This window comes from Erinaceus europaeus, chromosome 1 (genome assembly GCF_950295315.1).
Source record: "Erinaceus europaeus chromosome 1, mEriEur2.1, whole genome shotgun sequence".
Classification (NCBI taxonomy): Eukaryota; Metazoa; Chordata; class Mammalia; order Eulipotyphla; family Erinaceidae; genus Erinaceus; species Erinaceus europaeus.
Window position 1 is genome coordinate 111655675 of NC_080162.1, and position 72089 is coordinate 111727763.

At 39.0% G+C, this 72089-nt stretch overlaps 1 pseudogene; it reads left to right on the forward strand.

The window, feature by feature from the left end:
- Window positions 1-667, forward strand: part of LOC103114879 (26S proteasome regulatory subunit 10B-like) — a 1196-nt pseudogene extending 529 nt beyond the window's left edge.
- Window positions 668-72089: the final 71422 nt, after the last annotated feature.

Genomic DNA, 72089 nt, shown 5'->3' on the forward strand with positions numbered 1-72089 from the left:
ACCACCAGGTACAGGAAAAACACTCTTGGCACGAGCTGTTGCTAGTCAGCTGGACTGCAATTTCTTAAAGGTTGTATCTAGTTCTATTGTAGACAAGTACATTGATGAAAGTGCTCGTTTGATCAGAGAAATGTTTAATTATGCAAGGGACCATCAGCCATGCATCATTTTTATGGATGAAATAGATGCTATTGGTGGTAGTCGGTTTTCTGAGGGTACTCCAGCTGATAGGGAGATTAAGAGGACTTTAATGGAGTTACTGAATCAAATGGATGGATTCGGTACTCTACATAGAGTTAAAATGATCATGGCTACAAACAGACCAGATACACTGGATCCTACTTTGCTTCGTCCAGGAAGATTAGATAGAAAAATACATATTGATTTACCAAATGAACAAGCAAGATTAGATATATTGAAAATCCATGCTGGTCCCATAGCAAAGCATGGTGAAATAGATTATGAAGCAATTGTGAAGCTTTCTGATGGCTTTAATGGAGCAGACCTGAGAAATGTTTGTACTGAAGCAGGCATGTTTGCAATTCGAGCTGATCATGAATTTGTAGTACAGAAAGACTTCATGAAAGCAGTCAGAAAAGTGACTGATTCCAAGAAGCTAGAGTCTAAATTGGACGACAAACCTGTGTAATTTACTGTAAGGATTTTGATGGATGCATGACAGATATTGGCTTAATATAAAATAAAGTTAAGGAAAATAAAAAAAAGAAATAAATAAAAAGTTTAGAGATAAATAAAGAAAGAAAGAAGGAAGGATGGGAGGAAAGAAGGAAGGAAGGAAGAGAGAGAGAAAGAGAAAAGAAAGAAAGAAAGAAAGAAAGAAAGAAAGAAAGAAAGAAAGAAAGAGGGACCAGGCGGTGGCGTACCTGGTTGAGTGCACACATTATAGTGCACAAGAAAGAAAGAAAGAGAGAAAGAGAGGGAGAAAGAGAGAAAGAAAGAGAGGGAGAAAGAGAGAAAGAAATAATGTAGTCTATGTGGCCAGAAATGTTTATGAGAAAGAACTTACATAGGTAGATCAGTTTGCATTCCCCTTTCCATCTGTTCCAAACCTGAAGTTTTCTTCTTCATCCCATTTTTTCTCTACTTTCCTACCATCACACTTCCTACTTAATTTAAATTTAAAGGCCATCTGGTTTGCACCCTACAAATATCTGCATTGATTTTACTCCCTTCAAGTTCATCTCCATATCTATCTTTTATCTTCAATTCTGTTTTTTTTAACTTCTCCTCATTTCTGTTGGTGATGTTTTTCCTAGTAAAGGTGTATGAGCAAGTGTCTCACATCATATAAATATAAAAAGAACATAAGTAAAATGTGTCCTTGCCTCCTGTGTTTGGCTCTTGCTTTCAAAACCAAGGTTTTAAAAAGAACTCTTTATTGTCTTGCTTTTCTCTTGACCTTTTAGCTCACTAAAATCCATCTATGGCCCTCATTATTTTACTGAAACTGCTTTTAGAAAGACCACTAACAATATCTAATGAAACATCTGCTATACACCAGATGTTAGAGAGCAGTTTTGGTGATACAGAATTGAATAAGATATGTCCTTGTCCTCATGATTTCACAAGTCATAGTTCTGATAAACCTTCTTATGCGGACACAACTATTTATTTATTTTTTAATCAGTTGCTGTACATAAAATTATGTGAATTTTATTTGATGTAAATTATATCATGATAAAGTTCACATAAAAAACAAGCAGAAGTTGAATTTAACATATGATGTATGGAGGGCGCATCAGTGGTGGTACACTTGGTTGAGCACACAAGTTACAAAGCTTTGTTGAGTGGTGAAGCAGGGCTGCAGGTATTTCTCTGTCTCTCTCTCTCTCCCCCCCTTATTCTCAATTTCTGACTGTCTCTATCCAATAAAAGTTAATACAAAAAATTACAATGTATAAGGTCAAAGAGTTCATCAGGTAGAATATATGCCTTGCATGTGACCCTACACGGAAGTGCCATGGCAACAGGAGGAAACTTCTGTGGCCTGTTTTTCCCTCCCTTCATCTCTAAAATAATGGAAAAGCAACCCATAGGGATACAGTTACTCATCTGTGAGGCTACTGTTTTGAAATTAAAAGAAAATATAGTGTATAGTAGCTTCAAATACATAAACCACTTAGTGACAAATCTGAAGAAAAAAAGTTGTAAGGAATGATCTCACTCACAGGAAGAAGCTGAAAAACAAAATCAGAAGAGAGAGCACTAAGCAGAACTTGGACTGTGGTTGGTGTATTGCACCAAATAAAAGACTCTGGGGTGGGGCGGGGGGAGGGTCCAGGTCCTGGAACAGGATGGAAGAGGAGCTAGTGGGGGTTGTTTTGTGTGGAAAAATAAGAAATGTTATGCATGTACAAACACTTGTATTTACTGTCGACTTTAAAACACTAATCCTCCGATAAAGAAAGAAAAAATTTGTGCAAGGCCTATACATTTAAAGCTACAAAACATTGCCAAGACAAATTATAGATCTCAGTAGAGAGACAGCTGTGTAAATAAAAATGTAAATATTCCGTTTGTTTGTTTGTTTATTATGAGAAAGGAAGGGAAGGAGAGAAAACTGGAGAATCTTACCAGAATAGTTAATGCTGTGGGTCAAACACAGGCCCTCATGCCTTCAAGTCTAATAGTTTATCTACCACACCAACTCCCCTCCCCCCAACCACAAAAGATTTGAGATCCTTAAGATGTTGATTTTTCCCCTTATTGAACTTTAGATTAAATAGGACATCAGTGAAATCTCCAATAAACTTTTCAATGAAATTGTCAAATTGATTCTAAAAAAAATATATATATGGAAATGAAAATGTTCTACACTAGACAAAATAATTTAGAGAAAGAAAAGATTGAAGAAATTCTAAGACCTTACTTTGAGACTAATTATAGAGGTACAAAAATCAAGACTATTCTATATTAGCATATATATATGTATATATATATATCAAGGGGATGATGGGTGGTGGCATATCGGGTTGAGTGCACATGTTACAATGCACCAGGACCATGGTTTGAGCCCCTGGTCCCACCTGCCAATATCATTTTTATTTACTTCTCAGACTCTGCTTTTACTTCTTTGCTAAGCCACACCTACACCTATTACAACCTCTGGGTATACTTCCCTTTTTCTCCACCCTCTCAGGTAAGGGAAACAGGGCCTGACTTCCTTAGGTGTCCTCTTGCCTCTCAATGATGGGGCCAAAACCAAAGTTCCTAGTCACAGAAGTTCAAGGTCACATGTGAGCAGCTATTTGAGGCCAAGAAACTTTCTTGGATGTCTCAGCTGTAGTCTAACAAGGTTTGTTCAGTTCATGAGTTTTCAATTCTTGTTGTTTTGGAGAACAATTCTGTGTCCACTATTACTCCATGGCTATGCCTCCCAGATCTGATCTGCTTTTTCAATTAAATATTTTATCTTATTATAATTACTTTTCCATGATGTTTGATGAACTCATAGGCAGAATTACCATGTATTTTATCTAAATTTCTCTAATAATTATCTACTTAACTGTAGTGTATCATGACCAGGATACGAACAAGAACACAGTCAAAATATATAATATTTCTGTTACCACAAGAACCATCACAAGTCCCTTTTATAGCCAAACCTCCTATCATGTGGGACCCATAACTCCCCTTGACATCTGTTATCTATGTCTATAATATTGCTAGTTTCAGAGTACCATGAAAATAAAATCATAGCATATATAATTTGAAGGGATTACTCTTCACTGGGTGTAAGTCCTTGGAAAGTTACCCAAGTGATTGTAATATGGATCAATATCACATGATCTTTCATCTTTTGTTGCTTTGAACAGTATCTGTGTATAAATATTCTACAGTTTGACCACTCAGTCAGTGTAGGATATCTAACTCCATTTGGGAAAGGACTCATGGATACAACCACTTTTCACATTGATGTTGAGGTTTTTATATGAACATAACTGTTCAGAAAAAATGTCCCAGGGTGTAGTTGATTATGTTATATTTAAGAGGACTTGTCACTCAAACATAAATACAAGTCGCATTAGCTGTTGACTGAAAACCATCTGTGAGATGTGTTAAAAATAGTTTAATGACACCCACACAGTATGCTAGTGAATATTGAATTTGTTGACCATTGGCAACACTGAAATCTGCTGATAGGTGGAATTTCATAGCTTGACTCTATCAAGCTTCTTGTTTTCCTGTTTCAATCTTGAATAAAGGTCATCCCTTTAGAACTCTAAGATAGTTCTTTCTAGAATGTACAGGCTTTCCCCACCCCCATAAAGATAGATAACTGCCCTGGATATGTCTGAAATGCAGTAATTATGATGATCATTAGATTTTTTTCCTGGAGGGGCGGGGTCAAGATGGAGACCTGAAAACAGCAACAAGACAGACTCTTCCAAAAAACTGATTTAACGCTGGGAATTCTACAAGGAAACAAAATTGTCAAGCCTATAGGAGATTATCTTTCTGAATATTTTACATGTTAATCTGTTGATTTCAAAAACTATATTTAAAATTAAAAGGACATTTCTAATGTTTCCACTTTTGTTCTTTTTTTTCTGATCTAGAAGTAGGAAGCGAGAAGGCAAGGGTGAGGGAAAGGAAGGAAAGAAGAGAGAGAGTGAGAGGCATACCCACAGCACTATTCTGCCACTCATAATTTCCCACCTGCAGGTGAAGACCAGGGACTTGAACTCCGATCCTCATGCATGGTAATGTGTGTGCTCTACCTGGTGTGCCAACAGCTGGCCCCATTTCCTAATAGTCTCTTGAAGACTAGGTGCTTTAATTTTAGTAAAGTATTGTAGTTTCACATTTTTATTTTATAAGCCATTCTTTCTTTGATATATTAAATCTCTTTTTAATTTAAAATATTTTATTAGAAACTAATATAATTTACAATATAGCTATGGTCACATAAGTCCAGTTTCTTATCTCCTTGTGATTGGTGTCTGCACATTACTCCCACTACTGGCTGAAGTCCTCCTCCATCTTCAAGCACTGGTACCCCCATACATTCTTTCAGTCCCCTACAGCCTCCTTCCCCCCAGAGTCCTTGGCTTTGTTACAAAGAGCCACACTGTGTCAACTTTTACTCTGTGTGTTCCTTTCCTTCTTTGTTTCCTTTCTTTCTTTCTTTCTTTCTTTCTTTCTTTCTTTCTTTCTTTCTTCCTTCCTTCCTTCCTTCCTTCCTTCCTTCCTTCCTTCCTTCCTTCCTTTCCTTCTTCCTTTTTTCAATTTAATAATGATTGACAAGATCTTAGGGGTACAATTCCATACAATCCCCACCACCAGAGAGAGTTCCATATCCCATCCCCTCCATTGGAAGCTTCCCTATTCTTTATCCTTCTGGAAGTATGGACCAAAATTCTTCATAGGGTGCAGAAGGTGGAAGGTCTGGATTCTGTAATTGCTTTTCCACTGAACATGGGTGTTGGCAGGTGGATCCATACCCCCAGCCTGTTTCTATCTTTCCCTAGTCGGGCAGGCTCTGGAGAGGTAGGTTCCATGGCATATTGCTGAGGTGTCTGCCCAGGGAAGTCAGGTTGGCTTCATGGTAGCATCTGCAACCTGGTGGCTAAAAAATATTTAAGATATAAAGCAGAACAAATTATTTAATAATCAGGAACCTAAAGGTAAAAATATAGCAGACGAAATTTGGTGTCTTCTTGTTGGAAGGAGCCAGAAAGTCTATTTTAGGTATATTCCAAGGGGCCTCTGACTTTACTGACTTTTGCCTGATCCCTACAGCTAACATGCAGGTGGGCTAAAGGTATTGTCTGGGGAGACGGTGTCAGAAGTTCTACCCTGGATCCATACTCCCAGAGAGATAGAGAATGGGAAGGTTATCAGGGAAGGGGGTGGGATGTGGAGATCAGGTTATGGGAATTGTGTGGAATTGTACCCCTCTTATTCTATGGTTTTGTTAATGTCTCCTTTCTTAAATAAAAAAAAAAGTTCTACCTATTAGTGAAATCATCTAGTCTCCCTCCTACTTCTCTTGGCTTATTTTACTAAACTTGATTCCTTTAAGATCTATCCACAACATGGCAAAGGAGAGGATTTCATACTTAAAGCAGAATAATATTCCATTGTGTTTACATGCTACTCCTTTCTTAACCACTCATCTTTCATTGGGCATCTAAGTTGTTTCCAAATTCGGACTGTTTCATAATGCTGTTATGAACATAGCTGTACATAGATCTTTTCTTCTAGGTGTCTTTTGTGGTTTCTGGATAAGTCACTAAAAGAGAGGGGTTGTGGGGACCTAGATTAGGACACATTATTATTTTTTAATTTATCTTTTATAGTAAAGCTTCTTTTAAAAAATAAATAGTAATTTATAAGGCTATCGGTTAATAGAGGTATAGATTAACACCATCCTCACAATAGATCTGTGTCCCTGCACCCCACCCCCTAGATAGGAACTTAAAATCTACCCTCCTCATGCCCCAGAGTCTTGTTTTGGTGCATTACTCCAAACTCAGTCCAAACTCTGCTTTGTGTTTCCCTTTTTGTTCTTATTTCTCAATTTATGTTTACGAGTGGGATCATCCCATACTCATCTTTCTTTTTCTGGTTGACCTCACTAAACATAAGCTCCATCCAAAATGAGTTGAAGAAGGTGTATTCATTATTCTTAATAGGTGAATAGTTTTCTATTGTGTTCCAGAAATCTCCAGGCTGTTATCCAGTGGAGGGTGAGTCAAATTACATTGCCACCAAAGGTGTGAACTAATTCCTTTCCCCTCACATCTTCACAAGTGCTTGTTTTTGGTATTCCTGATGTGTGACAACTCTTGGAAACAGAGTTGGCAGTCAGCTGAGGTAAAGAACAAACACCTCATCACAGACCTCTGCAAGCGTCAACCCGGCTTTGACCTAGCACGTTATGATTGGGCCCTCCTCAATCGCTATCGAACAGGCCATGGCCGGTGCGCCGCTATGTTCCATCGCTGGGGAGCCAGAGACGACCCGAACTGCCCCTGTGGCTACAGACAGACTATGACCCACATAGTCAACGCCTGCCACCTCTCCAGATTCAAAGGAGGTCTCGAAACTTTACATCAGGCTCAACCTGACGCTGTTGACTGGCTACGGAAGAAGGGCAAACGCTAGAAGAAGAAGAACAAGTGTGAAGTGGCATCTCACAACTGCCTCTGTTTGCATTTCTATAATCAGCAGTGGCTTGGAGCATGTTTACACATGCCTGTCAGCCATGTGGATATCTTCTTCGGTGAAGATTTAATCCATGCCCTTTCTCTGTTGATGAGTGTTATAAGGTTTTTATCTAATTTTGTTATTAGCTCTTGCATGATATTTGTTGTGCAAAGATTTCCCAGATCATAGGATGTCTTTCTGTTTCAGTCAAAGTTCATGTTGCTGTACAGTAGCTTTTCAGTTTAGTGTATTTCCATTGCTTGGTTTTTGCTTTGCTCTTTTCCTTACTGCTATACTTGACTCTTCAAAGACACTTCCAAAGCAAGCCCGCTACAGTGATCTGCCAATGTTTTTTTTTTTTCCATGTATTTGATGGTTTGGGGTCTAATATCCTTATCTTTTGATCCATTTAGAGTTGACTTCTGTGCATATTGAAATGTGGTCCTGTGTGGTCTATGTGTCTTCACAAATACACCCTCTTCAGTATGGCAGCATTCCATCAAAGGGAGCTGCTCTGTTACAGGAGGCAACTTTCTGGCAATACTTTTAAAGTGTTTTGACAAATTTAAGGTGAATACACACAGCTAACATTACAGTGATAGAAAATAAAAAGTAGCTTCCCAGTCTAAAAAAATAAAAATAAAAATAACAATTCTGGCCATGACTTGATATGCTTGATAAACATTCCAGAAATTATTCAGCATTTTCCAAGAAAAAAATTACAACATGAAGTCAGTGGACTGGTAGAAAAATAGTCATTTTAGTCATTTTTATTCTTTTACATTTCATCTTCAGTACTAGAATCCTGCCCTTTCTGGTAAGTTTCAGTGGCCTTGGAATCGTCTTGATCCCATTTGAAAGTTCTGGAGATTTTGACATCTGGGCTTCTCCTTTTGTATTTTGTCACTGCGAAATAGTAGACTGTTTTGTGATCAAGAGTCCACATATTCTTGATACAGATTTTAACAGATAGCAGCAGTTCATATACAACAAAGAGATTAGTAAGAAGCATGTGCATATTCTACTTCTATTATTTACTTGAGAGTTAGAGACTATTTAAAAAAATATATATATATATATTATTTTATAGAACAGAGAGAAACAGAAAGGGAGGGGGAGAGGGAGAGACAGAAAGATACCTGCAACAATGCTTATATAAGTATACAATTCAGTGGCATTAAGTTATATGACATTATATAACAATGACAATTGCCACATCTGCTGAGATAAATTCTGTACTCACTAAGCAGTAATTCTGTACCCTTTCCCCTGCAACCCCTGGCAATCTCTTTCTCTCACTCTCTCTTTTAAATTTTTTTTACATATTTATTATTGGATATCAACAGAGAGAAATTGAGAGGTAGGGAGACAGGGAAAGAGACAGAGAGACACCTGCAGTTCTGTTTTACCACTTGTGAAGCTTCCACTTTGCAAGTGTGTCTTGAACCTTGGACCTTGCATACTTTAATGTGGGCACTTAACCAGGTGCACTGCCACCTGCATGCATTCTTTAAAATAACATATATTGTTTAAATTTAAAAATTAATCAATATTTTTATTGATTTAATAATGATCGACAAGACTATAGGACAAGAGGGTTACAATTCCACACAATTCCCACCACTAGAGTTCACATCCCATTCCATTGGAAGTTTTCCTATTTTTTTTAAGTATTTTTTTAAAATATTTATTTATTTCCTTTTGTTGCCCTTGTTGTTTTATTGTTGTAGTTATTACTGTTGTCGTTGTTGGATAGGACAGAGAGAAATGGAGAGAGGAGGGGGAAGACAGAGAAGGGGAGAGAAAATCACCAGCAGACCTGCTTCACTGCTTGTGAAGCGACTCCCACCTATCCTTGCACTTAGTGCCACCTGCACTTAACCCACTGTGCTACTGCCCGACTCCCTAGTTTTCCTATTTTTTATCCCTCTGGGAGTATGGACCAAAATTCTTCATGGGGTGCAAGAAAAGATTTGGCTTCTGTAATTGCTTCTCCATTGAACATGGGTGTTGGTAAGTGGATCCATACCCCCAGACTGTTTCTATCTTTCCCTAGTGGGGTAGGGTCTGGAGAGGTAAAGGTTGCTGAGGTTGTCTACCCAGGGAAGTCAGGTTGGCATCATGGTAACACCTGCAACTTGGTGGCTAAAAAAAGCATTAAGATATAAAGCAGAACAAATTGTCTAATAACCAGGAACTTAAAGGTAAGACTATAGCCAATTAGATTTGTGGTCTTCATTGTGGAAAAAGCTAGGAAGTCTATTTTAGGTATGTTCCAAAGGGCCCATGATTTTATTAATTTTTGTCTGAGCCTGACAGCTAACATGCAGGTGGGCTAAAGGTATTGTCTGGGGAGATGGTGTCAGAGTTGGAAATAGAATGAGATTTTATTCATTAATTAATGAGAAAGATGGAAGAAGAGAGAAAGAACCAGACATCACTCTGGTACATGCACTGCCAGGGATCTAACTTTGGACCTCATGCTTGAGAGTCCAATACTTTATCTATTGTGCCACTTCCCTGGTAATCTCTATTGTAGTTGACTCTATTTATTTATTTTAACCTTCATATAAATTGGATCAAACAAAAATAAATTAAAAAAATAACATTGTGTATACTTGGGTTACTCAGTGCTTAAATGGGAAACAATGAGCTGTTGACTAAGAAAGTCTTAAGAGAAATGTTTTGGGCAACTAAAGAGTGAATAGGCATCTATACCCCATAGAGATTTTTGGTCCATACTCCCAGAAGTTGAAAGAATAAGGAAGCTTCTGAGGATGGGATATGGAACTATGGTGGTGGGAAATGCGTGGAATTGCACCCCTCTTTACCCACAGTCTTGTTGATCATTATTAAATCAGTAATAATGAAAAAAAAAGTTGAAAAATAAGAATACAGAACTTGGCCTGAAGTTGTTGTATTGCATCAAAGTAAAGACTCTGGGGTGGGTTGGGGGGGTTCAGGTCCTGGAACATGATGGTAGAGGAAGACTTAGAGGGAGTTGTACTGTTATGTGAAACTGAGAAATGTATGAGCCAGGTGGTGGTGCAGCAGGTTAAGTGCACAAAGGACATGCAAGTATCAGTGCAAGGATCTTGATTTGAGTCTCAGGTTTTCCACCTACAGGGGGGAAGCTTCACAAGCTCTGAAACAGGTCTATAGGTATCTTTCTCTCCTCATCTCTGTCTTTTTCTCCCCTCTCTGTTTCTCTCTGTCCTATAAAAAAAATTCAATAAAATGGCCATAGCAGCTGTGGATTTATGGTGCAGGCACCAGCAGCAAGCCACTGAGATATCCCTGGAGGTAAAACAAACAAACAACAGCAAAAAAAAAAAAAAAAAAAAACCTGAGAAATGTTATACATGTACCAGTTACTGTATTTTGCTGTTGACTATAAACCATTAATCCCCCAATTAAGAAAAAATATACAGTTATTAATGAGAGGTGGCAGAAAGAGAATCACAGCATTGTTCTGATATGTGTTGTACCAGGGATCAAACTCAGGACCTCCTGCTTGTGAATCCAAAGCCTTATTCACTCACTACCTCCCAAGCTGCTGTTCTATTTTATTTTTTATTTTTTATTTAAGAAAGGATTAATTAACAAAACCATAGGGTAGGAGGGGTATAATTCCACACAATTCCCACCACCCAATCTCCATATCCCACCCCCTCCCCTGATAGTTTTCCCATTCTCTATCCCTCTGGGAGCATGGACCCAGGGTCATTGTGGGTTGCAGAAGGTAGAAGGTCTGGCTTCTGTAATTGCTTCCCCACTGAACATGGGCATTGACTGGTCGGTCCATACTCCCAGTCTGCCTCTCTCTTTCCCTAGTAGGGTGGGTCTCTGGGGAAGCGGAGCTCCAGGACACATTGGTGGAGTCTTCAGTCTAGGGAAGCCTGGCCGGCATCCTGATGACATCTGGAACCTGGTGACTGAAGAGAGTTAACATACAAAGCCAAACAAATTGTTGAGCAATCATGGACCCAAAGCTTGGAATAGTGGAGAGGAAGTGTTAGGGGGGTACTCACTGCAAACTCTAGTATACTTCTGCTTTCAGGTATATATTTTGCAGTAGTTTACGGATACTGTGAACATATGCTCTCTCTCTCAGAAACTGGTGTATATCTAGCTTTGGGGACTTTGTTAGAAAGTGAACCACCTGAGATGGAATTAGAGTATACTATGAAAGGAAAGGTCTCACCTGAGTAATGAAGCTGAAGGGTTGTCATTCCACACATGAAGTCTCTGGACACAGTCTGAAGTGAAGCATGTTCAGGTGGCCATCGTTGTGTTGGTTAGGTTGTGATCGGCAGATGCAATATTATTTGATATGGATTGGGAGAGGCATACGGGAAAGTGGGCCCTATCCAAGGGTTCCAGGACTGGGGGAAATAGAGGCTCTATATTGGAGATGTGAGGTTCCTGCTGTCTTAGGGTTCAAAAAGACAATCAACAGTTAATGTTATCATCACATTATTTGGTAATTGGGTTAATTTTGAAAAGTCCTTTTGTTAGGGTTTGCTGTACACTACCCAGTATCTTGTATATAGCTGTGCTATTGGTCGCTTCTGATCTACTTGGTCTAGGCTTTTGAGAGAGTCTGCATATCAATTACACAGCCTATATATTGAAAAGATTCAATTTGTGTTTTGAAAAACTTCGAGGCATACAATTAATTTTCCCCCTCTCGTATTAATTAACTAGTGATTTATATGACTATATTTTACTAGGAGTGTACATAAACACCATTCCCACCACCAAAAGACTGTGACCCATCCCTCCCACCCACTCCCACCCCCACTGGCCCAGGAAGCTGCATGTCTACCCTTCACCACAGGGTTTTTACTTTGGTGCCCTACTTACAATTTGGTCAGGCCCTGCTTTTAGTTTCCCTTTCAGATCTTCTTTTTTTTTTAATTATCTTTATTTACTGGATAGAGATAGCCAGAAATCAAGAGGGAAGGGGGTGGTAGAGAGGGAGAGAGACTGAGAGACACCTGCAGCCCTGCTTCACCACTTGTAAAGCTTTCACCCTGCAGGTAGGGACTGGGGGCTCATACCTGGGTCCTTGCGGATTGTAATACATGCACTTAACCAGGTGCGCCACCACCCAGCCCCCAAAGATTTTATTTATTTATTAATGAGAAAGATAGGAGGAGAGAGAAAGAACCAGACATCACTCTGGCATATGTGCTGCTGGGGATTGAACTCAGGACCTCATGCTTGAGCGTCCATAGCCTTATTGTTGTCCCAGAGTCCAGAACCCTTTCAGATCTTCTTACTCAACTTCTGTTGATGAGTGGGATCATCCCATACTCATCTTTATCTTTCTGACTTAGCTCACTTAACATAATTCCTTCTAGCTCTGTCCAAGATGGGTCAGAGAAGGTGGGTTCATTGTTCTTGATAGCTGCATAGTATTCCATTATGTATATATACCACAGTTTTCTCAGCCACTCATCTGGTGTTGGGTACCTGGGTTGCTTCCAAGTTTTAACTATTATGAATTGTGCTGCTATGAACATAGGAGTACACACCTCTTCTTGGTTGGGTCTTATGGAGTCCTTGGGGTATAACCCTAGGAGAGGAATTACTGGATCATATGGAAGATCCATGTCTAGCCTTCTGAGAGTTTTCCAGACTGCTCTCCACAGAGGCTGTACCAATTTACATTCCCACCAGCAATGTAAAAGGGTTCCTCTGTCCCCACAACCTCTCCAGCATTTGTTGCTGCTGTCCGTTTTGATGTATGCCATTCTTTCAGGAGTGAGGTGGTATCTTAGTGTTGTCTTAATTTGCATTTCTCTGACAATCAGTGACCTAGAGCAGTTTTTCTTATGTTTGTTAGCCTTTTGGATCTCCTCTGTAGTGAATGTTTTGTTCATATCCTCTGCCCATTTTTGGATGGGGTCATTTGCTTTTTTGGTGATAAGTTTGCTGAGCTCTTTATATATTTTGGAGATTAGTTTCTTGTCTGATGTATGGCCTGTGAAGATCTTCTCCCATTCTGTGAGGGATCTTTTTGTTTGTTTAATAGTTTCTCTGGATGTGCAGAAGCTTTTCAATTTGATGTAGTCCCATAGGTTTGTTTTTGCCTTAGTCTACCTTGCAATTGGGTTTGATTCATCAAAGATGTCCTTGAGGTATAGGTGGGAAACTGCTTTACCAATGTTTTACTCTAAGTATTTGATTGTTTCTGATCTGACATCTAGGTCTTTGATCCATTTGGAGTTGATTTTTGTCTCTGGTGAGATAAGGTGGTTCAATTGCATTCGTCTGCATGTTACAACCCAGTTTTCCCAGCACCATTTATGGAAGAGAGCCTCCTTTTTCCATTTAATCCTTTGGGCCCCCTTATCAAAGATTAGATGTCCATAGGTGTGGGGATTTATTTCTGGGCTTTCAATTCTGTTCCACTGGTCTGTGTGCCTATTTTTGTTCCAGTACTATGCTGTTTTGTTGATGATGGCTATATAATACAGTTTAAGGTCTGGGAGTGTGATGCTTCCATTTCTGTTTCTTTTCCTTAAGGTGGTTTTGGCAATTCTAGGTGTTTTCATGTTCCAGATAAATGATTGTAGTGTTTGTTCTATTCTCTTAAAGAACCTTGGTGGAACTTTGATGGGTATTGCATTAAATTTGTGTATGGCTCTGGGGAGAATATTCATTTTGATGATATTTATTCTTCCAATCCATGAGCATGGGATATCTTTCCATTTCTTGGTATCAGTTTCTATTTCCTTGACTAGTGACTCATAGTTTTCAGCATACAAGTCTTTCACTTCTTTGGTCACCTTTATTCCTAGGTATTTGATTGATTTTGCTGAAACAGTAAATCGGAGTGATTTCTGGATGTCTTCTTCTTCAGATTTAGTGTTTGCATAAAGAAATTCCACTGATTTTTGTACATTGATTTTGTAGCCTGATACCTTGCTATATTGCCTAATAACTTCCAGTAGTTTTCTGCTGGATTCTTTAGGTTTTTCTATGTATACTATCATATCATCTGCAAATAGTGAGAGCTTGACTTCTTCCTTTCCAATCTGTATTCCTTTGATTCCTTTCTCTTGCCTGATTGCTATGGCAAGAACTTCCAATACTATGTTGAAGAGTAATGGTGACAGTGGACAGACCTGTCTAGTGTCTGATCTGAGGGGAATGCTTTCAGCTTCTGTCCATTGAGTATGATGTTGGCTGTAGGTTTGCTATATATAGACTCCACTATCTTGAGGAATTTCTCATCTATTCCAATTTTTTGTAGAGTTTTGAGCATGAATGGGTGTTGGATTTTGTCAAAGGCTTTCTCTGCATCTATTGAGATAATCATGTGGTTTTTGGCTTTGCTTTGATTGATGTGGTGAATGACATTGATTGACTTATGGATTTTGAACCAGCCTTGCATTCCTGGGATGAATCCCACTTGGTCATGATGAAAAATCTTTTTGATATGTTGCTGTATCCAGTAGGCCAAGATCTTGTTTAATATTTTGGCATCTATGTTCATCAGAGATATTGGTCTGTAGTTTTCCTTTTTTGTTGTGTCCCTATCACCTTTTGGTATCAGGGTGATGTTGGCTTCAGAGAAGGTGGAAGGGAGTATTCCTGTTTCTTCAATCTTATGGAAAAGCTTCAGAAGTATGGGTACTAAATGTTTCCTGAAAGTTTTGTAGAATTCATTTGTGAAGCCATCTAGTCCAGGACTTTTGTTGTTGGGGAAGTTCTTAATAATGGTTTCAATTTCTTTGTCTGTGATTGGTGCATTTAGATTTTGTAATTCTTCTTGGTTCAGATTTGGAAGGGCATATGCTTCTAGGAATTGTTCCATTTCTTCCAGATTCTCTAGCTTGGTGGTGTATAATTCTTTACAGAAATTTCGCAGGATTCTCTGGATTTCTGTGGTGTCAGGTGTGATATCTCCTCCATCGTTTACAATTCTATTAATTTGATTCTTTTCTCTTTTTTGTTTGGTGAGTCTGGCTAGGGGTTTCTCAATTTTGTTTAATCTTTCAAAGAACCAACATTTGGCTTCATTGATCTTTTGTATGGTTCTTTTATTTTTGATGTTGTTTATTTCTGCTCTAACTTTAGTGATTTCTGTCCTTTTGGTTGCTTTAGGGTTCCTCTGTTCCTCTTCCTCTAAGTCCTTGAGGTGTGCAGTAAGGTCGTTCATTTGAGCTTCTTCTGGTGTTTAATATGTGATTGTATGGCTATAAGTTTCCCTCTCAGTACTGCTTTAGCTGTGTCCCAAATATTTTGATAGGTTGTGTCTTCATTTTCATTTGTTTCCAGGAACATTTGAATTTCCTGTTTGAGTGACTCTCTGACCCAGTGGTTCTTAAGGAGTATGTTGTTTAGTTTCCAAATTCTGTGACTTTTAATAATTTTATGTTTGTTGTTAAGTGTTAGTTTTACTCCACTGTGGTCTGAGAAGAGACTTGGGATGATTTCAATGTTCTTGAATTTATTGATGCTGCCATTGTGGCCTAACATGTGGTCTATCCTTGAGTATGTGTTATGTGTATTTGAAAAGAAGCTGTATTCCAGTTTTTTGGGGTGAAGGACTCTGAAAAATGTCCAAGACGTCTATTCTGTCAATCTCTTCATTCAATTCTCTTGTATCTTTGTTGGTTCTCTGCTTTGTTGATCTGTCTAAGTGTGAGAGTAGGGTATTGAAGTCTCCCACTATTATTATATTACTATTGATGTATTTTTGAAATTCTTTCAGTAAGTGCTTGACGTATTTAAATGGCCCCTCCTTAGATGCATAGATGTTAATGATTGTTAAGTCTTCTTGGCTGATTGATCCTCTAATCATTATGTAATGTCCTTGCCTATCTTTTATTACTTTATTTAATTTAAAATCTAGCGTGTCTGAGATGTCAATGGCTGTTCCTGCCCTTTTTTGTGGTCCGTTAGCCTGTATGATAGTTTCCCATCCTTTCACTTTAAGTCTGTGTTTATCTTGTTGTGACAGATGGGATTCTTGCAAGTAGCATATGGTTGGGTTATGTTTTCTGATCCATCCCCCAACTCTGTGCCTTTTGATGGGTGAATTTAATCCATTTATATGTTTTGATATTATGGATTTAATGTATTGTAGTGCTATTGTTCAAAAAAAAATTTTGTTTGCTATGATATATTGCCAGTATTAAAGTGATGTTCTTGTTTATAAGAGGTCTTTTAGAACCTCTTTCAGGGCTGGTTTGGTGATGGTTGCCTCCTTTAACTGTTTTTTGTCTAAGAAGGTTTTGATCCCTCCATCTAGTTTGAATGAAAGTCTAGCAGGATATATTATCCTTGATTGAAACCCTTTTTCATTCATGGCTCGTTAGATATCTTGCCATTCTCTTCTGGCTTTTAGAGTTTGAGTGGAGAAGTCTGCAGATAATTATATGGGTTTTCCCTTGTATGTGACATTTTGTTTCTCTCTTGCAGCCTTTAGATCCTTTCTTTATCCTTACTTCTTCTCATTGTGACTATGATGTGTCTTCAGGTCTGGATTGATTCTGTTTGGGACTCTCTGGGCCTCTTGAATCTTGATGTCCTTTCTGTTATTCAGGTCTGGGAAGTTTTCTTCTATTATTTCCTCTAGTATGTTTGCTTTCCCTTCCTCTCTTTCTTCCTCTGGCAGGCCAATTATGCAAATGTTACTTCTTCTGAGATCATCCCATATGTCTCTGTTGTTGTTTTCAGTGTCTCTCAATCTCTTTTTAAGCTCTTTCACCTCTTAGTTTTCTCTAACTCATCCTCTGTCTGACTAATTCTGTTTTCTGTTTCTGTTAGTCTGCTTTCCCTTGCCTCAGCTTCTTTCTTCATTACAGCTATTTCAGCTTTCAGTTCTCTAATTGCCTCTAGATAATCAGTATTTTCCTTGGGGGTCTCAACTGTTGTTTCCCTAATACTGCCATTCCTTTCCTCCAATGTTGTTTTCATTTCTGTGATTAATAAGTTTATTATTGCTTGCATACTTTTCTTATCTATGGTTACTTCTTTCCGATTTGTAGTTTCTTCTGGGCTCTTGTCTTCATTCATTGGAATATCAGTTTTATTTGTTTTTGATCTACCCATTTTTTTGATTTATGTGTTTCTTTTTTCATGCTCTGTTGTTCCTCTGTTTTGTGTCTTGAGCACAAGCAACACTGTCCTAAATACCTTTATGACAATTGCACTCACCAACCTCAGGGATTACAGTAGCAACTGACGCAAGTATTGAAGCAGTTTCATCACTACCAGTTAGCCAAACAATTTCTCCAGTCCGTGAAAAAATAGTAACCAAATCCCAGTGAAGAAGAAAGAGAAAAGAAAGAAGGGATAGCAAGAATAGATAGTTATGCGAATCTACTATCCGCTGTATATTCTAGGAGTAACAAGAGGGGGAAGGGAAGTAGAGCAGATTTACACACATAGAGAGTCCACTCTGAGTCAGATTTCTTCCCCAAAATAATTCACAAATTCAGAAAGTCAAAGAAGAAGGAAGGAAGAAGTGTATGACAAGATAAAAAAAAAAGAAAAAGAGACAAGAGAGAGAAAAGGGAAAAGATAAGAAAAAGAGCTGTAATTAAAAAGCAGTGAAAGGGAAGGTTTTTTTTTGATTACTTTATTTTTAATTTAATTTTTTAATTAGCTAAGAGGAGGAGGGAGGGGAGAGTCTGTAGAGGAGGTAGGAGTAACGAGACAAGTTCCTCCTACAATAGATAAGATGGGAGATATATGCCTTTATGTAATATTAATAATAAAATAGATCAGGGTAAAAAAATAACCCTGTCCCAGATTACCTCAAATCTCATGATCAGAGGCAGCTGATTGTTAAGAAAGAGGGGAAAAAAAAACAAACCTCAGGACTAGACAAGGATAGCTGAAATAGACAGTTCTGCAAATCTACTATCCTTTGTTTATTCTAGGGGTAGCTAAAGGAGGAAGTTAAGTTGAGCCGAGATACTCACAGTGAGAGTCCAACTCTTAGTCAGAATTCTTCCCCAAAATAATTCCCAAATGTGTATCAGTGAATTCAAAAAAGCACACTCTTTGGTGGTGTGGGGATGGGGCCTATGGCTTTGGAAGCTGTAGGATTAAGGAAGAAAGGATGACAAAATGAGAAAAAGAAAAAGTGAGAAAAAAGAAAAAGATAAGAAAAAGAACAGTCATAAAAAGCAGTGAAATGAAAGAGTTATTTATTTATTTATTTATTTATTTTTCATTACTTAATTAGCTATGTGGGGTGAGGTGGGGGGGTTGGCTACTTAGAAAGAGAAAAGGCCAGAGGTTTCAGAAGGGTATAGACTTAGAATAAATGATACTGCCTGGTATGACAGGAAAGAAAGAGGCTCAGCAGGGGAGCCTGCTAGGAGCTGGTCCCCAGGGACTGGTTATTGGGGGGGGGGATTGTTCAATAACTCCACTCAATATACTAGTCAACACTAGATTTGGGGAAAGTTACTCAATTTCTAGAATTCAAGATTCTCATCTGTAGAATGAAGAAGCAAGTTACCAGAGGTGAGAGAAACAACTTATTCACTCAGCCTTAAAAATGAACAAAGAAACCTGACTTGTTCAAACTCATCCTCACACTTACAGAGAGAAAGATCTTTAAACAACTTCCCACAACATGTCTCTAATAGATTAAAGTAAGGTGTGAAGTGCATGGCAGACCAGTCCTGAGAAGGAGTGGGCAAAGAGAAAGTATGCCCTGGCCCCAACCACTTTTCTAGGCTGTTTCCCAGTTTATTTTAACAGTTTGTCTGAGCTACGCAGTTTACTGTCAGAATTATTACTGCGGAAGTCTAAGGAAAATCATACACAGTTTAATTTTGCAGTAGCTCTGGCATTAATATTTTATTATGATTATCTGAGAGGTAGGTTCACATGGCAAAATCCTTATCCAGTAATTAATGACCTGCTGGGTAATGCAGGAATAAGCCATATGGTGAGCAAGATGGGATATGGAGGGGGAAGAGGTGAGACTTTTACAATCACAGAGGGCCTATTTTTTTGGGAAACACAGGCCGCAATGCTTGTAAGCTCTGAAGGAGTGGGAGAACTGGAATAAACAGAAATGCAGGAATCTACACTGCAGAAAATTAGTTGGCATGATTTGGTAGTATGGAAAGTTAGCTAAGACCTGAATAGAGCAAAAGTAAAATGCTACTGGATGCTGTGTTTAAAAACAGTAATGGTAACAGTAGATAATTGTACTAAAATTGACTCTTATCAGATTTCAGACTGAATACTTTTCATATAGGATCCCATGTTACTCAGAAACATCCTTTGAGGTCAGTGCTACCATTTTAAAAGATGGCAAATAACGATTTATCAAGATTAAGTGAATTATTCAATGTCCTATGTCTGGCAAATAGGATTTAAGTGGTTTCATCCCAAGTAGTATTTTTAAATATATATTTTGTAAATATAATATTATATACATATATTATATTCAAATATATATATATATATATATATATATATATATATATATATATATATCCCTTTGATGTCAATTTGTTCATGCAACTCACAGGTTCCATTATTTAAGTCTCTGATCAGCCAGAGCAGTAGTTGACCACCAGAGAACAAGATTATAAATGTGGTGAGAATATGTCACCTAGGGGCTGGGTGATGGCTCACCTGTTTGAGTGCACATGTTACAGTGCACAAGGACCCAGGTTCAAGACCCTGGCCCCCATCTGCAAGAAGAAAACTTTGGTAGTGGTGAAACAATGTTGCAAGTGTCTCTTTCCCTCTCTATCTCCCCCTTCTATCTTGATTTCTGACTGTCTTTATCTAATATATATGGCATAATGGCTAGTTAAAAAAAAGAATTAGAAAAGTTGTGGAGATAATTGTGAAAGCATGGTAAAAGCATAGGGAACTCCCATCATAAAGATGGAGGTCTGAAAAGATATCCCACCTGTCAGTCTCTCCCTTTCAGGGGTTGGGCATGGAGGAAAGCATGCAGCTTTCCTGACTCAGTTTCCCCTTCTCAGTCTCCCAAGCATCACAATAACCTACACCCCCTAACACTTAACTCATTTCCTTGTTATAAACAGAATGGTTTGCCTGCTTAAAGTTCACTATAGTCCACCTGCTGTGATCACATATGCTCCATATAACACCATTCTGCCTTGACCAAAAGGCTCTTCCTTCCTATTTCCTTAAACCTCTCCTCCACTTTGATCTAACTCCTCTATATTCCTTCAAGGCTCCTCTCTGTCTGCTTCTCCCTTGTTGAGATAATTAACATGTCCTTCTAAACACCTTCAGCTAATTGACTTTCTTACTCAATTGCCACTAATCATTCTGGAACTCTTCCCTCTACCACTATCAATTCATTAGAACTTTTGCCATGTGGGTTCTGACCTTCCAAAGCCTACCCTTACTGCCACGTGTGAAAAAATATCCTTTGTCCCCTTCTGCTATTTAAATGCTGCCTTCTGTACAATAAACGGATCATTTGTGACTAAATGGTCTCCTGGTCTTTTCCTGTTGTTAGCCATAGAGCTAACATGAAAGGTCAGTATGGCTTACTTCTACTGCAAGGCCACCCACATGAGTACCAGCAAGAAGTATCCTTATTTGCAGGGGTAAAGCTTTCCTTAAAGGGAAACAGAGCTGCAGGTATCTCTGTCTCTTTCACTCTCTAGCTCCCCATCTCCCCTCAGTTTCTAGCTGTCTCTATACTAAAATAAATAAAGATAATTTACAAAAAGAATATGTCACCAATTAATTTAATATCTCCTGTAGTTAATCAGATGAGAACATATGAAATACACCAACCACTATTTGAATTAATCCCAAGTATAACTTTATACTAGGCTAGTCACATCATTCATTTTAGATGTGTGTAAAGTCCCTCAGTTGCCTGACCACTAACAAATCCAGTGATGATTTAACTTGGACAGCATAGCAGTGTTACACATGCACCATAAAAGCCTTAAAATTTGAACAATAGAGGTTGCATTATCAAATTCCCACCAAGATCAAAGTCTGAAATTAAATTATGTTCCATACTCAGAAAATCAAACCCCCCACCCCACCCCTAAATTTCCAATCTAAAAACCTTCACAACTCTTGATTCAGCTGTGAATAAAGTGAGATTGTATTGGATATGACTTTCTCTCAGCAAATTCAGTCTGTATAGGTTAGTTATTGGAAAACTTCCTAAGTGCAATCTAACCCTAAGTTACTCATGGATTCCATTTCCACATTCCCAAAGATCAATAGACCACATAGGACCTTCAGAGCATCAGTGTCTCACCAATAACATTTAGAAATGTAACCAATTTACTGGATTGAAATCTGTTTACCTTTAGTGTAGTGTAAGAGACAACAGTATGGCAAGAAAAGCCCCAAGTTAGCAAGAAATTCCTGGGCAATTTCTTCACCCACAGGCACTGAGGGGGCGGGTTGGAAAATGAGGGGCCAGGTGGTGGCACACTTGGTTAAGTGCTCACATTACAGTGCACAAGGACCCAGGTTCAAACCCCTGGTCCCCATTTACAGTGGAGGAGCTTCACAAGCAGTGAAGTAAGAATGCAGATGTCTCTCTATTTCCCCTTCCCCTCTCGATTTCTCTTTGTATCCAATAATAAATAAATATTTTTAATAAAGAAAGGAAAGGAAAATGAATGCACTTGTGGAACAGAAGAACTAGAGGAGTCATTTAAATAAGCCAGTGAAAGCTCATACCAGGTAAAGACAGATTGGGGTAAGAATGAGCACATCAGATTTTTCTGGTGTCTGTGTGCAAGCTATGAATCTTTTCTTTAAATTAAGTTTGCATAAACTCAAATAACAGAGTTTCCTCAATTTTAAAAAATATTTTAAATATTTTTATTTATTTATTATTGCATAGAGATAGAAATTTAAATGAGTGGGGGAGATAGGGAAAGACAGAAAGACACCTACAGTTCTGTTTTGTCACTTGTGAAGCTTTCCCCCTGCAGGGGATTGAACCAAACTAAAGAGTGAATAGGAATTGAACTGAATTCAATTCTTACAAAATAACAGATTGTAGATATAGGCTAGGGCCTAGGGCACTGGGTACATATCCATAAATTATGAAAAACTATATACTTTATATAAAAGTGATTGATAGTTCTCTATGGTTAGACTTGAACCTAATACACTTGTCAATCTAGTTGAATGACCTAAAGAAGACACCAAAACCTGTCTTTTCTTTTTTTGCCTCCAGGGTTATCGCTGGGGTTCAGTGCTGCCTGCACTACAAGTCCACTGCTTCTGGAGGCCTTTTTTTTTTTTTTTACCATTTTATTGGATAGAATAGAGAGAAATTGAGAGAGAAGGGCAAGACAGAAAGGGGGGAAAGAAAGGGATAGACATCTGTAGACCCACTTCACTGCTTGTGAAATGACCCTTTTGCAGAAGAGGAGCTGGGGGCTTGAACTGGGATCCTTGCTTGGTTCCTTGTGCTTCCCACAATATGCACTTAACTCGGTGCGTCACCACCCAGCCCCCAAGCACCATATATATTTTCTAATCAAATATTTACTACTTAGGCCTAGACCCCTCCTCTCCTAGCCACTACTTCATTTCCTTCAACCACTCTATTTACTCAACTAACTACACAAAAGAAAGTAAGATGTATCTCAAAATCTCCTCTGACAGCATCAGCATTGTTGAATAAGAATTCAACTAGATGAGAAGGGAAAAATTCCAGAACTTGGACTGGAGTTAGTGTATTGCACAAAGTAAAAAGACTCTAGGGTGGGTGGCAGGGAGGGTGGAACACGATGGCAGAGGAGGTCCTAGTGGGAGTTTGAATTGTTATGTGGAAAATTGGAAAATGTTAAGCATGTACAAACTATTTTACTGTTGACTGTAAACCATTAATCTCCCAACAAAGAAACTGGAAAAAAAAAAAAACAAGAATTCAACTGAAATCTTCAGTGAAGCCATCTAGTCTTAGACCTCCCTTTGTTAAAGAGTCTGATTACTGATTCCATGTCCTTGTTATTTTCTTCCTCTTCTCCCTTTTCTGGTTCTCCTTGAAAATTTATATACTTCTGCTCTAGGTTCTCTTAATGTGTCAGTTCTATTCGAATTTTGTTGCTCTAGCCTAGGTTATATAAATTAATCTAAGTTTGCTTTCAACTAGAATTGCACTGCTACATTAACTGTGTAGGTAGCTTGGAAGGGTTCCTCCCTCTCATCTTTTCTCCATTAATTAATTAATTAGTTAATTAATAAATATTTCCTCCAGGATTATTGCTGGGGCCCTGTGCCTGCACTATGAATCCACTACTCCTGGAGGCTATTTTTTCCCTTTTGTTGTCCTTGTTGTTTACTGTTATTATTATTATTATTGTCATCGTTGCTGTTGGATAGGGTAAAGAGAAATCGAGAGAGGAGGGGAAGACAGAGAGGGGGAGAGAAAGACACCTGCAGATCTGCTTCACCACCTGTGAAGTGACCCCCTCCGCAGGTGAGGATCCAGGGTCTGGAATCAGGATCCTTAACACTGGTCCTTGCACTTTACATCATGTGCACTCAATCTGCTATGCTACCTATCGCACCCCCCCTCTTTTATGACTGTGTTGTCACTACAATTACTCACATGGTTTAATGACCTAGAACACTGGTACTGTTTGAAAATAGCCATATTTCACATCAACAAACAATAAGAAAATAACTTTTGGGGGTCAGGTAGTGGCGCACCTGGTTAAGCACACACATTATAGTGTGCAAGGACCCAGGTTCAAGCCCTTGGTCCACAACTGCAGGAGGAAAGCTTCACGAGTGGTGAAGTAGGGCTGCAGATATCTCTCAGTCTCTCTACTTCTCTATTCCTTGCATCCCTCTCAAGTTCTTTCTGTCTCTGTCGAATAATAAATAAATAAAAATATGATATTTTTTTTCTGGTATTCTTCCTTTCTCTGTGTAGCTTCAGTTTCCTCATCTCATTTTGCATCTCAGTGAATAACCTTGTTAGACTTTCTCAGTAGAATATTGTGCTGGCAATAAATTCTTCAAATTTTGCTTATTGAAGGACATGCTGCTTTGGATATAAAATTATAGGTTACCAGTAGTACCCCCTTAAGAGGTTAGTTATTTTTCATAATTTCTTGCTTGAAATCTATTGAAATTCATTAAACTATTTTTATAACTCCTAAATCTAACTTCTATAGGGCAAAATTCTCTCTACTCAGACAGTCTCCTTCAAGATTTTTTTTTAAAAGACTGTCGATATAGATCAATTGGGAAGATGATTGCCTTGTATGTGTACACTATTTATATTAATAGTGATTTATGAGATTACGAGATAATAGTATAGTTTCATACTTCTTCCACTACAAAAGGCCTATGCCACCCAACCCCCACGGTGGACCTGAACCCTTCCTCCTCCCAAAGTCTTTTACTTGGTGCAATACACACAGCCCCATCCAACTTCTTTCTGTTTTCTCTTCTGTTCTTATTTTTCAGTTTCTGTCTATGAGTGAGATTATCCCATATTCATCCTAATTTTTCTGCCTTATCCCACTTAATATGATTCCTTCAAGTTACATCCAAAGTGAAGTGAAGAAGGTAAAGCAATTATTTTTAATAGCTGAGTAGTATTCCGTTATATATATAGAACACAACTTGCTCAGCCACTCATCTGTTGTTGGACACCTGGGTTGCTTCCAGGTTCTGGCTATTATAAATTGTGCTGCTATGAACATAGATATACACAAATCTTTTTATATGGATGTATTTGATTTCTTAGAATATATCCCAGGGTAGGAATTCTATTTTTGTTTGCTTGTTCTCTAGCATGTCTTCTTGGTTGTGTGTATGTGTGTTGACGGTATATGTAGGGATGTAGGGGTTGGATACCAGATACAAGTAATATAAAGGAATAAGTACATAAAGTATATGAGACAAACACATGAAACATAGCTAAATTCGTAACCAAGCAAAGAGAAATCCAAACTGACTATCTGAGGTTTAGCAACTGTTCCCTAGAGAAGAAAAGGAAAATCAGACTGTCCGGGAGGTGGCACTGTTCCCACCTGGGAAATAAATAATGCAGCTATGAACATAGGAGTGCATATGTCCCTTCTAATTAGTGCTGGACTGTTCAATGAATAAATGCTCAAGAGTGGTATTGCTCGGTTATAAGGTAATTCCATTTTTATTTGTTTAAGGACTCTCCACACTATTTGACCAGAGACTCTAAAATTTATAGTAGAAAATATTGGTAAAACTTTGTAGGACCTTCACATGAAAGATGTATTTGGAGACTCAACCCTCTGGGCATAGGAAATGAAAACAAGAGTAAATAAATGATATTACATGAAACTAAAAAACTTCTATATATCAGAAGCAAACTACACAAGAATAACCAGGCAATCCAGTAAATGGGAGGAGCTATTTGTATGTCACATATTAAATGACTGATATCAAACTTCTATACAGAATTGGAACAGATCTACAAATGAAACTAAAATAACCCAATAAAAAAGTGGGCCAAAAAAATAAACAGAAGGTGCCAGGTGGTGGTGCACCTGGTTAAGCATACACATTATAGTCCACAAGGTTGCAGGTTCAAGCCCCTGGTTCCCATCTGCAGGGGGAAAGCAGGGCTGCAGTTGTTTCTCTGTCTCTCTCCCTCTGTTTCTCCCCCTTCACTCGCAATTCCTCTCTGTCTATATCCAATAATAAATAAATAAAAACATAAAAAAGAACTAAACAGTTTTCTAAAGAAAAGAGACACATGGCCCACAGATACATGAAGAAATTTTCCACTTCACTTGTCATTAGAGAAATACAAATTAAAACTACAGTGAGATACCCTCTCATACCTGAGAGAGTGGCTTCCATCAGCTAACCAGAAAATGACAGGTGTTGGAGAGGTTGTGGAAAAAAGAGAACTCTGTTTCACTGCTGGTGGGAATAATGATTACTTTTAATTGCTACTTACTTTGAACACAGTGACTCTTCAGATTCAGAAATAGTACTTGTCCCAACAAAAATTTTACAGAGATGCTGTTTCTCCTGGAGTGGCCAGGTTCTAGCAGCCTTTTATTCCTTTGAAAAAAAAAAGATGTTTAAAGGTATCTTGTAGTTGACCTCTAGCAGGTAGGCAGCCTTGCAGCTGTTGTCTTGTGCAAATATTTTTAGACAACTGAGATCAAGTTTAATCTAAGCACACAGATAAGAGGTGCAGCGGGCTCTCTCCCCAAGCATTTACTATTCTAGAAAAGTGGTTGAAGTTTGAAACTTGTTAGAGAAAGAGACAAGCAGCAAAAAGACCTTGGATGTGAATCATGACATTCTCCATCAGTTTATTAAAGCCACGTCTAGACTTGTTTGGCCTCTGATACTATTTTGGTGCTGTCAGGGAGATTTCTTTTGAGTATTGAATGAAATGTTAGATATTTTGCAGATTTTTGTTCTGTATAGACATAGGCCATTTGTTGGAGAGGCAACATTTAGCTTTCTCAGAGAATGATCTCTGTTAGAAAAAGAGATTAGGCAAAATTATGGATATGGACAAATTCACAGCTGAAAAAAAAATAGTTTCTCATAGACTTTACCTGAAACATCACAATAGTGCTTAGAAACAAAAATATTTTAAGGAGTGTCTTGAGGGTTGAGAATAGCAAACACATATTCTGACCAAATAAAATATGCATCCCAGAGTTAAATGTGGTCAGTTTATGCTTCACTAACATGAAATTACCTTTCATTCACTCAATTACTTATTTTTTTTAACTTTTCTTGCCTACATTTATGAGAGAGGAGAGAGAAATAGAAAGGTAGAGAGAGAGAGAGAGGTGAGAGAGAGAGAGAGGAGAGAGAAAGAGAGAGATTGAAGCTCTGCTCTAGCATAGGCAGTGTGAGATCAAGCTGGCTTCCTGAAGAATAACATTTACTTTCTGGGTCACCTCTCTGAGGATTTATCATTTATCAGCTGGATACTTGCAGTATTTTTTTTTTTTTTGCCTCCAGGGTTATTGCTGGCGCTCGGTGCCTGTACTACAAATCCTCTGCTCCTGGATGCCATTTTTTTCCCTTTTGTTGCCCTTGTTTATCGGTGTTATTGTTACTATTATTGTTGTTGTTGTTGGATAGACAGAGAGAAATCGAGAGAGGAGGGGAAGACAGATAGGGGGATAAACACCTGCAGACCTGCTTCACCATCTGTGAAGCCACTCCCCTGCAGGTGAGGAGCCAGGGCCTACAAGCGGGATTCTTCCGCCAGTCCTTGCACTTTGCGCCACATGCGCTTGACCCGCTGCGCTACACCCAGCCCCCTTAGTGAAATATTTTTACTGAAGTTGATGAAATAGTTGGGAGGTTGAAAGTATAGCACAAATGTAATTTTCTTCTTTTATTTGTAGTAAAACATCTCCACTGGCCAGAATCTTGAACAAAATGGCGGAGAGGGTGGTGGGCTTTGAAAAGAAGATGATCTCACCAATGTATCCTGGAACCCCATCTCCCCAGAGCCCTACCCCACTAGGGAAAAGATAGAAACAAATATTCTATTGACATCTACGGCATAGAGGTCAATGACTTTGTTAATATATTTGTTAATATATTACAATGCACAGGATAACTCTATAGAAAAAAACAAAGAAGTATTTATTCACAAAAGTCTTAATATAAAGATTGAAAACACCTTGTAGGATTTTAAGATTTTAGAAACTATATTTGGGTGCATGATGCATTATATATATATTTTTTCTTGAACAGAATACTGTTCAGTTCTCACATATGTTGGTACCAGGAATTGAACCTGGAACTCAGATCCTGAAAGTTTTTTATAATCACTATTCTATCTCCCTGGCCCTCAATTACATGTCTTTATGATTATACTTGTTGAAGGAATATTCAAGATGACAACTACCTAACAGCTCCAAGGATGCTCTCTTTGAAACTGTAGCAGCAAACACGAACTAATGAACATAAAAATCCTTGGGGGTTCTGGGTAGTGGCACACCTGGTTAAACACACATCATGCCATGGGCAAGGACCCTGGTTTGAGGCCCTGCTCCCTACTTGCAGGGGAACACTCATGAGTGGTGAAGCAGGTGTCTCTGTTTCTCCCTTTTTATCTTCTCTTTCAATTTCTCTCTGCACTGTCAAATAAAAAATAAACCAGAACAATAACAACAACAACAACAAAAAACTAAGAATGCTGTAGATCAGTTCTCCTAGTAAAGTGATTTAATAAAAAAGAAAAAAAAATGAAATGGTTGTCCAGGAGGTGGCACAGTGGATAAAGCATTGGACTCTCAAGCACAAGATGCTGAGTTTAATCCCAGAAGTGCACGAACTAGAGTGATGTCTGGTTCTTTCTCTCTCTCCTCCCATCTTTCTCATGGATAAGTAAATAAAATCTTGAGAGAGAGAGAGAGAGAGAGAGAAAGAATAGAGAGAAGACATGAACAAAATCTTCACTAAGGAAGAAATCTGAGAGAGAGAGAGAGAGAGAGAGAGAGGGAGAAAGAATGGAGAGAAGACATGAACAAAATCTTCACTAAGGAAGAGATCCGAGAAAGAGAGAAAATGGAGAGAAGACATGAACAAAATCTTCACTTAGGAAGAGATCTGAGAGAGAGAAAATGGAGAGAAGACATGAACAAAATCTTCACTAAGGAAGAGATCCAGAGGGTCAACAAAGACATGAGAAAGTTCTCCAAATAAACTGATTATAAGAGAAATGCAAAGAAAAACAATCAGAAAACACTTTATACCTGTAATAATGCTATACATTAAAAAAGAAGCAACAAATATTGGAGAGGATGTGGGGAGAAGGGGGGCGCTTCTGCACTGCTTGTGGGAACAGAATGCAGATTGGTCTGACCCCTGTGGAAACCATTCTGGAGACTTCTCAGGACCTAGAAGTGGGCCTACACTCTGACTCTGAATCCTTCTCTGAGGGATTTACCAAAAGGAAACAAACACACCCATCCAAAGAGATCTGTGTACAAATCTATGTTCAGCAGCACGGTCTGTAATAGTTGAAATTTGGAAACAACCCAGATGTCCAACAACAGATGCTTGGCTAAGAAAATTTTGGTCTAGTTGTGCGGGAGGTGGCTCAGTGGATAAAGCACTGGATTTTCAAGCAGGAGGTCCTGAGTTCAATCCCCAGCAATGCATGCATCAGAGTGATGTCTGATTCTTTCTCTCTCCCCTCCTTTATCATTAATAAATAAATAAAATATTTAAAAAATTGAGGATGTCAGGTGGTAGCTCAGTGGATTAAGTGCACATGACATTAAGAGCACATGACATAAAGCTCAAGGACTGGTGTAAGGATCCCCTGCTACCTACCTGCAGAGGGGTCGCTTCAGTGGCAGTGAAGCAGGTCTGCAGGTGTCTATCTTTCTCTCGACCTCTCTGTCTTCCCCTCCTCTCTCAATTTCTTTCTGTCCTATTCAACAACAACATCAGTAACAACAATAACAACCACAACAATGATAAAAAAATAAACAAAAAGGGCAACAAACGGGTAAAAAAACAGCCTGCAGGAGCAGTGGGTTCATAATGCAGGCACCAAGTCCCAGCAATAACCCTGGAGGCAAAAAAAAAAAGGAAGGAAGGAAGGAAGGAAGGAAGGGAGAAAAAGAAAAGGAAAATTGTGGTATATACACAAAATGAAGTGCTTATCAGCTTTTTAAAATAATGAAGTCATGTCCTTTGCCTAATCCTTGATGGAGCTGGAAAGCATATGATAAGTGAGGTAAGCCAAAAAGAAAAAGACCAGATGTTCTCACTTAAAAGTGGGACTTAAACAAACAAACAAACAAAAAAACAGGATCAGAAAGGTAAAACAGAAAGTGAAACTTAGACTAATTGGAGCATATTATACCAAAGAAAAAGACTCTGGAGAGGGAGGACTAGAGAGGAGGTGAAGAATGACTTGGCATCTTGATGTATGATAATGGAAAAGACCCAAAGTTGGGGGTGAGAGTGTTCTGAAGACACCTACCTAGGGAGATAAGAAGGTGTACCCAGGTGTTAGTAATTGTACTGTAAACCATTTACAACCCAATAAAATAAATAAATATATATACATATATATTAAACTTGCTATAAGATATAATTATGTTTATGTGTAATTTATTTGGTTATTTTTTTAAAATTAAGTTTGCCCACCACCGGTTGAAAAATTATCCCTTATTCATCATGTGTTCATTGCTACTTAATCAAAAGTTAACGTACCATATTTGTGTGACTTTATTTTAGGATTTTCTTCTGTTTTGTTATCTTTGCTCCAATACAAGATAATATGTTATACTTCTAGGGAGGGAGCTATGTTCTTCAATATTAATAAATGGTTGAACTCAATTTAGCAGGCAGGAGGTAGCCTTGAGAATTGAATCTCTGAAAAAAGTTTCAGATTGTAATAACTATGTATTTATCTTTATACTCTGATTCTTGTAGCGTTTTCAATAAGGTTGCTGGGGTAAATTTCATTAATATTAGAGCTAGGCAGAACTTTTTAGCATCCAAAGATTCATATGTAGTTATAAAATTTAAAAACAAGAATAATCTTACTGGCAATAGTACTATTTAACATTGTAGTGGTGAGATTTAGTTTATAGAAATTGTTCATATGTATTAGTGTATCCAAGTGCAATAATAAAAAGCTTTTAAGTGTGGAATTATTTTTCCTCTTTGAGCAATGAGGAAGATAACATCGGACTGAATTATTCTTTAAAAATGTGTAGAAAGTAACATCTTCAGAGTTTGAAAGTGTGCATGAATTTTGGGGGGATCTACATCTCTGTAGTGGATTAGGGTGATGGTTGTTAGAGGTTGAAAGGTATCGACACCTGTCTTGAGAAAATGTGCTAATGTACCCTCATTGATGACATTTCCTTAATAAAGTGATACTGGAGTGTTGGGAGGGAGGGGGGAAGAGGTATGGAGAGGAGGCTATAGCCAACTTATTAGAAAATGACTTCTGGGCCTGTATTCCAATACAGGTCCAAGAAGGATTCAGAGGACCCAGTGGGGGTTGTATTGTTATATGGGAATCTGGGGAATGTTATGCATGTACAAACTATTGTACTTACTGTTGAATGTAAAACATTAATTCCCCAATTAAAAAAATAGTACTAAAAAAAAATGACTTCTGAGCAATACTTAGCATCATCAAAATGGAGGCCTATCTTACAGTCAACTCAAAAGACACTGGTCAAGCAATCAAAAATATTAAGCTGATGTGAACACATTGTGTGCCACTGGGTGGCATTGTATATGGCAGCGCAAGTACTAAGTATGGTTAATCAGATGCACCACTGCCCCGCCCCATGGCAGCACAAGTAAATTTGCTGAGATAAAGTCAGGGAGGTTGTGAAAGACAAACTTCAGCAAACTAAGGGGTTAGGAGCAAGTGGAGATAAGAAGCATATCTGCTGCTGAGATCCTTTATATGAAGGAATGATCAGTATATGCACTTGACTTTCCATATTTGTTTGAGTGACTGTTTCAGAAAACTCTTTAGTTTCATTAAGGTTGGAGGAAAACACTACATAGACATGTACACACACTTAGCCAAATAGTGTACACACACTAGCCACATTTAGGCGAATTTAAAAAAGATGGTTAAAATTACTTACTATGTAGATGAGTCTGGTCACTAACTCAGAAGATAATGTTTTTTATTTCCCTTCAATTAATCTATTATTATTATTATTATTATTACCTCCAGGGTTATCACTAGGGCTGGGTGCCTGCACTATAAATCCACCGCTCCTGGAGGCCATTTTTCTCTGTTTTGTTGTCCTTGCTGTTATTGGATAGGACAGAGAGAAATGGAGAGAGGAGGGTAAGACAGAGAGAGGGAGAGGAAAACAGACACATCTGCTTCACCACTTTTCAAGCGACCCCACTGCAGGGGGAGCTGGGGACTTGAACCAGGATCCTTACTCCAGTCCTTGCGCTTCACATTATGTGTGCTTAACCTGCTGCGTCACTGAGCCATCTTCCAATTTACTCTTTTATTAAAAGTTGTAATGGTAATTTGGGAGTAGTAACAGGTGGATATGTGACTTAAAAAGGAAGAGAAGGTAGAGCCATAGAAAAAAATGGGCAAAAAGGGTGGGGGTAGATAGCATAGTGGATATACAAAGAGATTCTCAGTCCTGAAGCTCCAACATCTCAGCTTCAATCCCCCTCACTACTGTAAGCCAAAGCTGAACAGTGGTCTGGTTAAAATAAGCAAATAAATAAATAAATCTTAAAGTAAGTAAATAAATAAATACATTTTTAAAAATGGGCAAAATAGATTATAAATAGATAATAGGTCATTAAATTAGATAGGCAAATAGATGGTTAGTTATAGAAATAATAGTCAACCCATATCTCTAACCTTGTGAAAACCACTGTAGTTTCCTGTGCAGGGTATGAGGACATAGAACTCTGATGTGAGAATGGTGTGGAAATGTACTCCTGTCATTTTGCAATTTTATCAGAATGACTTACAAATAAAAAAAAATTAATGACAGTGAGCAAGGTGGTAAGTCAATTGGTAGGAATATCAGACTTGAATGCCTCAGGTTCCTTATTAATTTTCTATAATTTCATGCTACCAAAGAGAAACAAGACTGATTCATCTTGACATAATGCACATTTTTCCTTTTGTTAGGAATATATAGTAATAATATCTCTAAATGTAAGGTCTACAGTTTTACATCCAGATGGGATTTATCACACCTCCTTGTGCACAATGAGTGTTTAAGATTAGAATCTTCATCTGCAATATTCCAGCCTTTAGGTTCATGATTAGTTAACAATGTGTTTGGCTTTATATGTTAACTCTTCTTTCAGCTATAAAGGTTCCAGATGCTACCATGATGCCAACTGGACTTCCCTGGGCAGACAACCCCACCAATGTGTTCTGGAGCCCCACTTCCCTAGAACCCCGCCCCATTAGAGAAAGAGAGAGACAGGCTGGGAGTATGGACTGACCTGTCAACGCCCATGTTCATCTGGGAAGCAATTACAGAAACCAGACCTTCCACCTTCTGCACCCCATAATGACCCTGGGTACATACTCCCAGAAGGACAAAAAATAGAAAATTTATCAGGGGAGGGGATGGAATATGGAGTTCTGGTGGTGGGAATTGTGTGGAGTTGTACCTGTTTTATCTTATGGCTTTTGTCAGTGTTTCCTGTTTATAAATAAAAATTAAAACTAAAAAAGATTAGAATGTATAACTGAAATGTATCCTATGAATGTCTGGAGATGAGGATGGGCTGAATGGGACACTACTATTTATTAGGCCAGCAGTGATTTGTATCAAAGTGGGGAAAATGCAAGCAAAGGGAAAGCACCTGGAGCACTGTTTACCTACTTTGATGGTTCCAGAAAAATGATAGAGAGTAGAAACTTGGAAATCTGAGATCAAGTAGAATTTATATGGTCTTACATTCATCCTATTGAGATTATTAGATATGAGCAGTTATAGTTTATTACTGATTTAATAATGATTATAAAGATTGTAAGATAATAGGCACAATTCCACACAGTTCCCACCACCAGGGTTTCATGCCCCATCCCCTCCATTGGAAGCTTCCTTCTTCTTTATCCCTCTGGGAGGATGTACCAACATTCTATTTTTTTTTAACATTTTTTACATTATCTTTATTTATTTGTTGGATATAGACAGTCAGAAATAGAGTGGGGAGGTGAAGATGGGAAGAGAGAGACATGGTGCTTCCAGCTGTGCTTCACCACTTGGAAAGCTTTCCCCCTGCAGGTGGGAACCAGGGCCTCAAACCTGTGTCCTTGTGTACTATAACACGTGCGCTCAACCAGGTATGCTACCACCTGGCCCTCAAAATTCTTTATGGGGTGCAGAAAGTGGAAGTTCTTGCTTCTGTAATTGCTTTTCCACTGGACATGGGCTTTGGTAGGTGGATCCATACCTCCAGCTGTTTTTCATCTTTCTCTAGTAGGGTAGGGCTATGGAAAGGAGAGAATTCAGGGTGCATTGGTGAGGTTGTCTCTGAGCAGTCATTGTATGCAAGATGCAAAGATATAGCCTGTTGTAAATTAACTTAAAAAGAGGTAAGGGGGTTGGGGCTGCTTGTGATACATATAGAAGAATTCACAGCGGGAGGTGGGAACTGGTTTAATCAATGCACGGTTTATTAGGGTGAAACAGGTAAAGCGCAAAATCAGCAATTGTCATCAAGGGTTAAGCGTATGCTAGGTCTATAAAGTCTGAATATGGTTATCAAAGTTTAGTCCCATAAGATAAACAATTATCAGCTCTGGTAAAGGTTGCTCATGGCTGTAGAGGGGTCTGAAAGTTTACCGGCTAGCAGAGTCACACATGTTCAGAGTTTACAGGAGTAGACATGGCGGATGGATGCCTGGGGCACCTCCGCTGAGAGGCATCTGACCAGGAAAAGAAGCCGCAACCAAAGAGAGAGCCCGAGAGAGTTCCAGATGCTGTCCTTTTAAGTCTATTCAGCCTACCCACAATGCTTTGCACACCAGCAGTCTGGATTCACCTATAGTCCTCCATGCTCCTGTGCAGATCATTGCACACTCTGTCAGCCTTCTGTCGCCAAAGCTGACGTCACCACTGTGTCAGGGCATATAGTGTCACCACAGTAGCCTTTACTGCTATATGTACAGTCCTGGACAGTCAGTAACATTGTACGGTGAGTGAAGCAACTAGTTAACTGTCTCTGATTATTGGCTTCCTATCACTAGATTGGTGCTAATAATACCCCCTAGGTAGAAAAATTTACCTGAAGTCCAGGAAATAAAATGATTGGGTACAGAAGTTTCTAATATTCTGTTTCATTTTCTTTGCTTATGGTTTCAAAGGCCCCCACTAAGTGGAAGAAAATCAAAGGAATAATGAATTAACATTCACTACGACATTTATTGAGTAGAGTTTCTACTTTAAGCACCATCACCCAGCTTATTAGAAAGGGTAAATTGCTCTCTTTACACACAAAGAACTGAAGCCAGAAGGGATTGATTTGCTCCAGAGCCCTGAACTACTAAGAAAAATATCCTAAAGAGTGAGAGGGGAGACCTAGGGGCATAATTATAGAAATCTTCACATCAAATGGACCTGCCCTTGGACCATGGAATTCCTCTCCTTGTGATATATGCTAAGGAACAAAACACATACATACAAAAAGATTGTGTGATTGTGTATACCTATGTTTATAGCAGCATGGTTTTTTAAAAAATATTTTTATTTATTAATTAGTGGATAGAGACAGAGATGTTGAGAGGGATATATATATATATAGAGAGAGAGAGAGAGAGAGAAAGAGGGAGATAGAGAGAGAGAGAGAGAGAGAGAGAGAGAGAGAGAGAGACCTGCAGCTCTATTTCACTACTTGAGACGCTTTCCCCCTGCAGGTGGGGACCAGAGGCTGGAACCTGGGTCTTTGTGCACGATAATGTGTGCTCTTGCTTAACCAGGTGCATCACCACCTGGCCTTAAGCAGCACAATTTTTAATAGCTAAAACCTGGAAGCAACCCAGGTGCCCAACAACAGATGGGTGCCCCAGTAAGTTGTGGTGTATATACACAATGAAATACTACTCAGCTATGAAAAATGGAGAATTTGGATGGAGATTGAAGGAATTATGTTAAGTGAGATGAGGCAGAAAGAGAAGGATAAATATTGGATGGAATCATGTTAAGTGAGATAAGTCAGAAAGAGAATATGGGATAATCTCACTCAGAAAGAAGTTGAAAAACAACATCAGAAGGGCAAACACTAAGCAGAACTTGAACTGGAGTTGGTGTATTGCACCAAATTAAAGACTCTGTTGTGGGTTGTAGGAAGTGTTCAGGAACATGATGGCAGAGGAGGACCTAGTGGGGAGTTGCACTGTTATGTAGAAAACTGGGAAATGTTACACATGTATAAAATTATTGTATTTAACTATAAACCATTAATCCCCTAATAAAGACAGTTTAAAAAATTAAAAAGAGCAAGAAAAAAAAAGAAATTTCCACATCCCTGAGCTGTACCATTTAGTGTAGTGCATTGCTAAGTAAGCTTTATATTTTAAGATATAACCAGGAAGTCCCAAACCTAAGAATTTACCTTTAGACCTTGTTTTTTGTTTATTTTTTTCCCTTCTGTGTGAACTGTGTTTGAAGTAGTCATTGTTCCATTGGGAATGTTTTGAAGGTATTTGAATAATTTGTACTCCTGCCAGGAGATCTTGTTACCATGAAATCATTCTTTGTGATAACTGTTATCCATAAGGGACTACTGTCTTGTTGTTCTACTGTTCTCCCTGTCTACTGGTTTGTTCATGTTTGTCTGTACGGGCTGGTGACAGAGAGAATGGAGTTTTGATGCTGATCTTATAAACATAGTTAACGAAGATTAGAAATGACTATCTTCACAACCATCTGAAAATGTACTGTTAAATAGTAAGAACTAATTCTGAAAGCTGGGAAGTCTTCTGAAAAACCCATTACTGTAATTGGCTTTTGTGCAACAAATGGAGTATGTTCCTTGGGGCTTAGTGAGGAAGTGAAATAAATTGAAAATCAACTGGATTACCATTCCTGCAAATCCTTTAAGGACTTTGGTAGTCGAGTACTTCAGAGATATTTGCTGGTGCTATGGGCTCCCCCACAAGACTCGTTCATTTGTTGTTTTTCATTTAGAATCTGGTAAATAGGTCATTGAAGAGCAACAAAGAGCACTAATTTAAAAATCTATGTTATTAGATGCAGTTTGGTATGAAATATAACATTACATTGACTTCTTTATCAGGATGGATGCTAAATCATTAATTTGTATTAATATAACCTTTAGAATGACTCTCTAATCTTTAATATGTTTTAATTTAATGTGTCCTAATATATCCCTTTTTACATCTCTGACATTTCCATAGGTAGTCTTCTTTTCTTTTTTGTTAATTATCTTTATTTATTTAGTGGATAGAAACAGCGAGAGAGGGAGTCGGGTGGTAGTGCAGTGGGTTAAGCACACGTGGCGCAAAGCACAAGGACCAGGCTCAAGGATTCTGGTTCAAGCCCCTGGCTCCCCAACTGCAGGGGGGTCGCTTCACAGGCGGTGAAGCAGGTCTGCAGGCGTCTTTCTCACCCTCCTCTGTCTTCCCCTTCTCTCTCTATTTCTCTCTGTCCTATCCAACAACAACAATAATAACTAAAACAACAATAAAAACAACAACAAGGGTAACAAACGGGAAAATATAAAAATAAATATAAAAAAAATTAAAAAAAAAGAATCAGCAAGAGAAGGGGGTGATAGGGAGACAGACAGAGAGACACCTGCAGCCCTGCTTTACCATTCCCAAAGCTTTCCCCCTACAGGTGGGGACTGGGGGAAGAGCAGCTGTACTTTCACAGTAAATCTTAATATCCCATCAAAAAGTCAAATTGTGTATCGGATCAGCACAGCCATCAATATCACCCTATAATTAGAAAGACTAGTCTCAGGCTGAGTGGTGGCGCACCTGGTTGAGTGCACGTGTTACAATGGGCAAGCACCCGGAATCAAGCCCCCGGTCCCCACCTGCAGAGGGAAAGTTTTGTGAGGTGTCTCTCTATTTCTTCCCCCCTCTACCTCCCCCTTCTTCTCGATTTCTGGCTGTCTCTATCCAACAAATAAAGATAATTTTTAAAAAGTTAAAAAAACAGCAATCTTCAACTAATTAAAAAAGGAAGGAAGGAAGGAAGGAAGGAAGGAAGGAAGGAAGGAAGGAAGGAAGGAAGGAAGGAAAAAAGAAAGAAGGGAAGAAAGAAAGACTAGTTTCTTTGGGCTGGGGAGCTAGCATAATGGTTATGTAGAAGATTTCCATACCTGAGGACCTGAGGTGGCAGTTTCAATCCCCAGCACCACTATAAGCCAGAGATAATCACAACTCTGGTATTTCTGTATCTTCCCCTCTTAGGCCTAAAAGTCATTATGCTGTCTCCACAGCCCTATTATAGATTCTAAGTATGCCACAAGTGAAAACTAGTACTTTTACCTGAGTTCAGCTTGCATTTGTTTTTTGTTGTTGTTATGGCCATTTGTTTACATTTAAATAACATGCGTTAAAATTTAGTGGAAATTCCAGAGCCAGGTGGTGGTGCACCTGACTGATTGCACATGTGACAATACTCGAGGACCTAAATTCAAGCCCCCTGTCCCCACTTGCAGGGGATAAGTTCTGTGAGTGGTAAGGCAGGTCTCTCTTTTCTTTAAAGATTTTATTTGTTTATTAATGAGAAAGATAGGAGAAGAGAGAGAGATACATCACTCTGATGTGTGTTGCCGGGGATTGAATTTAGTAGCTCATGTTTTAGAGTCCAATGCTTTATCCACTACACCACCTCCCAGAGCACTCTCTCTGTCTCTCCATCTCCCCACTTCCTCTTATTTTCTGACTGTCTCTATCAAATGAATAAAGATAAAAATTTTAAAGAAGTTAAAAAAAATGAAAGTTAAAAACTCTAATGGAAATTCCTCCCAGATTCTGACATGGATAACCTTAGTATTTGTAATTTTTATTCTGATATTTTAAATTGTTTATGGGTAAAGCATGTAACATTACATCTTTGTACTGTCTTAACATACTACATAATAGTAAAATATCAGAATAAACTCAGAGACTCTAGGGTTACATTCACATACAAATGATAAAAGTTAAGAATATAATAAGACCTGTGTAGTGGGCATAATGATAAGTATAAATAATTAATGGATTATTTAAGCTACTACCAATTCTCTAACCAAGTATTTTGAAGCCCCTATTACAAAATACACAGGCAGAACCAGGGAGAGAGCTCAGCCTGTGAGAGCACAAACTTGCTTGCTTAAGTCTCCTGAGGCTACCTGTTGTCACATAATTATATAAAGAATACCATGGTCTTATCTTTCCCTTATCCTTTCTCATTTTCTCTCCCATGGAAAGTATTTTTCTGAAAAGAAAGTTTGCAGACAATGGATATATGTATAGTAATTCAATTTTTTTTGTTTGTTACTACTTCTTTATTTCAGTGTCCACCCCCGTAAATGTGAATACAACAGTGTCAAACTTTACCTGTGTCACTGCTTTTAGAAACACCAACGATTTGACTAGGCAGATTTTGAAACTCAGTCTTCTTTCTCCTGAGGAAAAAGAAAAGAAAATGTCTACTACTTGCACATCCTTAATATGCAGATGAATCTGACTACTGATCTTTGGAGTTTTTGTATGATATGTAATCACTTTTAGTTGGTAAATACTATATCTTGCTTCTAACTCTGACTCTTAGATTTGGAAATGTAATGTCACCATCTTTAGCTACCTATCTCAGAATCCTCAAATTTTATCATTTTATATTTTCTTTCTTTTATAAAAATTTGCATTTATTTGTTTAGTATAGAGAGAAATTGAGATTGGTGGGGGGAAATAGAGAGGGAAAGAGGGAAAGAGACACCTGCATCCCTGCTTCACCTCTTGTTAAGCATTCCCCCTGCAGGTGGGGACTCGGGGCTTGAATCTGGCGTGCCCTTAACTAGGTGTGCTACTGCCTGGCTCCTATATTTTCTTTTTATAATAATTTGGAAGCTGTTGTCTTTGACTGTCACTTTGTATTCACATACTATATATGACCCAGTGTTAATTGGGAAACACCACCAGTTTGCTCTCAAACATTACTATCAGAACTACATTACTCTATCCTGTGGTATCTATAGCACAAATAGCAGTGGGAACTAATTATATTGTTTATAAGTTCCCATCATAAATATCTGAAGCCTTCTGGTCTTTGAGCCATGACTGCTGACAGAGGCTAAAACTATAACAGAATTTCAGTATTTCTCTTTGATTTCCCTTTTTGCATTAGGGGATAAGTTATTATTCTTATTCTAGATATAAACCTCCTGGAATTCTGAACAACCTTTTTTTTTTTATGTCTCAGAGAAACTTTTTCTCCTGAACCTGCTGTTTCTCTGTTTCTTTTTTTCATTTTTTTTTTAAATCAACACAGCTGCCTCTTAGCCTACAGCTATTTACTTTCTACTTGTATCTCTAAGTATTGACTTATTGGGAAAGCTATTCAGAATTCAGTGACATTATTGCATGGGATGATTTGTCTCCTTTCTGTTATTCATCTCTCTGGTCACTGCTTACTATATATATTCATCTTTATCACTATATATTTAAAATTTCATTTCTATGTAGTTTCTGGAATTGAGAGGTGGTGGAAACAAACTAAACTGTTGAGGAGATAAATACCACAGCAACATGCAAGGAAATGGAAACACAGATATTAAACAGTACCTCGGTCATGAAAGTATTTTTCACTATGGTGTTTCTATCTGATGTGCAATCAGACTGTTTATTTGTGCTTTTTCTTGTTTCCTAATGTGTGCTTGTGTGGTTATGAACTTCCCTCTCAGTATTGCCTTAGCCGTGTCCCAAATATTTTGATAGCTTGTGTCTTCATTTCCATAGAACCCTAAAAACATTTTGATTTCTTCCTAGATTTCCTCTTTGACCCAGTAGTTGATAAGTAGTGTACTGTTGAGCTTCCACATTTTTGTACTTTTACTAATCTTTTGTTGACTGTTAAGTGTTAGTTTAATTCCACTTTGGTCTGAGATGATGCTTGGGATGATTTCAATGCTCTTGAATTTTCTGATGCTGTCTTTTTGGTATAACAGATGGTTTATCCTTGATAATGACCCATGTGGACTTGAGTAAAATGTGTATTCCAAGTTTTGGGGGTGAATGACTCTGAAAATGTCCAATAGTTCTAGTTTATCTATCTCCTCCTTTAGCTCCCTCATATCTTTATTGATTTTCTACTTGGATGATCTGTCAAGTAGAGAGTGGGGTGTTGAAGTCCCCTACTATGATTGTGTTGCTGTTAATATCTTGTTATAGCTGTTTCAGTATATGTTTGATGTATTTAGATGGCTTCTCATTGGGTGCATAGATGTTAATAATTAAGTCATCTTGACTGACTGATCCTCTGAGCATTAAGTAGTGTCCATCCCTATCTTTTTGAATTTTATTTACTTTAAAGTCTATCATGTCAGATAAGAGAATAGTTGTTCCTGCCCTTTTTTGTGGGCTACTGGCTTGTATAATAGTATTCCATCCTTTCAATTTGAGTCTGTGTTTGTCTTGTTGAGTTAGGTGGGTTTCTTGTAGACAGCATATTGTTGGGTTCTGTTTTCTGATCCATCTTCGTACTCTGTGTCTCTTAATAGGTTAATTCAGGCCATTGACATTTATTGATATCACACTTTGAAAATATTTTAACGCTAGTCTCGTAGATTTTTTAGAGTGTTCTGACAGATGGCATGTTTATTGTGATCTCACTGCTTATAGCAGACCTTTCAGCGTTTCAGAGTTGGAGCACAGTGCTTTAAAAGCCTCTTTTGTTCATTTTCTTCCCTGTAGGCTATGGCAGCCTGAGGACTTTTAAACTATATGTAGGCTTCTTAGCTTAATCACTTACTCCTGACCAAGAAATAAAGCAGGGTGGGGCAGAAATAATACAGTGGTTATGCAAAGAGACTCTCACAGCCCCATCCCTAGGCCACTGACATAGATTTTTCTCCTGAGTTTCCTGGTTTGTTCTCTGTCCCCTGGTGTCAGCACAGGGCCTCCCTGCTGCTGCTCCAGATTCTGAGGACAGTCACAATGGAGACTCACAGTTGCATTTGGTGAGTATTAGGGGAGTCCTCTCCTCCCTTCAGCGTCTTTTTGTTGGTGAAATAGCCTAGAGGTGGCCTCTGAACTTGCAAACTGCTGGACTGTTACCAGCCACTTAATCTCTCCCTAGGCTCCTCTCTGTCTAGGAGCCACCCATATTTGCACTCACCTGTGATTTGGTGGATTCTTGAAATTGTTCTATTCCTGCTTTTTTCCAGTCCCAGATGATCTCTTTTTGTATTCCTAGTTGACCTGGGGAAGGAGAGGAGCTGCTCTCTACTTTAATTCTGTGTTAATGTAAATTAACTTATTTGGGAAAAGGACTAAGGGACAGAGATTAATGACTGTAAATATCTATTACTTGAAGATATATGTGCAAGAATCTTGATCTTTGACTATTATGAGATAGAAAGGCAGCCTTCGGCCCTGAATGGAATTATGAAAGTTTCTTATTGTAAAGAAATTCCTTTCTGTGATTGACAGTTCTTCAGAAGTACTTCTGTTCATATTTTACTGTGATCATATAGATTGATAAAAACTAATATGTTTCCACTAGGGAAAGATAGAAACAGGCTCGGGGTACAAATCCACTTGCCAATGACTATGTCCAGTGAAGAGAAAACTACAGAAGCCAAAACTCCCAACCAATAATTTTGGTCCATACACCCAGAGGGATAAATGTTAGGGGATGATAACCAGAGGTCTCTGAACTTCTGAACTGCAACTGCCTCAGGATCCAGAGAGAGGAAAGAGAGAGAGAGAGAGAGAAGAGAAGAGAAGAGAAGGGAAGGGAAGGGAAGGGAAGGGAAGGGAAGGGAAGGGAAGGGAAGGGAAGGGAAGGGAAAGGAAGGGAAAGGAAGGGAAAGGAAGGGAAAGGAAGGGAAAGGAAGGGAAAGGAAGGGAAAGGAAGGGAAAGGAAGAGAAGGGAGGGGAGGGGAGGGGAGGGAAGGGAAAGGAAGGGAAAGGAAAGGAAAGGAAGGGAAAGGAAGAGAAGGGAGGGGAGGGGAGGGGAGGGGAGGGAAGGGAAGGGAAGGGAAGGGAAGGGAAAGGAAGGGAAAGGAAGGGAAAGGAAGGGAAAGGAAGGGAAAGGAAGGGAAAGGAAGAGAAGGGAGGGGAGGGGAGGGGAGGGGAGGAGAGGGGAGGGGAAAGGAAGAGGGAATCTACCTGTGAAAGTTGATAAGAAAACTATTACCTTGACAGTAGTAGAAGTGGGCTTGTCTACAAATTAAAAAAATAAATAAAACAAGGCCTGAAACCTACCATATTCTGATTCTGCAAGCTCGAGAAAGCAACTTCTTTGCCCTCCCCCATGTGTAAAATGAGAACAGTGACATCCATACCTCAGAGTTAGCTGACAATTAAACAAAAGAAAACTTTCAAATTATTTTAGAGTAGCTACTTAGGAAAATGGCACAGTGGGTAAAGCTCTGGACTGTCAAGCATGAAGCCTTGAGTTCAATCCCTCATGCACCAGAGTGATACCCTTGTTCTCTTATAAATAATAAATAAATAAATATTTAGAACAAAGACCAACCCCTAATTTTTTTACTTTATTATAATCTCCTAGATCTGTTACCTCTTTCTATCTGACTATACATGCTCTCTACTGGCTAGGTCATCTCTTCAACCTACAATCTTCCATATTAGTGGGAAGAAGATGTATATATTTTAGGACATATAGTAAAAAGTGGGAAGGATGTGGAAACAGATTAACATTATCATTCTGAAGCTTTTGCCCCTTACCACATTTTCACTTTGTGTATATGTTTTCATTGTTTTGATTCAACTTACTTTCTCTTAAAATATGATTTCTCCCCAGGTTATATATACTTTATATATACTTTAAATAAGAGTTTCTTCTCACTAACTTACACAGAGCAGAAGCTGACAAAATAGCCCACTAGGATAGTGGGCTGGCCCCCAATGTATTGAGGTACTTTGGTGCTGTGATAAGTTCCTCTCTCTCTCTCTCTCTCTCTCTCTCTCTCTGCCTCTCTATGTCTCTCCCTCTCTCTCCCTCTCCCCTCTTCTCTATCTTTCTCCCCTCTCGCCCCTCTCTTTCTGCCTCTCTATTTTTCTGTCTATATCCATTAATAGAGGTAAAGGAAGAAGATGGACTAGGAGGAACAGGAAGGTGAGGAGGAGCTGCTGCAGCAGCTAATGTTCAGATGTTATAGGCTAAATATTTGCTAATCCCCTTCATGAGCAGAGTCCACATTACAGAGGGAAATAGAAGGAAAAACTAGTACTAGCTTTTATTTTTATTCTATCATTTAAAGGAGATTTTGGATTAATAATACAGAATCCATAAGGCTAGATGAGGAAAATCCTAATATTTCCCCAGGTGCCCCATCATAGTTCAGAATAAATCCACCTCCCTTGAAATCCATTCCCCATTTCCTTTCAATGATTTAAAAATACTTCCCAATGTTCCTTTATTTTTTTTTGCCTCCAGGATTATCGCTTGGGCTCAGTGCCTACACTGTGAATCCACTGCTCCTGGAGGCCACTTTTTTCCTTTTTATTGCCCTTATTGTTTTTGTTTGTTTGTTTTTAAAGTTTTTTATTTATAAAAAAGAAACATTGACTAAACCTTTGGATAAGGGGGGTACACACAATTCCTACCACTAGAACTCTGTATCCCATCCCCTCCCCTGATAGCTTTCCTATTCTTTTTTTTTTTGTTTGTTTTGGACCTAAAGGCTAGAATAGTGCAGATGAAGAGTTGGGGGGGGGGTCCTCAATTTTATAGATAGCTAGTAGGCATATTTTAGTTATATTCTAAAGGGCCTGTGGCTATACTAGTGGTTTTCTTTGTTTTTTTTTTTTTTTTTTTTTTTTTCCTTAAACCTGAAATCTGATATGCGGGTGGATCCAAATTATTGTCTGGGGAGGTAATGTCATGGCTGACAGAAGGACCATAAAGCTGGATCAGGGATGAGAATAGCTCCCAAATATTGGAAAGGTGTATAAATATTGTTGACTGTAAACCCCATTGATTTGATGTGATTTGGGGCCCATATTCAGCTTAGGATCCTGTGTGACCTCTTCTTCTTCTTCTAGCAATTGCCCTTCTTCCGTAGCCAGTCAACAGCGTCAGGTTGAGCCTGATGTAAAGTTTCGAGACCTCCTTTGAATCTGGAGAGGTGGCAGTCGTTGACTATGTGAGTCATAGTCTGTCTGTAGCCGCAGGGGCAGTTCGGGTTGTCTCTGGCTCCCCAGCGATGGAACATAGCGGCGCACCGGCCATGGCCTGTTCGATAGCGATTGAGGAGGGCCCAATCATAACGTGCTAGGTCAAAGCCGGGTTGATGCTTGCAGGGGTCTGTGTGACCTCTGCATCCCTGTATATCTGAATTCACATTCTGTGGTCATAAATAAGAATGTTCCAAGCTTCCCCAATATCAGGACCCATCTTCCTCAGGTGTAGCATAGAGTATGTTGTCCAGCCTCCCTTCGGAGATTAGAACATTCTCTACCAAGTTGATTCAAGTTGAGGGCAAGTCCTATGTTGGCCCACAAAGCAGTCTATTGTGTTGTTCCTGATAGGATTGACCAGTAACAATGGAGAGAGGGATGTATTCGAGGTCTAGGCCTATCATGTCTGTTTGGGAATCTCAGGACCCCCTAATTAGGGCCCCAGCTGATGGAGTGGTCTGATAGTGACTAAAGAGTCATTGTTAAAGTATGCCAGTCTCCTGCCCTTATTCAGCTTTTGCGTCCTTGCCTTGATGAGGTTAGCTTTGGAGTGAGTGAGAGAACTTTAATAGAAAGTAGGTAAGGAGGGTATCTAAGTTTAAGTAGACACTATTTCGTTATGAACTTGATACTGACTCACTACAGACTATTGCATATTTTTGCTTTGAGGTATATATTTTTCCCTAATTTATGGATACATGTGAACATATGTTCTATCTTATGGGACCTGGTCTATATCTAGGTTTTGGGACTTTGTTAGGAATTGAACCTCTTGGAATGGAATTTGAGAATACTATGAAAGGAAAGCTCTCACCCGGGTGATGAGGGTGAAGGGTTGACATTCCATGCATGACATCTCTGGACACAGTCTGAAGTGAAGCATTCTGAGGTGGTACTCCTTGCATTGATTAGGTTGGGATCTGCAGACGCAATATCATTTGGTATGAATTGAGAGAAACATGAAGGAAAGTGGGCCCCACCCTAGCGGTTCCTGGACTGAGGGAAATATAGGCTCTATAAGAGGAAGTGGGAGGTTCCTGCCGGCTTAGGGTTTAAGAAGACAATAGATAGCTATTCCTATAATCATATTATTTGGTAATTGGGTTAACTTTGTAATATCCCTTTGTTAGGATTTGCTGTATCATACACAACATCACTATAATTTATGTCCTTTGACATAATTTGTATATACCTGTGCCACTGGTTGCTTCTGTTCTCCCTGATCTAAGTTTTTAAGAGAGTCAACATATCAAAGACTCAGCCTATGTATTAAAAAGACTCAGTCTGTGATTTAAAAAGTTTGAAACATTCAATCAATGTTTCCCCTCTCACATTAATTAAATAGTGATTTATATGACTACAAATTGATAGGCGTGTACATAAACACCATTGTCACCATCACCAAAAGACTGTGTCCCATCCCATCTAGTCCTATTGTTTTTTTTTATCATTGTTGTGGTTATTATTGTTGTTACTGATGAGGGTAAGACAGAGAGGGGAAGATAGACATCTGCAGACCTGCTTCACAGCTTGTGAAGCAGCTCCCCACGGGAGCCGGAGGCTCAAACCCGGATCCTTAACGGTCTTTGTGCTTTGTACCATGTGTGCTTAACTAATCTGTTGTGCTACCATCTGACCCCTCAAATTTTTCTATATACTGATATAGTTCAAATATCACAACATTCAACATTCATGTGTTGAAGTGGATTTTATTTTATTTTTCTCAGTAGTCTTAAGAATTATTATATGTAACTCTAGAATAGTTATATCAACCCCCCCAAAATCCTTATGGGTAATTACTCATTCTTGCTTGTCTACACTCCACGTCCCTGTAACTATGTATCTATTTGTGCTCTTGGTTCATCTACAACAAGCATTTCATTAAAATGGATACATATGGTACTTAAAGACTAAGTGCTTATGGTCAGCATGCATTCAAAGTTGAGTCTTGTTTTAGCATTCAGCACCAACACATGGTTTCCCATAATAGCAGAATGACAGTATGTTGTACAGACTACTTTTTGTTAATGGTGATATGGACATTGATGTCCAAATTTTGTGTGAATTTGTACTTTCGATTCTCCGGAATAGATATTTAGGACTGAAATTACTGAATCCATGTGGTAACTATGTCTGCTTGAGAAACTGACAAAAGCTTTTATTTTTTTTTGAAGATTTCTTAAACTTTATTTTAATCATTATTGAATATTTATTGAGCAACCCTTGTTTGGAATTTTGCAGTCAGACTTTTTTTTTTCTTTTGGCCTCCAGGGTTATTGCTGGAGCTCGGTGCTTGCACCATGATCCACTGCTCCTGGAGGCTATTTCCCTCCCCTTTTTGTTGTCCTTCTTGTTGTGGTTATTATTGTTGTTATTGATCTTGTTGTTGTTGTTGGATATGATAGAGAGAAATGGAGAGAGGAGGGGAAGGCAAAGAAAGGGAGAGAAAGACACCTGCAGACCTGCTTCACTGCTAGTGTAGACCTCCCTGCAGGTGGGGAGCTGGGGGCTTGAACTAGGATCCTTATACGGGTCCTTGCGCTTTGTGCCATGTGCACATAACCTGCTGCACTACTGCCCTGCCCTCATCAAACTTTTCTTATTACTGATAAACTGGTCTCTGAGTAGATTTTTTCAGAAAGATTCAAAAGGAAAAACTCTATATGTGGAATTCATTCTTCTTTTTTTTTTTGCCTCCAAAATTATGACAGTCTCAGTGCCTGGACTATGAATCCACTGCTCCTGGAAACTTTTTTTTCTTTTGAATTTTTGCATAAGACAGAGAAATTGAGAGGAGGGAGGGAAAGATAGAATAAGAGAGAGAAAGATACTGGAAGATCTGCTTCACTTTTGAAGCAAGCCCCTCTGCAGGTGGGGAGCTGGGGCTTGAACTGGGATCCTTGTGAGGGTCCTTGCAGTTCGTACTATATGCACTTAACCCAGTGTACCGCTACCCAGCCCCCTATTTCATTCTTCTAATGTGTACAAAAATTATTCTTTGTATGGTTTTCATTAATTGAAGACTGTTTTTTAAAAAGATTATTCAATTCATACATATTATTGGTACAATATTTCATATTTTTTATATTCTGTGAAATATAACTAAGTCACAAATGAGCAATTTGGTTTTATGAAAAAAACTATTATCATATTTCTCAAGTTCCACTCAATTTTTACCATATTATTGTCCCTAATTCACAATTGGTAAGCCAAGATATAAAGTAATTTATAGGTTATTATATAATCTACATCAAGAATTAAAGCTGTGATTTGTGAATAGAAATTCTATTTATAGCCCTAACACATATTATTCTAATGTTCTGTAATAGTGGAGCTGGATGGTGGTGCACCTGGTGAAGAATACATGTTGCAAGGCACAAGGACCTGAGTTTGAGACCCTGCTCCCCACCTGCAGGAAAAGCTTTGTGAATGGTGAAGCAGGGCTGCAGGTGTCTCTCTGTCTCTCTCCCTGTTACCCCCTTCCCTCTCAATTTTGGCTGTCTCTAGCCAATAAATAAAGACAATAAAAACTAAAATTAAAAAAAAGAAGGAAAATGACTATAGATGTGCTCTTAGGAGACATGAAATTTTGAAGAACATCACTACTGCTTTTGAACATGCACACATTAGGAAAAATAATAGAAATGGTTTTTATTAATAAATGATAAACCATTCAAAAGTCAGGCTGCAGGAAACTGTGAGGCTGAGGTTGAGCATGGTGCGGACCGCCTATGAAAAAACAGGTGCCTGGAATTACAGTGATTTCCTCAATCTCCCCCACCAGGGGTCGAGCAGGGGGTTATGGTCTCTAGGATTCTGTTCCTCTGTCAGTCTCCCCACCACACAACCCCCCCCTTCCTTTGTGCCTGCTAATAATCTCACCTCCTCACTCCCAAACTAGAGCTAGGGCTAACTACAAAGCAGGAGGTCCTGGACTAAACTGAAGCCATTTCTCCTTGAATTGATAATTTAAAGACCTATTGGCTATATTGGATATGCGCAAATGATACCTGGGACAATAAAAGGAGATCCCTGGGGGAAGTACATTGTCAACAATTAATGGCAGTGAGTGTAACAAGACTAAAATGGCCTAGGAGCAGAAGCTGTTGTACCTATTTAAAGGCTTTCAGAAAAGGAGCTACTTATCACCACTACAGCTTCTCAATCAGCTGGACTCTGACCAAAAGCCAGAATTATGGGTGGCTTGTAATATGAGTGGCAGACTGTGGTCTCTATTTAGATGTGAAGAGGCCCTGTTACTTGCCCTCACCAACAAATACCCTGCTTTCATTTGCAGGCATCCATGATGAGTATTAAGTTGTGTAGTTAAATAGCTAATGTTGGGATGTGTGGGTAGGGGTAAGTGAACTTTTGCTGGCTAGGGGTTGGTGAAATTTCATATGTGCGGGGGCTGGCCATAGGGGAGCCCTCATGGCATGTGCTTGCTTTGCAGAGGAGGATTTCTTTAGGTGGACAGCCTACTATGATCTAGTTAGGCCCATCCAAGAATAGGTTAAGAAGAATAGCTATTAGACTTAGCTGGAGAAAAGTGTTTATTCATACAGAAATTCAGAACAGGGAGATTGTCAAAACACAGATGGTCATTTCAAGTGAACTTTCTTTTTTAAATATTTCCAACTTTTTTTGTATTACATGTAAAATTGGCACACATGACAAAGATATATATTTGAGAATTCCCCCACACACCTACAATTACACAAATTTATTTATTTGTTTATTTTAAATATTTTTAAATTTTTAAAACTAACTTTATTTATTATTGGATACAGACAGAGAAAAATTGAGGGGAAATGAAGATAGAGATGAAGAGAGACAGAGAGACACTTGCAGCCCTGCTTCACCACTCGTGAAGCCTTCCCCCTGCAGGTGGGGACCAGGGGCTTGAACTCGGGTCCTTGCACACGGTAGTGTGTGCGCTTAACCAGGTGTGCCACTGCCTGGTCCCTCAAGTGAATTTTCAAGGGGAAATTTAGACTACTCCAGACCAAGGAAACTTTCAAGGGTAGATTTAGGTTACTCCAGACCAAGGAAACTTTCAAAGGTGGATTTATGCTACCTCAGACCCAAGAAACTTTCAAGGGGAAATCAGGATGCCCCAGACCTAGGGAACTTCCTAAGGAAAACATACCTATAATAATGATAACGTTGTTTGAGGTTACTCTTGATGTTAATGAAAACAATAATACATGACGTTGTCTGTATCCTTGATGTTAATGAAAATAATCTTACATAATATTATCTGTATCCAGGCAAAAAGTGTTTAAATAATAAACCTCTGCAGACAGAGGACAGAGACACCTCTCTCCTGCACCTGAAACAGCTGATGTGTCTCTTACTTCATTCATCTCGCCAACTCCCCCTTTCCTTCAGGGACCCTAAATTACTTTCGACAGGGCCAGCTCCTGGCAATTCAACAAACCAAATAATAAACCAAATGCCCTCTTGTAAAGATAACACCAGGAAAATTGTTTACAAGGTATATCTGCAGCAGGACGAAAAGAAGGTGAAATTTCAGAATAGTATCATTATTTAAGGTTGAAAATAACTACACTATTTCTAGATTCAGATTGCTATGCATAATTAGAAGCATGGAATTTATTTTGGTGTATTGCACCAAAGTAAAGGACTCCAGGGGTAGAGGGAGTGATCAGGTCCTGGAACATGATGGTAGAGGAGGAACTAGGTGGGGGGTTAGAGTGTTATGTGGAAAACTGAGAAATGTGACACACGGAACAACTACTATATTTTACTGTCAACTGTAGACCATTAACCACTCCCCCCAAACAAAGGAAAAACAAATATATGGGGTACATTTAAACTTCTTAAAAAATGTATGCTACATGAAAAAATTCAATACAACAAAATTAAAAATACAGTGAGTTTAATTTGAAGAAAGAAAATCACCTGGTTGAGTGCACACCTCACAGTGCACAGGGACACAGGTTCAAGCTCCCAGTCCCCACCTGTAGGAGGGAAGCTTCACAAGAGGTAAAGCAGGTCTTCTGATGTCTCTCTGTCTCTCTCCCTTTCTATCTCTCCGTCCCCTCTCAATTTCTCTCTGTACTATCAAACCAAAACAAAAGAAAAACCAGTCTTTACAAAATACTAACTGTAGCACAGGAAAGCATAGTTCATACTGACAATGCACTTCCCTTGATATGCACGTGACAGAGGTTCAAATCTAGCCCCCACAGTGAAGGAACCAGTGCTGTGTTTTTATTTCTTTGTTTACTTTGTTTTTCCATTTTGTCTCTATCTCTTTTCTCTAAATAAAAATGTCAGTCAAGAGCAGTGAAGCCCCATGATGACAAAAAAGAAAAAAAAAACATTGTATTTGCAGTTTTTCCTTTGCTATTTTATCCCTCTTTAAATATCTCATTTAGCAAAACAAAAACAAAAAAGAACCCACCCAAAGAGATCATTGTTCATAGCAGTACAGTAGCCTAAATTTGCAAGGAATCCAGGTGACCAGTGACAGAGGAGTGTCCAAGAAAGATATGGTCTGTATACACAACGGAATATGGACCAGCTGTTAAAAATAATAAGTCATCTCCTTTACCTCACTTTAAATGAACTTGAACTTGGGTGTAACTCAAGTTAATTAAGATAAGCCACATGGAGAAGGAGAAATTCTCACATGTAGGTGGAACTTAATAATAAGGAAAGAAGGGGGAAACAAGATAAATACACCTGGGTGGTGTATTACATCAGATCAAAGGGATCCTGAGAAGCAGGGATGGGAACAGTGTCCTGGTGCATGACAGTGGAAAAGGACCCAAGTCTGGAGTATGAGAGTTTTTCAGATGCTTACAGAGAGATGAAAAATTGTGCCCATGTGTCAACAACTGTATATGAACCATTATTCCCCCACCTTGGCCCCAATAAAATGATTTGGAGAAGAGAAAAGCATATATATCCTTTAAACTTGCTACATCTACCAAATTGCAGATGCAACCATGACACCATTCTGACTTCTTCCCTGGACAGATGACCCTACCCCACTAGGGAAAGACAAAAATAGGCTGGTAGCATGGATCAACCTGTCAACACCCATATCCAGCAGAGAAGCAATCATAGAAGCCAGAACCCCACCTTCTGCACCCCATAAAGATCTTTGTCCATATTCCCAGATGGATGAAGAATAGGGAATCTTCCAATGGAGGGGAGGGGATGCAGAACTCTGGTGGTGGGAACTGTATGGAATTGTAGCACTCTTATTCAACAGACTTGTCAATCATTATTAAATCAATAAAAAATTCAAAAAGTGCTACAAAAATTACACACTCTTTAATGACAACTATGATAAGCAGTGATGCATGATATACTGAAAGGGGCTCTGGGGAAGGAGAGATAGAGCTGGGATAAAGGGGTACTGGTGCCCTGGTGTATGATGAAGAAGGGCCCTAGGTTAGAGGAGCAGGTATCTCCCACACACCTGCCAAGGGGAGATGAGAGATTGTGTGTATGTGTCAAAGTCTACTATAAACCATTCACCCCACAATTTAAATAAGTAAGTAAAATATCTAAAAGTTGTGTCCTAAATAATACTGAAAATTAAATCACGGATGACTGGAAAAAATATTTTTAAAGTTGTCAGTCAATTTGAACATCTATTCTGAAATACCAGGTATTTTAGACTGGCCGTTATTTCTTCAGAAATGGATTTTGGCTTGAGTTGGAATCTGGCATGGTGACGTTACTCCTAGTAACTGACCTTTTCTTTTTGGTCTTCCAGGGAACATGGGGGGGATTGCCAGTTGGAGTTTCTGTGAACCAATTATTATGTCTACTAGGAGAAAGGTAAGGACTTAGTAACCAGAGCAAACAGGAGAGGAGGAAGTGGCAGGATTACCACTCTGCAGGAGGAATACTTACTACAGTTGTAAATACTAAGGGGAACTTGGTAACATAGGAAATTGTATCAATTTCTAAAACATTGTGCTTCTTTTTTTTTTTTTTTGACTTTTAAGTGATTGATTGCATACCTTGTAATCATTACAAAAAAAAAATCATGTCACAATTTTTTTCACTGACATTATTATTTCATTTTGAGAATCATAGATTGCAAAAAATCATATTATGATATTTTGCAAGCCCAGTCAATAGATTAATTAATTAACTGAAAATTGTCCAAATATTATACATACCATTTGGTGAAAGGAAATAAATCAGAGAAATCACTTCTGGATTAAAATGACATTTAGCTAGCTAGACAAAGATGTACATTTTACTTCCAATATTTTTGAAGCATCAGAGACAGATAAAAATAAAGCTATTCCCAAGAGTAGGGCCCAAATTCTTGTCTGAATCTGGAAAGCATATCAACTTTACAGTCTGTGAAACTGAGACAAGGTGGCAAACTCTATTTCAGATGAGTCTAGTGAGAAAAAGAAAAAAAAATGCTGAAAAATGTGACCGGCAAGGCAGTAGCGCACTAGGTTAAGCGCACACAGAATGAAGCACAAGGACCAGAGCAAGGATGCCGGTTCGAGCCCTCGGCTCCCCACCTGTAGGGGGCGGGGGGGGGGGTCGCTTCACAAACATCTAAGCAGTCTGCAAGTGTCTATCTTTCTCCCGCCTTCTCTTTCTTCCCCTCCCTTCTCAATTTCTCTCTGTACTATCCAATAAATAAATAAATAGAATGTAGCAAAAAATTATGTCAAACCTCCTCTCTGCCACCAGAAGGGAATCATCTCTAGTTATCGAAGGCTGGTAATAATTAGAACAACTACCTCTTCTTATGTAAGCAACTGCTTTAATGGCTACTACCCCTCACATCTTCCAATGAAGAATTTTAGATGAGCAACTGAATATGCAGTGGTGATATTAAGTAAAACATGGAACTTTGGGAAAGGAAACATGAGAGAAAGGCAGAGACAGAGAGAGTCTGGTCTGAGAAGTATCAGTTCTCACGAGTTCAGACACAATCCAAAAGTGATTTATAGTAATTCTTCTGCTCATTTCAGGAGTACAGGAAAGGACAGATATGCTCTGTACAGTTTCTACATTACATTTATATTCACATAGTTCCAGCACAGCTTCAGTTCTGCTCATGAATCAGTGTGGATTATTGATTAGCAAGTATTGATTAACGTCAATAGTTAGAGGGGTTGGGAAATAGCATAATAATGATGCAAAACAACTTTCATGTCTGAAGCTCAGAGGTATCAGGTTCAAACCCCCCCTCCCCGGCACCACCATAATTGAGAGCTGAACAGCATTCTGGGAGCAAATTGAGTAACTAACTAATTAAATACAAAATCTTATTTTATTTTTACCTTAAATTATATTCTAGATTCAAAGAATAATATGTAATTATTTTCCTGTCATTTGGTACTTACTAGATTCCATTTCCAGAAATGTGGCAGAAGAGATATACTGCCTCAACAAACATGTTCAAGAGCTTTATAAACTGAGACACCTGGGTTGCTTCCAAGTTCTGACTAATACAAATTGTGATGCTATGAACATAAGTGTACACAAATCTTTTGGGATGGTTGTCTTTAGTTCCTTAGGATATATCCTCAAGAGAGGAAATGTAAGATCATAGAAAGGGTAGGTGCCTTTCTAGCCTTCTGAGAGTTCTCCAGACTGCTTTCTCCACAGTGGTTGGACCAATTGACATTCTCACCAGCAGTGCAGGAAGGTTCCTTTGTCCCCACTACCTCTCTAACATTTGTTACTGCTACCTTTTCTGATGTATGACATTCTCACAGGAGTGAAGTAGTATCTCATTATCTTTATTTGCATTTCTCTGACAAGCACCATTAGACTTTTATCCTTTACTGAGGAATTCTATCTTGAGACACTGTCACTCATAAGGGTTTTTCAGTACATTTCAACTTTCTTTCTTCTCTCTTTCTTCCTTCCTTCCTTCCTTCTTTCCTTCCTTCCTTCCTTCCTTCCTTCCTTCCTTCCTTCCTTCCTTCCTTCCTTCCTTCCCTTCTTTCTTTTTTAAGTGGGAGGTCAATGAGTTTACAGCACAGTTGTTGGCACACTGGGTACAATTTCTCATCTCACCAAGATAAGTGTCTGAAAAACCCTCTCACCCCCAAAATAAGTGGATTATTACCTGAGAGCTCCCAATTTCCCATGCCACCCCACTTCCCCAGAGTCCTTTGCTTTGGTGGAACACACCAAACCAGCCCAAGTCTTACTTTAATGATTGAATTCAGCTGAGTATGACCATCTGCAATAGATTATCAGCCTTTTTTGCTGGAAAGTTTCAGAGTGTCATTTGAGGCAAGACATTTCCTTTGATAAAATGAACTCCATTTTCATATTTACAGAAAAAAGTGAGTATATCAAATAGAGAATCCCCATGAACTTCATCATCAGTCACCCCTTATTTCAGTTTTCCCCATTTTAGCATTTTCTAATGCTAAAATGCTAATGTGTTACATTTACTATATTTCAAGAACTGATGATGCTCCGTCACTGTCAGTTTAAATCTACACTTGACATTAAAGTTCATTTGATGTATACTACATCTCAATTTTTTTGACAAATACATACCATATGTTCTGTAGCATATAATATTATTTTTTTCTCTATTTGATAGCACAGAGGGAAATTGAGAGGGGAGAAGGGGATAGAATGGAAAAGAGAAGTAGAGACACCTGCATACCTGTTTCAGTGCTTGTGAAGCTTCCCTTCTGAATGTAGGGAGCAGGGGCTTGAATCCAGGTTCATGGGCACTAAGCTGAAAGGCTACCTCCTAGTCTTCCATTGTTTTCTCTAGAGGTATGTGTTTGTGTGTTTATGAAGTAAAATATTTTTCTTTTCTTTTAAAAGTATTTAATGTTTATTAGTGATTTAATAATGATTAACAAGATTATAAGATGACAGGATTACAATTCCACACAAATCCCACCATCAGAGTTCCAATGTCCTAACACTTCCATCAGAAATTTCCCTATTCTCTACCCCTCCACCATACCCACCACTAAAGTTCAGTGTCCCCACTATCCTACCTCCCAAAGATAACCACCGGAGTTCTCATTAATCTTATAAATAGTTTGCTTGCTTCTGCTTTAGTTGGAGGTTTTTTTTTCTGTCAAGTTTCTTGTAAATCATATCACTAGATTCCACATATGAGAGAAACCATCTGGTAATTGTCTTTCTTCTCTTATTTTGCTAAGTATAATCACCTCAAGTTCCATCCATTTTGTCCCAAAGGACACCACAATATCTATCATCTTTTTTTTTATTTCAGAATAGTATTACATTGAATATATATATATATATGACGTTTTTATCCAGGCATCTGATGATGGGCATATAGGCTGCTTCCACTCTTTAGCTACTGTGAATAATGCAGATATGAACCCCCCCTTTTTTTGAGAAAATTATTCTGTCTGTGCATGCCTTTGTTCTTTTTAAAAATTTATTTATTGGGGGACTAATGGTTTACAGTCAACAGAAAAATACAATGGTTTTTACATGTGTAATATTTCTCAGGTTACCACATAACAATCTAACTAGGCCCTCCTCTGCCATCATGTTTCAATCCCTTTTGAATGTATACTCTCTGTCTTCTCTGAAAGAAATCTCAACTGCCACTTCCTACTCCCCTGAATCCCTTCTGGACATTGACAAGAACCCCTACTAAGGTTTGAGACATAGTTTTTCCTCACCTCCCCCCAGGGCCTCTATCCTATATCAGAAAAAGAATCATTCATTCTTTTCCCATGCCATGAGTCATTCTTGAACCATTTCGACAGGGAGTTCAGGGTTGGAGGGTCCAGATGGACTTAGGTTAAGCATATCACCATATCCTAGGGTCAAGAAATATGGTTACCAGTCAATATATTAAAATGGGTATACTCTAATATAGTAGTTAAAGTTGAAGCCTTTTCTGTCAGGGTGAAAAGGCAACATTGACTTGAAAAAAAAAGTCAAAGAAAATAAAAATTTTCACCCAGACACAATGAGCTGAGTCAAGAAAGGCTGTATTGTCTAAAAGTTACAGGTTATTCACACAATACTATAAAAATTCAGTATGAACCCATTATTTAAATCTAGTACTTAGGAGAAAGAGAGAGAGAGAGAGAGAGAGAGAGAGAGAGAGAGAGAGAGAGAAAGAGAGAGAAAGAGAAGGGAGATTCCAGGCTTTGAGCCTGTGAAAGCTCCTATGAAAGACAGAGACCCAGGAGGCTCTAATCTTGGATCTCACTTGTTCAGTACTAGCCAAATAGAAGAAGGCTACTCATTATATTCTCTGCCTTGAGCATTTGGGAGCTTTTGTAGGTAAATGTGCCAATCTATACATGGAAACAGTCAAAAAGACAGTGAGGGGGGGTCTGCTGCAAGACCACATGAGTAGGGGACAATCCCAGCTCCCTGAGGATAGTCGCAGCAGCTTCACCATAAAAAGCACCTTTCCCACAACCAGGTTCTCACCACCACCCGGCCCTCAGCTCAACTCCTTGCACATGATGAGTGCACTTAACCAGGTGTGCCATAACTTATATCCTATAGTCACATTTTTTTATAACCAGAGCACTGTTTAGCTCTGGTTTATGGTGGATCGGGGGATTGAACCTGGGACCTCAGGCATGAGAGTCTCTTTGCATAACATTATGCTATCTACATCCACCCCTATAATCACATTTTATTCTACTGGTTGTACTAAAGAGGATGAAGAGTTTTACTATTTCATCTCGGAGGTTCTACACCAGAAATAGTGAGGAAAGTAAGGAAATGTAGTCCATTGATTAGAGGCATAACCACCCAGAGGAACAGTACCTGCCAAGTTTATTCAGAAAAAGGGAGATGCTAAGTGATATTTTTTAAAAAATATATTAAAGATTTAATAGTAACAATATTGTGAGATAACAGGGGCACAATTCCACACAGTTTCCACCACCAGAGTTCCACATCCTATCCCCTCCATCAGAAATTTCCCTATTTTTTTTATCTCTCCCTGTTTATGGGCCAAGATTCTTTATGGGGTGCAGAAGATGGGAGTTTTGGCCTCTGGAATTACTTCTCCACTGGACATGGACATTGGCAGGTGGATCCATACCCCCAGCCTGTTTCTGTCTTTCCACAGTGGGGCAGGGCTCTGGAGAGGAGAGGTTTTGGGACACATTGGTGAGGTGGTCTGCGCAGGGAAGTCAGGATGGAATCCTAGTAGCATCTGCAACCTGGTGGCTGAAAGGCAATAAGATATAAAGCAAGACAATTTGTTTAATAAATAGGAACCGAAAGGTGGGAACATAGCAGGTGAAATTAGGGGTCTTTGTTTGGAAAGAAGTTAGGAATTCTATTTTAGGTATGTTCCAAGGGCCCCATGACTTTAGCCATTTTTGCCTGAGCCTGATAGCTAATATGCAGTTGGAATAAAAATATTTTCTGGGAAGATGGTGTCAGAGTTGAGATTAAGTAATCTTTTTTTTAAAAAAATGTTTATTTGTATGCTAAGCATTTTACATGTAAAACTGGATTTTTAAAAGATAACACAAAGATAAATGTTCTTTCCATTTCGTCCTAAGATTTACCATTAACAATATTTATATACTTTCCCCATATTTGGGAGCTACTCTCTTCCCCAATCCAGCTTTTTCCAACATTGACACCCATCTCCCTAGACAATAACCTGGGTCCACCTGCATGTTAGATGTCAGGCTCAGGGAAAAACTAGGAAAGCCATGGGCCCCTTGGAATATATCTAAAAAAGACCTACAGTACAAGCTTTTTCCAAAATGGAGACACCAATTAATTGTCTTCATCTGCAATATTATTGCCTTTAGGTTCATGATTAGTCAACAATTTGTTCTGCTTTATATATTAACTCTATTTCAGCCACCAAGTTCCAGATGATACCATGATACCTACTGGGCTTTCCTGGACAGAAGACCCCACCATGTGTCTTGGAGCCCTGCCTCCCCTGACTCCTGCCCCACTGGGGAAAGAGATAAGCAGGTTGGGAGTATGGATATGCCATAGTCTCTATTGTTATAGTCTTGTCAATTTCCATTTTATAAATAAAACAATTTTTAAAAGTCCATGTTCATTGGGGAAGCAATTATAGAAGCCAGACCTTCTACCTTCTGTATCCCACAATGACCTTGGGCCCATGCTTCCAGAGGGATAAAGAATAGGAAAGCTATCAGGGGAGGGGATGGGATACGGATATCTGGTGGTAGGAATTGTATGAAGTTGTACCCCTCTTATCCTATGGTTTTGTTGATGTCTCATTATTTAAATAAATTTAAAAAAAATTTTAAAAAGCTTGGGGGAAGTAGTTCATCCGTCTGGTAGATTTTGTGAGAACATTGAAGGTTGTCATGGGCAGCACAGAACTGTGGTGGTGGGTACAGTGTAGAACACTGTGTTGTGTCAGAAATGTCTCTTGAAACAGAACTTGGACTGGAGTTGGTATACTGCATCAAAGTAAGAGACACTGGAGTCGGATGGGAGAGGGCTCAGGTCCTGGAAGACAGAGGAGGACCTAGTGGGATTTGAATTGTTATGTGGAAAAGTGAAAAATGTTACATATACAAACTATTGTATTTTATTTTATTGTTAAGTGCAAACCCTTAATTTCCCAATAAACAAAAAAATTAAAAAAAAGATTCTAGTAAGCTCAAGAAACTTGCTCACGGTGTATGATAAAATGATGTATGGATCTGAGCAACGTCAGCACCAACACTGCTGCTGTTTCTAATTAAAGGAGCCTCTTCCCTAAGAGAATCTCCTGGCATCCTGTCAGTGAAGGTTATTTCATAAAGAAGTTCTTGTATTTATATAAGTACTATCACCTTTTTTTGCCCTTGGTTGTCTCATCTGTTTCAGTTTTATATATTAAATTACATCTCATTATGTGTATGTCTAAAATAATATTAGTTTTTTTCAGGGGGTGATATTAGAAGTTGCCACAAAAGAGACTGGTGTATTAAATCAGCATGAATAGATTTTCATGTGGGCATTTGAAGGGAGAAAGAGTTCAAATGGATTGAAAAAAAAAGAGTATGATTTTTTTCATTATTACTATCTTTATTTATTAGGTAGAGACAGCCAGATTGAGAGGAAAGAAAGGGAGAGGGAGAGGGAGAGAGGAAGAGAGGGAGAGAGGGAGAGAGGGAGAGAGGGAGAGAGGGAGAGGGAGAGGGAGAGGGAGAGAGAGAGAGAGAGAGAGAGAGAGACCTGCTTCATTACTCTCAAAGCTTTCCCCCTGCAGGTAGGGGTTGAACCCACGTCCTTGAGCATTTTAACATGTGCACTTAACCAGGTGTGCCACCACCCAGCCCTATACAGAATCTCAGAGCACTACTTTCAACACCATTAAATATTCTCTTCTCTTTAATCTGTTGAAGAGTTTCACTGAGGGGGTCAGGTGGTGTCTCCCCTAGTTGAGTGCACGTGTTACAGTGCTCAAGGTTTGAGCCCCCACCTGAAGGGGGGTCACTTCACAAGCAGTGACTCAGATCTCTTTCTCTATCCCTCTCTATCTCCCCCTCTCCTCTCAGTTTCTCTCTTTCCTATCCAATAAAATGGAAAAAATTCTTACCAGGTGCAGTGGATTTGTAGTACAGTTATCAAGCCCTAGCAATAATCCTGGAGGCAAAATAAGTAAATAAATAAATATAATAAGATTTTTAAGAAGAGTTTCATTGCTGTGCTTCCCTTTCCCTCAGTCTCATACCCAGACTTCTTCCCTGCTGCTTTTTGAAACTACCTTGAATCAAACTCAAAGCCAGCTGCTAGACAAATATCAGGGTGAAGAAAATATCAGGATGGAGAAAAAAAATCCTTCTGTTGTTTCCAATAACCCACATGCTTTAATGCCATGTGTAATGAGCCCTATAGTAGCTGATTGAATTGTGGATTTTTGCAATGCTGGTTTGATGATGGTAAGTAAAGCCAGTACCTTTACCATGGTTGCTATCATCAGAGTGGTCCCAGTGTGCCCATGGGTGAGGACAGACACAGCCATCACACAGAGTCACTTGGTGATAAAATACCATATTTATGATCCTTTCGGAAAGCTCTGAGTCTTTCCCACCTGCTATCGTATTTTAATTCTCTGCCACACTTGTGAGCACATACATAAAAGCAGCGTGCATCTTTCAAAGATAAATCTTGTACCGAATCCAGGGCGAATCAGTGCATTCTGTTTGATGGAATCTATGTGACCTGACTACAAAAAGCCTTTTTGATTAATCAGAACTAAGATTTTTAATAAAGAAACAGCAGGTGGGTGAGCCACAGAATGAAAACTCCCAACCATTTCTGAGTAATAAAGTCATAAAGAGAAAAGTCTGAAAAGACCTCATTTGCATCTGTGAGTCAAATTCCTATTTTAGGAGGACAGGGCACTCACTGGACCAGCAGAGGGCAGTTTCTCCTGCAGGTTGCCCTTTCCTAGTTCAATCTGTTTTAGCATCTTTGTTGGTCTTTCACTGGGCAACAGAGCAGGGCCTCTGTAGTCATTAATTGGCATCTGCAATCTGTTTTTACGAGTGATTTTTCCACTCAGTTGCTCAGTGGCAATATCACATCATCAGTCTTTTGACAAATGTCGGGAAATGAAATTAGGCCTTTGGTTCTGAAACAAGTTTGGTCAATTGAAGGATTCCTCTGTTTGCACACATGATGTCAATGTATCCCTGTGACTGTGGAGTAGTCTTTTTTTTTGTTTGTTTGTTTTGAAAAAAATACATATTTATTTATTTATTGGATAGAGACAGCCAGAAGTTGAGAGCAAAGGGGGAGGAAGTCCGGCTGTAGCGCAGCAGGTTAAGCGCATGTGATGCGAAGCACAAGGACTTGTGTAAGGAAAGGGGGAGATAGAGAGGGAGAGACACAGGGAGACACCTGCAGCCCTGCTTCACCATTTGTGAAGTTTTCTACTTGCAGATGGGGACTGGGGGCTCGAACCCGGGACCTTGCAGGTGTAACTTTTTTTTTTTAATATGGATTTTTGAACAAGGCAGATCAAGGTTTGGAATCAGACAAGGCTGCCTCGTGGCTGTATGAATGTATATGGGTTTTATTAATTATTCTGGTTACTTAAACTAGGCCTCTAAAATGTGAGTAACAGCACAATGGCCTGAAGATGTATGGAGGCAGAAACACAAGATATGTGTATACAAGATGTGTAGTTAAGTATTTTCAGCTTAACTATGTAGTTTACACATGTACTGAGATTATAGCTTCCTAGTAAATTTACTATTGGAAATTTTGAGCACTGTTACCACAAGCTACACTAACTTCCTCTAGGTAAGCGTACGTGTGACTGAATGTGCCCACCTGATGTCTGGGTGATAATAAACATGGCAGAGGGATGGTCGCAAATATCCTTTATAGCTCATACAATGTTTTCATATGCTTTGTTCTACTCATACTTCATACCAATTCTTTAGCTCAGCAGGGCGGATATGAGGATTCTTCTTTATGAACAAATAGAGACTGAGAAAGATAAGTGCTTTGATCAACCTCACCTGGTGAAGATAGATAGTTTCACTCAGATACTCATTCCAGGGCCTTTACAGTACATGGGCAGGGACTTGTGACTATTGCTAACTACTGCCTTCTCTCTGCTTAATAGTTGCATTCAAGAGAATTAGATCAAATGATCTCCAATTCTCTTTTACTTGTCACATTCCAAAGGGTCTTAGGGCAATTTCTGTGGAAAACAAAGTTCTAACATCAATAGACAATTGAGGACTTCCAGGAGGTAAGACCATGGACCCCCATGTTGAAGACCCTACCATGATGCCAACCTGACATCCCCAGGTAGACGACCTCACCAATATGTCCTGGAACCTCACCTCTCCAGAGCCCTACTCCACTAGGGAAAGATAGAAACAGGCTAGGGGTATAGAATTACCTGTCAATGCCCATGTCCAGTGGAGAAGCAATTACAGAAGCCAGAACTCCTACCTTCTGCACCCCATAAAGATCTTTGGCCCATACTCCCAGAAGGATAAATAATAGGAAAGCTTTCAATGGAGGGGATGGAATACAGAACTCTGGTGGAGGGAACTACATGGAATCACACTCCTATTACAATTATACCCCTTGGATGTGAGGGCGATCTGGCTGCGACATCTGTCATCCCATTGATCGCCAGGGTTGATTCAGCTGATCTGGCTGGCTAGGCGGGTGTCCCCTTCCTTCCTCACCACTCCATGTGTGTCCCTCCTGAAGCTGCGCTCGGTTGAAGAGGACGGCCTTCCCCGAATAGAGACAGACCGGTCTTCGGTTGAGGGTATACGAGTAGCTGCACTCCCCTGCACCTCCAAACAATTATACCCCTTACAATTTTCTAAATCAATATTAAGTCACTAGTAAAAAATAAAACAGCAGCAACAACAAAAGAAATTGTGTACATGGTAAAACAACAACAACAAAAATTATCAGAGTACTTGGAGCAAAATCAGTAGATGTGCTATCATGACTTAGCAATACTGAAACAGCTTCTTGGAGAGGTGAAAAAAACAAATAACAACAACAAACAAACAAAAATTTAGTGAAAATTTTAGTTCCTCAGTCAGATAATTATTGAATTATAGAAAAAAAAAAGTCAGTGCTTCCATTCTCCTCTTTTAGTACTCATTAGACATTTCCTACTATCAGGAAGTAGATCCACACATTCAGAAGAAATAATCTCCAATCTAGAAGATATGGCCAGGTAGAGGAATGGTTTAGAAAGACTGAAGCAACTCTCTATGAAACTGCAGACTCCATCAAAAGAATGAATATAAGAGTTATAGGTATATCTGAAGAAGAAGACCAGGCCAAAGGTCATAGAAAAAGATCATAGAAGACTGCAACAACATTATTATCTCTTTTGTGTGTTGCCTACACTTATTCTTTTGTGTGTTGCCTACACTTATTCTTTTTGTTTTCATTGGGGATTCATGAGTTAGGGTATAGTATTTATCACCTAGACATTGCCTCATGTCTCTCCTTGATGGGCTTCTAGGAGACATGCCAGGACTCCAATGTCTTTTTATTGTCTTCTATCCTCCACACTCTGATTATAATCTCCTAACAACCTCCAAAGGAATCCAGGGTATTTTCATATCTAAATATCTTCATACCTAAGCATATTCAAAGCTATTTTAGATTTTCTCTGGTTATACTAAAAGGTAGTTTGAGTAGAGGTAAGCTAGGTGGGCCAGCTGTATTTTGATGAGTGCCGTTAGTTGGATGGCCGAAGTATCTGGCCGAAGAATCTTAGAAGCAAGTGCACATTCATCAGAATAATCTCATAAGACACTTCAGCTTTTGTAAGCTTATATATAAGAGATTAGGAATAACCAAAGACTCGGAATTTTAATTACTTGAAAAATAATTAAAATTGATTTCATATAAAATCTTTTGTTCTGCTGGCAATTGAGTCATATTCTGGGGGCCTCTCCTTATCTATATTCTCAATTAAGGTATGTCTATGACATAGTTCTTTGCTGTGCTTATTTCCTTAGTAAATATCAAAGTCCTTGCGCAACCTTTGTTTCTTCTTTTTTTAAATTTCCTTTTTTTCTTTGTTTATTTAGTGGATAGACACCATGAGAAATTGAGAGGAAAAGAGGTGGCAGAGTGGGAGAGAGACAGAGAAACACCTGCAGCCCTGCTTCATCTGCTTTCCTTGCACACTCTAACATGTGCGCTCAACCATGTGCGCCACCACCCACCCCCTATTTCTTTCTTTTTTCTTTTTTTTTTAATTGGGAAATTAATGGATTACAGTCTACAGTAAAATACAATACTTTGTACATGCATAACATTCCCAGTTTTCCACATAACAATACAACCCCCTCTAGGTCCTCCTCTGCCATCATGTTCCAGGACCTGAACCCTCCCCCTCATCCCAGGGTCTTTTACTTTGGTGTAACACACCAATCCTAGTCCAAATTCTGCTTAGTGTTTTCCCTTCTGATCTTGTTTCTCAACTTCTGTGTATGAGTGAGATCAAAAGGATGAATATGGGATGATCTTACAACCTTTATTTCTTATTAAATTTGTTAGAGTTAAACTATAAGGACTTTCTACTAAGTGGCCACGAAAGGCTTTCTATCTTAAAGTACAGAAAACATTTAGAGAACAATAATATGACTTTACATACACAGTTTAGGGATTTGGGAGAGAACAAGGAGAATATTCTTTTTTCAAATTTATTTTTTATTTAAGAAAGGATAAATTAACAAATCCATAGGGTAGGAGGGGTAGAACTCCACACAATTCCCACCACCCAATCTCCATATCCCACCCCCTCCCCTGATGGCTTTCCCATTCTCTATCCCTCTGGGAGCATGGACCTAGGGTCACTGTGGGTTGCAGAAGGTAGAAGGTCTGGCTTGGTGCCTCAGTGGTGTGGTGTTCTCTTTGTTGTTGGGATCCCAGAAGACAGGAGCTGGAGCATTTTTTTTTCCGACTCAAGGAAGTAGATGCTCCTCTCACAGTTACTTTCACTTATCAACACTTTAAATCCAGCAGGAGCTAAGACTTCAATCAGATCCACATGGGTGCTTGGTGCCACTGATAGGTGATTAAGTCTTTAAATAACACTTTGCCAAAATCAAATCGGAGAGTCTCAGCTGTCATTTTCAGATCATCCAGGGACTATCGTTGTGCTGGGTAAATATTCTATTTCTGTGACAAAAACGTGCCCAGGTTCCTACCCCTAATGGTTTTTCTAGTGTGAGGATTTCCAGCCAGGAATTATTTCCTGAGAGATTGTGGCAGAGCTCTGTTCCACACCATTTCACACACTTTTTTTTTTTGTCTCTACAAATTTGCAACTACTATTCCTTCATGTTTAGACTGATCAGAGTCCTATCCTCTCCAGTTACTACACAGGCAGTTCTGATGTGAATGTACTCAAATGCCAGTGCAAGCCAGATCTCTAGGTTTTAGCCTCCCCATTTTGTTCTGTTTTTAACACTTATTTTTATTTATTATTAAATAGAGACAGAGAAAACCTGAGAGGGGGGAAATAGAGAGGGAGGAAGACAAACAGACACTTGCTATCCTGCTTCACCAAATACAGTAGTTGGTACATGTATAACATTTCTCAGTTTTCCACATAAAATTCTAACCCCAGCCTAGGTTCTTCTCCACCATCATGCTCCAGGACCTGAAAACCCCACCACTACCACCACACACACACAAATACCACACCACACCACACCACACACATGCACACACATACACACACACACACACACACACACACACACACACACACACACACACACACACACACACACACGTCCTTGATTTTGGTGCAATACACCAACTCCAGTCCAAGTTCTGCTTTGTAGTTTTTTTTTTCTGTTCTTATTTCTCCATTTCTGCCTATGAATGGGATCATCCCATATACATTCTTCTCTTTCTGGCTGATCTCACTTCACAGGATTTCTTTAAGCACAAGGAAAGGTGCTTGAGGCCTGGAAATGGGATGTCTCCATTCATATACTTTCTCCTCAAGATTGTCTTAGGCATTCTAGCTATTTTATAATTCCAGATAACACCTTTACAGCTTTTGGTCTAGCCTCTCAAAGAACTTTGTATTCCACTGAACCTATGTACCAACAACTGTACTGTAAACCATTAACCACCCAACTAAAACATAAAGGAAAAAATATATACCCCTTTAATAGGATTTTCAATATAAGACTTGAGTTTTCTATATTGAAGTATTCAATATTTTTGAGTATCATTTTTAAGATTAAAAAATGAGGGGAACTGCCTATTGAGTAACTCAGGTAAAAACAAAAGTGGTAACATAGAAACAGCTGCTTATGATTGAAAGGCTGTACTGCAGATAGCTTACATTTGCTCCTCTAAAAGATGGTCAAGAAAAGAATAGAGAGTAAGAGGGCTATCTAGACCTCATTGGGGGCAGAAAGAACATCTTTCTGGTTTCCGTCATTTAAGCTCTTACAGATGACACAAGAACAAAAATCATAAGAGAACTAGAATTTGTAGTAATTACTTCCAGGGAAGTGATGCAATTTTATGTTGTTGTTGTTGTTGCTGCTGCTGTTGTTGTTGTTTTTCTTCTTCTTCTTCTTCTTCTTCTTCTTCTTCTTCTTCTTCTTCTTCTTCTTCTTCTTCTTCTTCTTCTCCTTCTCCTTCTCCTTCTCCTTCTCCTTCTCCTTCTCCTTCTCCTTCTCCTTCTTCTTCTTCTTCTTCTTCTTCTTCTTCTTCTTCTTCTTCTTCTTCTCCTTTTTCTTCTTCTTCTCCTTCTTCTCCTCCTTCTCCTCCTTCTCCTTCTCCTCCTCCTTCTTCTCCTTTGTTTTTAGTTTTTTCTAAATTTTTATTTTTTTATATTTATTTATTAGATAGATACAACCAGAAATCAAGAAAGAAGGGAGGGGGGATAAAGAGGGAGAGAGGCAGAGAGATACCTGCAGCCGTGCTTCACCATTCACAAACTTCACAAAGCCATCTCCCTACAGGTGGAGACCAGGGGCTTGAACCTGAATCATTGCACCTTATAACATGTGCACTTAAGCAGGTATGACGTCACCAATCCCCTTTATGTTTCTTCTGTTGATTTTGTTTTGCCACATTTCCCTTTGGCTGAGATTTAAAGTTACTTCTGTAACTCTCCAGATCAATGTAGTAGAGCAATTGGAAGCTGAATTTCTTACAAATCAATCAAAGTGGAAGACTTCACTTTGTGTGTAGGTATATGTAGGCAGGTCTTTTGAAACAGACCTTGAACATATTATGGTAGACTCTGAAAAATTGATGGACAAGCTGTGGTGCACAAGGACAATTTGGAAATGATGCCTCAATGTATTGTTTATGAGTGGGTCGTTATTTCTTTAAGTAAAATAAAAAATGAAACATCAGCAGGTCTGAGAGTGCAAAATAAAGAGTACAGCTTTGGACAAGTTAAGTTTTGGAGGTGTCTGAGGGATGCCAAGGTGACGTTCAGCAGGCGGTTAGATATATGGCCTAGTATTTAAGAGGGCGGTGTTGGCTTGAAAAGAGATTTATTTATTTATTTATTTATTTTTGCCTCCAGGTTTATCACTGGGGCTTGGTGCCTGCACTATGAATCCACTGCTCCCGGGGGCCATTTTTTTTTTTCATTTCATTGGCTAGCACAGAGAGAAATTAAGAGAAGAGGGGAAGATGGAGCGGGAGAGACTAGCTTTACCACTTGTGAAGCGCCCCCCCCCCCCTTTCAGGTGGGCAGCCTGGGGCTCAAACCCGGGTCTTTACAGCAGTCCTTGCATGCTTTGTGCCATGTGTGCACCACCACCCAGCCCCTTGAAAAAAGATTTTGAAGTCATCAACACCAAGTAGAAATGCAAGTAAAAGCCCCAAGATTCATTTTACATCCAACAACCTACACAAACTATTGGGAGATTCTTTGTGGAAACAGTGTGTTTCTTCAAATAAATGGGATTCCTGTAGTGGAAAACTTTAGTATTTTAAATTTTAAAACTCATCACAGTCCTCCCGTGAAATATTAGCTTTTGATAAATGATAAAATTATCTCTGTCCCTGTACCATAAAATCTATAGTTTACCAAGTAAAACCATAATAAAATATAATAAAAAGAAAATGTTATATAATATTTTAATTTAATGAAATCAGCTTGGGTCTTTTATCCTAGACAGAACAGTTATTTACATAGCCTTTAAAGAAAGGGAGTTTTGAGGGGGAAAAAAAGGAAGTGGAAGTTCACTTAAATTTCTATATAGGTGAGTGTACTTTTTCAAGTTATTTTTACTTATTAGTGATATAATTTTATTAGTGATTTAATAATTATTAACAAGATTGTAAGATAACAGGGGTAAAAGTCCACACAGTTGCCACCACCAGAGTTCAGTGTCCCATCCCCCTCACTGGAAGCTTCCCTATTCTTTATTCCTCTGGGATTATGGGCCAAAATTCTTTATGGGGTCCAGAAGGTGGGAAGGTCTGGCTTCTGTAATTGCTTCTCTGTTGGACATGGATGTTGACAGGTGGTGGATCCATACCCCCAGCCTGTTTCTATCTTTCCCTAGTGGGGCAGGGCTCTGTTGAGGCAGGGTTCCAGGACACATGGGTGATGTTAACTGCCTGGGTAAGTCAGGATGGTGACATGGTAGCATGTGCAACTTGGTGTCTGAAAGGTGGTAAGATACAAAGCAGGACAAAATGTTTAATAAACAGGAACCCAAAGGTCGGAACAGAGAAGATGAAATTAGGGGTCTTCATGTGGGAAGAAGCTAGAAAGTCTATCTTAGGTATGTTACAAGTGGTCCACTACTTTAATAATTTTTGCTTGAGTCTGATAGCTAACATGCAGGTAGACTAAATAACAAGTGACTTAAAATAGATAATTTTAACTCTCTTGATTTATACTTCAGTGGCATTAATTATATTCAGAAGGTACAGCCAATATACTATCTGAAGAAAAAAAAGTAAAGTATGTGCAAGATTTCTATTTGGCATTGAAAAAGAAATCTGAACTAGAGAATAGTGTATGTGCTTTAGGAAAAGACTTGTCTTGAGATAAAGGGAGGAAAAATAGGAGAATATGAACTTGGAAACAGAGAGGTTAGAGATACAATCCTACTTTTCCAAGAATGAGATCTTTCTTTGTATAAGATCTCTCACAAGACTTGATCTAATCTGTCAGTGTATACAGTTGTTGTGATGATAAATCAGTTTATGTGTGTGTGTGTGTGTGTGTGTGTGCATAATATCACAGGATGGGCACTTAATACAAATTAGGTTTTTTTAAACTATTAATGTTAGGACATGAAGCCTAAAGTAGGATCTCTCATATAGTGAAAGTTAGCATTCTAGAAGTCACTCCTTGCCTCTGACTGGCAGTTGGTCATCTCCCCAGGAAAGTAAAAATAGTTGAACAAAATTAATTTCAAGTGAATAGCAACATCTTAACAATGTTTTGACAGAGTATAAATGCAAGTTCATTTTTAATGTTCAATAATATTTAGCTAGGTTTTGAAATGTAGCAAAAAGACTAGTTTAAACTAAAGGTATGGACAGAATTTAGGGATGAGTTGCTGCAGAGTTGCATAACTTAAGAGATCTTCTGGCTGTGGCAAGGTGGTGGCACACTTAGCTAAGTGCATATATTATAGTGCACAAGGACCAGAATTTGAGGACCCCGGTCCCCACCTGCAAGGGGGATGTTTTGCCTGTTGTGAAAGCAGGGTTGCAGGTGTCTCTCTCCGCCTACCCTCTTGATTTCTGACTGTCTCTATTTAAAAAATAACTTAAAAAAAGAGTTCATCATGCTATAATTTGACATGAAAAGCAGGATTCAACACTATATTTGGAGGATTAGGAGAAAAATGGCAGCCAGAGTATGAGAGGTAGAATAAATGGAGGAGAAAAGAGTTGATAACTTTGTCAAGCATTCTGCACCTTTTACTAGTGAAAGCCACACATTTATGTTTATCCTAAGCCAATATAATAGGATGAAAGGCTGGTTATCTAGGAGGGGAATTTGACTCTATTTTTTTCTGGAGATAATTTTCTGGAAACATAACCTTGAGGAAATAGGAGTCTAAACCTGGGGTAGAAAATACGACTGAGAGGGCCTGGTGGTGGTACAGCTGGTTAAGTGCACACATTACAGTGTGCAAGGACCTAGGTTCAAGTACTTGGTCACCACTTGGGGGAAAGCTTCATAAGCGGTGAAGCAGGACTGCAGGTGTCTCTCTTCCCTTGAAATTTCTCTCTGTCTTATCAAACAAAACAAAATTTAAAAATAAAATAAAATAAGTATGTGACTATACTTATGGGGCAGAAGCATCACACCAGGTTAAGTGCCCAAATTACAGTGTGCAAGAACCCAGGTTCAAGCCTCTGGTCCTCACCTGCAGGAGAAAAGCTTCATGAGTGGCAAAGCAGTGCTTCAAGTATCTCTCTCCCTTTCTATCTCCCTCTTCCCTCTCAATTTTTCTCTGTCTCTATCAAAAATAAATAAATAAAGTGTGTTTGTGGACTTCAAAGAGATGAAAAGAGGAAAAATGTCATCTATTGATCACAGTAATATGTTTATATTTTCCTCAATGCTTGGAGTTAAAAAATTTTTAAATTAAGTCAGAAAGTCAACTTCTAATTCATTGCTTCTTCACTCATTTATGTGTTCCTTTTTTCCTTTCTTTTGTTTCCCTTTCTTTTTCATTTCATTCTTATTTATTTATTTATTTATTTATTTATTTATTTATTAATGAGAAAGATAGGTGAAGAGAGAGAGAGAGAGAGAAAGAACCAGACATGACTTGGGAACATGTGCTGCCAGGGATTGAACTCAGAACCTTATGCTTGAGGGTCCAATGCTTTATCCACTTCTTTATTCATCTCTCAGACCACTTTTTTTCCCCACGGTGTCGGGATACTTCGTGGACCCTCTCCTCGGTCAGACCTGGTCAGCTAACCCGCTCTGTTGGATACCAGAGGTGGGGGCCGAAGAGGTCCAGACCAGGGGCAGCAGGGGTGCGCAGCTCTAAGCTCTTTCTCTGGAAAGCCGAGGGAACAGAATCAGAAATCACTCAGGATACTATTGCAGGAATTGTATGTTTATTGTACAGCTGAGCAGAGATTTTAACGGGTGGTAGGGGGAAGCAGCTTATTCATACCTTATGTGGTCAAGACAGCAGGGGGTAGAGAAATGGTGAGGGTCTTTCCAGTAAGTGGTCTAGCTAGTTTGGGGAATGAGGAAATGAAACTGCCAGCTAGCACAGAGGGGATGTGGGTTCCTGCAGGAGGAAGACTGACAGGGGGACTGGGACCTGTGAGGCAAGTTCCTTCATGCTCAACCCATAGAGGTGAAAAGCCCCTGGAGAGACTGACGGAAGGCCTGTGCCTCCCAGGCATCCATAGCTCCCCCCCTGGGTGGTCCGTGCTGCACTCGACCTCAACTTATGCAAGGTCCCACACCATAGCTCTGCTGAAGTCAGGCTTCTGGTGTTATTGGAATTTTGATCTGAGGTCTTTGGTGCCACAAACCTGAAGACCTTTCTGTATAACCACTATGCTATCTATCCAGCCTATGCATCTATTTCTTTAACTGGTAAATAAAATATGAAAATCTGATATATACAAGGTCAAAGATACTCCAGCATTTTTGCTAGATATTCAGTGA